Source organism: Haemaphysalis longicornis, unplaced genomic scaffold (genome assembly GCF_048455015.1).
Source record: "Haemaphysalis longicornis isolate Haplotype H1 unplaced genomic scaffold, Haemaphysalis longicornis Haplotype H1 scaffold_17, whole genome shotgun sequence".
Classification (NCBI taxonomy): Eukaryota; Metazoa; Arthropoda; class Arachnida; order Ixodida; family Ixodidae; genus Haemaphysalis; species Haemaphysalis longicornis.
The window spans coordinates 7,378,814-7,445,038 of record NW_027526276.1 but is presented as its reverse complement, the minus strand read 5'-3'; the positions used below and the strand labels follow the sequence as shown (position 1 = coordinate 7,445,038).

Here is a 66,225-nt window from a genome sequence, read left to right as displayed (position 1 = left end):
CTGCCATTCGGTGTCACCTCAGCGCCTGCAATATTACAACGAGAAATGGAAAGCCTTCTGAGTGGACTTGATCATGTCGCAGTATACTTCGGTGACATCTTAGTAACTGGTGACAGTGACAACAAACATTGGGAAAATGTCTGCAAGGTACTCCAACGATTGCAAGAAGTGGGCCTGAAGCTGAAACTCTCGAAATGGAAATTTTTGTTACCCGAGGTCGAGTACTTGGGTCACATAATACGTGCTGCCGGGCTACGTCCAAATCCCGCGAAGACTGAAGCGGTTGAGAAAGCTCCCAAACCACAGGCAGTAAAAGAGCTTCAAAGCTGTTTGGGTTCGGTGATAACTCCCGAATCTTTCAGATGTGCTACAGCCATTGAACCGCTTGCTAACTGCTGGGACTAAGTGGCGCTGGACTGCAGTCGAACAGGGAGCCTTCGGTAGTAGCAAAGAAATGCTCGCATGCGCTCGTGTCTTGGCCCACTACGACCCCTCCAGACCAAGTGTATTGGTCACCGATGCTTCCCCGCATGGCCTGGGGGTGGTTCTGGCACGACAGGCTTCGGGAGAAGAGCGGCCGATAGCCTTCGCGTCACGAAGCCTTACCGCCGCAGAAAAGAACTACAGTCAGCTGGATAAAGAGGCACTTGGACTCGTCTTTGGGGTCACAAAGTTTAGACAGTATCTGTGGGGACGACAATTCGAAGCGGTTACTGACCACAAACAAACCTTCGCTGGGTCTGTTAGGCGCTGGTAAACGAATTCCTGAAACTTGCTCGCCGAGGGTTCTTCGCTGGGCGTTGCTGCTGACAGGGTACAACTACAGCCTGAGCTATCGACCCGGAGGCCTGATAGCCCTTGAGGATGGGTTGAGTCGGTTGCCTTTGCCAACAATAGGATGTTCTGCAGGGGCCCCGGCAGAAGTGTTCATGCTGGAAGGTGTATATCCCCGTGTGCTGTCACCCAGAATGGTTGCTGAAGCCACTGCAAGAGACCCGGTGCTGTCAAGGGTATTACAGGGTTTGTGGACTGGTCAAGTTCTACACGCGAGACCAGAGGGGGGCCCTACGAGTCCCGGTTCAATGAGATGAATGTGCATCAGAACTGTGTGTTGTGGGGCAAGCATGTTTTGGTACCCGCCTGCCTCCAAGGGGAAGTGTTTAAATTACTGCACGAGAGTTACCCTGGGGTCTCAAAAATGAAGGCTGTCGCACGAAGCCATGTGCGGTGGCCATCGTTGGACAGCGACATCGTGGCCACAGTACAAGAGTGCTGTGCGCGCCAACAGCAACAGCGACCATCTAGACCGGTGCCCCTGATGCCATGGCCGTTCCCAGACAGGGCACGGTCAAGAATTCACGTGGACTATGCAGGACCGTACAGGAACTCTTAATTTTTTATTGCAATAGATGGTTTCTGCAAATGGATTGAGGTGTTCCCAGTTTCATCGCCATCAGCGGGAAGCACAATTTCGTGCATGCGAGTCATGTTTGCGAATCACGGCCTGCCAGACATGGTGGTATCGGAAAATGGCCCCGCGTTCGTGAGTGAAGCATACGAGATATTCCTGAAGAAGAACGGCGTGAAGAGGACACTGGTACCTCCCTATCATCCTGCCTCTAACGGTGCTGCAGAGAGAGCTGTTCAGACAATGAAAGTAACGCTACAGAAAGTTGGCACAAAGGACCTACACGCACAAATTGCCCGAATACTGTTAACCTATCGGTCTACTCCCCACGAAGTCACTGGGTGTTGCCCGTCCGAACTCCTAATGGGACGGAAGCTCAGGACTGCGTTGGATCTGCTGCGGCCGGATCTACGAACAACAGTTCTCCAGAAACAACTCGCTCAGAAGAGCGATTATGATCAACGAGCCAAGCCGAGGGCGCAAGCACAACCAGGAGACAGGGTTTTCGCCAGGAATTTTCGTCCAGGTCCGAGCCTGCCACAGTCACCAGGCAACACAATTCCTAGACGGAGCTGCAGTTGGATGACGGGCGACAATGGACCCGCCACCTGGATTACGTTAGGAAACCCCAGCCGATACCAGGACGGCACAGCCTTTGTGGCTCTGGCAACTCCACTGAAGACACCGAGCTACAAGTATCGCCGTCGTCAACGCCAGGGAACACCGAAGACAGTGTCTATCCCAACGCGGTGCCAAGTTTGGCTGAACAAGTGCGTCCCTCCGGTGGGTCTTTCCCAATGGAGGCCAGGGACATAGGTGCACCCCGCACAGAGTGCGCCTCGTCTCCTCCCACACCAAGGCTTCGTCGGAGCACCAGAGAACGCCGTCCTGTGCTTCGGTATTCTCCGCGACTTTAACTCTTCCTGTGCGTGGGGGTTCTCCTTGAACTTAAACTTCGGTTAAACTGTTGTGTTAAGGGGGAAAGTGTGGTAACTGGCCCCACCTGGGGGCACTACACGGAGGAACTTACATGTACATCTACGAGATGCCGCGACGACAGCGCCAATAAGAAGTAGAGCGCATGACCCGTGAGTCAGGGACGGTGCCTACGCCCCCGACAGTGGCTGCTGTGTCCTCACTGCCGCGCGCTATGTTCGCGGGACCGGTCACCGCATACTGTTTCCACTTTATGGCAAAATGCACAGAGTGGCGAAGGGGCCCGGCCAGAACTGTGTAAGTAATAATTTAAATTAGGGTACGACAGCGAAAACTGGTGAGAGTGACCTCGCACCTGCCTGGTGCGGCTCTTCCATGACTACCGGAAGGGCTCGAACTTCGGATTGACTTGAGTAGAGACAGCCGGGCATTGGAGGGGCCAAAACCCAATTTATGAGGCGAGAAGCTCCACACCCTGGGCCATCAAAGGCGGTACCCCCCAGAGCTGCCGCCGATACCCGAATGTCCCGGAACTCATACCAACTGAAGGTAATGAGATATAAGGGTTTCAGTTAAGGCCGATGTGGTTCGAGACGACCGTACCGCAAGCAAAGATAATAAAGGAGTAATATTGCAATTGGTTGCAATCTATCTCACGAAGGGCCAGGAAACAGTTCTGAATGAAATAAGTTTCGGAAGCAAAAAACCCAATTTCAACGAGAGGAAAATTCCCACACCGGCTTTCTCAGTACTGCCGGAGGCCTGGCTGCGAAAATTGCATGGGAAGAACCATGTAAGCTCATCCTGCAAAATTCCTTAAAGTGCTTGCGCCAAGAGTAACCGGGAATCGCAATAAAATAGAAGCCCAAGGGGGAGCTTAATGATTATTTCTGATATATGCAGACAAAAAAATCTCGTGGATCGACCAATTTATATGGTGGCGGAGACCCAGCGAAGCTGTTTCAGTTTCACTAGACTACACACACACACGAAAAAAAAAACACGTCTGACCGGGGCGCCGTCGAAGTGCACGAAACTGATGCGTGTTGCCGGTAAGTACGGCTGTGTCGCGTCCGACGCCCCACACCCTCCCGCTCCCCGCGTTCCCAGTGCTGCTGCGCCACGTCCTCACACCCTTTCGGCGCATCTAATCAACCTCACCGACAAAAACCTTTTTTAGGGGACGTCATTATAATGCTAACGTTTTTGGTTTTTCGTTCCTTTTAATTGTCCAGGGCCGACCCGTTGCAAAGGTCATGACCAATAAATCATCGTCACCATCATGAGCCTAGAGCCCAGAGTTACTCAATATTGAGTAACTCTGCCATGGAGGAAAGAAAAGGCTGAGGCCATAGATTTTCTCACTAGAATATATGGGTAAACTCTATGGCCGACGCCACACTATCTCTAACCTGTTCCTTGCTACGCCCTCTCTCCCTGCCTGTTTTTTTGTAAAAGGACCCGTTATGTCGACCTGTTCGCGGTCATTTCCCGTCTCGAGTACAGTTCTAGCAAACTCATGTGTAAGAATGCATAGAGCATAGAGGGGCTAGAGGTGAACAGATCCACTGTAAAATTTCTGAAAAAGAGCCTACACTTGTACTTCTTCACGTGCTCATCTTTTGAAGGCGAAATGAACAATTTATGCTTAAACCCCAGCAGCTATTTTCAAGGTTTTTGAAGGCTATTTCAACTATTTTCAAGGCTCTTTCTTCAACTTCAAGGCTCTTACTTACTTCAAGGCTCTTATTTCAACTATTTTCAGCAGCTATTTTCAAGGCCCTTACTAGAAATCACCTCAGTGACTACCGTGTTCTTTGACTACCGTGACTAGTGACTCAGTGACTACCGTGTAAGGCGTTTAAAAAAGTGTTCCACGAACTTAATTGTTAAACGATCAGGAACCAGAAATTCTGCACAGCTCTCTTACATGAGCGAACAAGCTTCACACGACCATACATGCTATTTCCGGATATCTTTTTCTTGCGTTGTAGGGTTAATTCGGCTAATTCCTGACTAGTTTCTGTTTTCTCGGCAGTCTTTTTTTTCTACCTGGCAACCCTGTGCCAATTCCCGTTCATTTCTCGCGCATGCGCACATGCCTCGCAGTCTCGTGCAGTGAAATCTGTGATGAAATGGCGCGTCCGCACGACGAAAGAAGTGTACCCCCGCCAGGACCGCACTACCCCGAGTACAGAGGCGCCGAAAGTGCAGGTTGCAGCCGGAACCAAGCCCTTGCAACACATACGAACACTACCGACGCAGTGGCGACCAGAGGAGCAGCTGCGCAGCCGGCGCCCTCGGCAATATTTTTCAGACCCGTTCCCCCTGGCCTGAGCAAGCGTCAGCGGCGGGACTTCCACAAAGCGCAGCTAGAGGAGTTCAAGGCGGCGTGCGCGTTGCGAGCCTCTCACGACCAGCAAAGCACCCAGCGGGAACCCACTGCGCTCGAAAGTGCGACTCCAGCAGTAAGCCTGCCTGTGTCCTGTTCCGCTGGTGAATACCGTGGAGACCGGCGGACGCTATCAACGCCTGGAGCTGCCGCTGTGAAGGCAAACGCAAGATCGTGTGACCCCACACCCCTTGACGTGGTCGATTTCAATGAAAGATTGAACGTGTTCCATCGAAAGGAGGAGTTTGGAACTCTGTACTATTTTGGCGGCCTGGGCCGCGGTAGGTTGCGTGTTTCCGACGATACGGCTCCTTAGTGCGGTAATCATTGCTCTGTGACGCTGTACTGAAACTGTGGCCGTTGTCTAGCTTTCAAATTCACGTGACTGTATTGCAGTGTTTTTTTTTTCAATTCCTTGCCGTGCCCACCGCGTGCCCTCGGAACGGTTTCCTCCGTTTCCTTTTTTTTTCCAAGAAGAAATTAAACCAGTAGTACTCGCCCGAGTTCACCGCGCACTCAAGTTCACGTGTGCATTCCACGTAGAGATGGGCAGCTTTCTTTACACATAGCTTGCAGCCGCGTTGGTGTGCGCTTGCGCGATGCAAAGCTGTGAGCTTATCTGCCGGTATTATCGCAAACAGCGCCGAAAAAATCCAAGAGCAGTGCATCGGACATGGCGGTGGTGACGTCCTGTGCAAGCCATGTCTTCGAAATCGGCGCGAGTAATTAAAGCTGAACCTACATAGCTGGCAGAGTTCATACAGTGCACGGATATGCCAACAAGACATTCGTGTAAGCAAGCTTCTCTCATATCAATGTCATAAAAGTGGCTTGCATTATAAATCATCATAAACCAATGTCTTATGAAAGAGATTTTAAGCAAGCTGTACAAAGCTGATAGAGAAACGAACGCCAGCAACATGTTAAGGTATAGCTAAAGAAGCCTGTATTAGTGCTCCAGAGCTAACTATACTGCAGAGCTAACTATACCTCCAGAGGTCTTATGGTAGAGACAGATGCTTCAGAAGGAGCATAGGTCTTGTCTCCTTCAGCTTCATGGCAGATCCATTGCAAGGATGCATGGAGCCTTAATGCTGATAGCCTCAATATAAGATTGGGACTGTTGACTGTCATCAAAATGGTGGCCCTCCAGCTTTTTAACCTTGTTGAATTGATTCTCTTCATCAAAGGTGTCATGGCCATAAGGTTCAGGACACTCTGGTGGCCATTTTCCCCAACACTTGTGAGGGCACATTTCATCTTATAACTAAAACTGCTTGTGCACTGAGGCGTCACAGTTATGAGTTGCTTACTGAAATTGCTGAAAACTCATTGTTAGTACACTTATTTGAGGAAAACGGCTTTGTTTGAGCTTTTTTTTCTTTTTGTTTTTTTGTGGTGAACATTTGTACCCGTTCCTGCTATGTCTCGGGAACTCGGAAAAGTTCAGCGGTCTCTTGATAATCCAGATTCGCTTAGTTGTAATTTTCGTTTATAAGTGGTGTGCACGCCCCGGCAAATATAGATGGAAGAATCCAATGGAAGAAATTGCTCGATAATTTAAGTCTAGAACTCATTGCATCTGTTAATTGGAAGTTGATTTGAATAAGTAGCCATGAACGTGACTGTCACTTCTAGCAAAAATTCAAAATTTTTAAGCTCGAAAACAGGTGCCATGTTATGCAGTGATCTCAGCAGCATCGCAACTTAAGATCGCGCAGTTGATAAAGAGGGCGACCAGTTGAGACTTGCCCCAGTGTGTGCATCTCTTTTTTTGAGGTCCCCAACTTCCTTTGATACGCACGACGCTGTCTGAGCAGCTTGTGGGGCGGATGCTTCAGGCTTTGATTTTACCAATAAGTGTCAACTGTTGTGGTAAGCCGTGTCGTACGCTCGACTTGGCGATGAAAGTTGAGATTCCGAAACAGGCAAGAAGGGGAGAGGTGTTGCGGAATACAGTTAAACCTCGATATAACGAAGTTGACGAAAATTCGCAATTTTTCGTTGCATGCAGCTTTCGAATAAGACTCGCGCGAATGAAGCAGAAATGTAACCAAATGCTAGACATCAGTGAAGGCGTACTAAATTCACTGAAGTAGTGCATTTCCCAGCCGATTTTTCAGAAAAAGCGCTGAAAATAGTGGCTCATCAGCGTAGTGAAATCGTTATGGCAAGGTTAAGTTCAACGCCTTCATTGCGTAAAAGTCGCCAACACATGGGCTTTAATGTGGGTGGCAGTGGTTAATTAGAAAACTTCGTTAATTAAATCCAGGAATTTGTTACATCCATATTTAGCTGCAATAACAATGCCATTATTGTGTCGGCGTAATAGTAAATTTGGTCAATTCGAACCGTTTTGCAGTGCTCATAGACTTTGTATTAACGGGAGTTGACGTTATTTTTAAATTAAAAAGCGCATTTGAATCCCACTAAGCTGAAGCCAGACGAACTAAAAAAGGTCTGAAGCCAGACGAACTAAAAAAGGTCTTTATTTAGAAAGCCGAGCTGTTATAATTGCTCCCTGATGATGGCCTTCTCTTCTCTGTCCAGGAAGCCAAGCTGTTCTTATTGACAAAGTTACTAGGTTCACGAGAGATTTTCCCTGAGCCCTACCCGTTCGCATCAAACATGCTTATTAAGCATCCATGAAGCTGTGTCACCAGCGACCAGAAACTACAACGCAGAAATCGGCGAATGCTCGCTGGAATTGAGTGCAGGTATTTCGAGGTGTGCAAAAGAGGATGTATCAGTAAATACTCGAACAAAAATGCTTGTGAGGCAACTAGGTATGTATGGCTGCAACAGCACTACTTGCCGAACCTTTTTTGAAGCCACAACACGGTAATTAAGAATGCGGTTTGTGCTCATAATGATGATGGTTGGATTTTTATGGCGCAAAGCCGACTGAGGGCAAAGAACGCCAAAACACTTGCTTATATGAGAGATGAAGAGGTATAAACACCAAAATCGGTTAGAAGAACGAAAGTAAAATCAGTGACGAACAATGAGGATGGTTGGTGTGGAATAAAGAAACTTTACACAAGTAGAGTTCCACTTCAGTTAACACGCACCAGAATTAGAGCACACTCGATTTCGGCAAGGCTTACACGTGTTAGGCTGTTTTCCACGGTTTCAGCATCGGGCTAAAAATTTGGAGTTTCCATGTCATGTGGCAGAACCAGCTTTTAATGCTTGATTGCTTGCAAATTTGGAATATTCTACGGCTTCAAACCCTTTCAATGGTGACACTGTTCTGAGAATCGAATATAATAGTTGACACTAATCGCGAAGCAAACCAAGTTTTGAATATTTGCACACCTCTACATATCAATCAGGCTTTCTTACACAGCTCTACCGTCGTGTGAAAATGTGAAAATTCCTCCCCCCCCTGGAAAAAGCGCATCCCGTGTGGTTCTACTATAATACTTAATTTTCAAATATAAAAGAACGAGAAAACTTTCAATAATAAAAGTGTGCTAAGCATCAAATAAAATAGTGAATGCTACTTAATGATTTAATCAGCACACCTGCAGTATTCCTGCACCTGTAGCATTCACCTGGTATTTAGATTACATCTTGGGTTTTTATTTTGTCTGCAATGCATTTTTAATTGGCATACTTTGCTGGTTTCGAAAAGATGATTATGTTGAGATGCCATCACAGCACACTATCTAGCAATACCAATTTTTCTTGCGTAGATATCCAGACGAGAAATTCTAGGGCAGCCTCAATTCCACAATCACTCACACATCAAACTTACAACTGCTTACAAAGCTTGGAACTTCTAATATTTAAAATGACGACACCCGTTCCCAAAGCTCACTCTGCCCATCCATTTGGTGTCATGTTTACCTTCAATGCGCTCAAAAACAGGTTTTGGAGATGGTGGGGTTAAAATAATTTTTAGTTCAGAATAATGTTCTCAAACTCAAACTAATTGGTTTTTCAGCTTTTGTTGAAAGAGAAATGGCTGTTAGCAAGTTTGGGAGTAAATAATTAGCCCTGGCTGTTGTCTCATTAATGTTTTTCTCTGTTTTCCTTTTGCAACGCGAGAGGATATCGCAAGTCACGATTCAAATAGAAAAAAAAACAAGAAAAACAGGAACTGCGATTGAGCAAAATGCGTAGAAGGCATAATTTAATTTCCTACCATTGTGCGTACGAAAGTCGCGGAATGGTTTGGTCATGTCAACAGCACGAACAGTTCCTGTATTTACTGCCCCTGCAGTCAGCCTAATTTAATCTCCTGACCTGTACTTGTACCCCAGAGCGAACGCATAATCCACTCTGAAGTCAAAAGAATAGCGCATCCTTGTAGCACATGAGGCATCCTATTCAGTTTCGCTGATAACCTGAAGTTTGTCTCTTTTTTTTCGGAAAATGTGCTGAGCAAAAGTCGAGAGAGATGATTTCTTATCTCACTGTTTTGTTTTTACGCCACATCAACAAGCTCCACTAATTGCCCTTTAACGCCACACATAGTTTGAGACATCATATAATTGAAGCACGAAAAACTGACATGGATTTAAGGTTTCCTCCCTTACTGAACAACTACTGGTCCCCCGAGTGGCATTTTTCTATTCTCAGCTCTTCAGTTTACCAATGTAGGCCTGCTTGCTTTTAAGCTGTAGTGTCTATTAGTTTATGCGGTCAACGAGCTAATCAGGATTAACTTTGCACGAGTTTACTTTCAGGTTAGCTTATCATTATTTCCCAGAATTCTGAATATCTTTCCGTATCGCTGCCCAACCTTTATTGTAGTTGTAGGCAGGCCTACCACTAGTCAAAAATTGTGGTTTTTCTGTCGGATTTTCTGAAAATTTTACTCACTATTTCTTTTACTGTAGACACCATGCGTTATCATGGAGGTCATAAACGCAAACCCAATGGTTGGCTATTCCAGTACAACTAACAGCTAATGGTATTGTGTCTACTAGTGTTGAATGCAGTCAACTTTGTACAGATTTAAGTGACCCCTGACACAAATTTTGAGCAGCACAAGAACAGATAAAAACGTGCCAAAATATTAACAAATTTTGCTCGATAAGTGCAACACCTTGATTCATAAAATAAGGTTCAACAGTGTACATAATATGTGAAGTGTAAAAGATAACGCATATTCCCAACTCTGAGTAAATTTTAATGTGTCTCCCCTAACAAAAAACAAATTTGAGTGCAAAAATTCCTCAAAGTCATGGATGGTTACAGAACTGTTTGAAAGAACTGCACAAAAAAAATGATTTTTTCCCCAGCTGTTCGATGTTAAAGAGTTCAAGTAAATGCAAGAATAAGCTAAACAATAGCTTGAATTAATTGCCACATTGAGTTAGTTTTCAAATATGAAATGCAATCAGAATAATCTGGGAAAAAATCAGCAAAATAATGTGTACGAGAGATTCCCGCGATTCAACTGAAGGTGGTGCACTTGCTGTTTCTCAGCTAAGCATTTTATGCAGGATGTGTGGTGCCACTTTCAGACATGAACCCTTGCAACTTAAACTGACCCCTTAATGTTTTCTTGTAACATTTCCCCTCAGAAAGTTGCCTCCTGAAAAGTCGCAAAAAATAGTGTCTCAAGGATTACCAGAATGTGCCACATCTCTTACACCGCTCGAAATTAAGTTGATGATGATGATTATGTTTAAATGTTAATGGCAGTAAATAAAGTTATATTGCAATTTACTAAAGCTAACAGAATGCTTTGGAAACAACAAAATGAGCCCAAGCTTGTTAAACATAAACTTTATTATTTTTTAGGCCAATTAATGTCGCTATTTCACAAGGTGTCAATGTAGTGTTACAAAAACAAACTTAAAACATTACATTGACAGCTTGCTAAATAGTGACATTAATTGGTAAAAAAAATAAAGTTCATTTTTAACAAGTTTAGGCTCATTTTGTTGTTTCCTAAGCATGTTTTAGGCCAATGAATTAATGTCACTATTTGGCAAGCTGTCAATGTAACGCCACAAAAACAAACTTAAAACAGGTTACGCAAGCAGGATTCGCCTGTGCGCACAGTTTGCCACAATCGAAACAACAATCACATCGCCAGTATTGAGAAGGGAGCCGGGAATTGGAAGTTCCCTCCTTTAGTTTCAAGTTCCTCACTGACAGCAGCATGGTTTTTTTTATTGAGCTAGCAGAGTACAACAACACGTTAAGTGCTGAACTATTTGAATAAAATAAAGCTGCCCATTTTCTTTGTGGTCCCTTAGCTCATTACGAGCGAGCGAGAAAGTATTCCAGTAAAAATTGGCAAACACTTACCGATCGCAGAAGGAACTTTCAACAAGCAACGGAAAGTAGGATCGTGCTCTAACTGAAACATATATGGTTGTAATTGTTGTATTCTAGTAGCTTGACAACAAGAGAGAGAGTAGTTTTAAATACCTCCACGACGGCCTCATAACTGACATTCCACGTGTTGCATTAACCGGTCAGCAACAAACAGCATTGAAAATGGTATGTCACACTGCATACAAATTGTCGAAAAAACCCTAAATGTTAGCGACTGCATAACAAACAGCAAGAAGAAGAGCAGTTCAAGAATGGCTACTCAGTGAAATGTCGCAGGTTTCGACAGTTACAAGCCAGATGCTGTCAGCATTCCAGCCCTAAACAAACGAAACGTTGGGGCAGAGATCACAATTACAATTAAGAACGCTGACTGAATGGCATTGGAATGAGAATAGAGCACTTCCGAACATGCAAAATAAAAAAATGCACATGTGAACAATGTTCAGAATGACTAGGAATCATGCCACATTGGAGGGAAAAATAAATGGCATGTGAAATGACGTCAACAAACCTCAAGCATAGATGTATTACTACTAACAGCAGTTTCTTTTTTATGTACTACTAACAGATAACACAGAGCTGCTGGAGAAACATTCCGTAAGCTACTATTGATGTCGCTAATTGCTAATTAGACTTACATAACATGTAAAGCATGTCAGCAAAAAAAAAACAGACCATGGCGTGATGACAGCCTCGCAAACAACCAAGACAGAAACATGCAAGAACTGGGAACGACTTTCCACACAGCAACCCTCACTGATATGAACGACACAAAGGCACCTTTGTGCAGCAACATCTAAGTAGCCCCACTTATACGCGTGTATTCGTATCACAAGGAGACGTTAACAGCCAACATTTCTTCCCGCAATCACAGAAACATCACCGGGTAAAGTTCAAAAACGGTCAGCAGAATTGTCTGGATGCTGCCAAAAAATAATGTCACTGGAATGCTCACTCGATGAGTGAACAGTATAATCTGTGTAAGTCTGGGAATCAGAATGGCCCCTGAACAGCCACAATTGAGACTAGGCAACAACACGCGATCAACATAGTTAGCACAGTTCCACCGGAACAGCGTCCAGATTTCCCCAGGTCTCAAAATCTGGGGAGATGTCAAGACCGCAACATTTCTTTCCCACAAACCACCAACAAAGGTCGTCTGGACACTCCCAAAAATAATGCCACCAAAGCGCTCAGTCAAAGTCTAACCAATTATGGTCTGGAGTGTGAGAATAATCCCTAGCGTGGGATGGACAGCCACAGTTCATACTAGGCAACAACACGCAATCAACACAGTTAACACCGTTCCACCGGAAGCTAGAACACAGCTGCGTTTCGCACACCACTTAGATTTCCCCCGATTTCGAAAATCTGGGGAAATCTGGGGAAATGTCAAGAGCACGACGACACTCGTTTCACAAAAACCACCCAGAAAGGAGGCCATCTAGACGCCACCAAAAAATAATGTCACCAGAACGCTCACTCAACGCGAGTGCAATCTAACCCATCGCGGTTTGGGCGTGATCGGAATCTCACGCCTCTGCTGCGATTAGGTAACAACGCACACTCAACATCATTAGTACAGTTCCTCTGGAAGCTAGAAACAACCACGTTCCACACGACACCCATATTTCCTCAGGTCATGAAATCTGAAGAAAAGGTAACGAGCACGGCACTTCTTCTGCAGGAACCACCAACAAACGTCACCAAATCTGTCTGGGGAAACGTTCAGCGCGCAAAACTTCTTCAAAAACCACTGATTGAGGTCTAAGGCTTGCCATCTTCTGTCCGAGTCAAGAAAGAAGACACCGGCGAGACCGCGAAGAAGGAACGTCTGGTGTGCTCCAAACAGTGTCGAGAGGGACAAGATGTAGCGATCGCCGAATAAGATGCGTCCACATCTCGTCACCAGAAGAGAGGAGGCTGAGGACGCGGCCTCCGTCAGCTGGCGTGCAGCGAGGAGCTCAGGGTCTTGAGGCTGACGATGCGGCGCCTCGGGTAGAAGCGCATCGAGTCGGGCAGCCGTCGCTGGCAGCGCAGAAGCACCATCACCAACGCCCCCATGGACAGCACGAATGCGCACAGGAGCAGAGGGGGGCCATTGCTCTGTGGGGAAATGAGAAAAAAACATTCGCACGTTCATCATCATCATCATCACCAGCCTATCTACGCTAAGGTGGCTAGAATGGGCCCATTCTAGGTGGCCCATTCTAGCCACCTTATCTACGCCCACTGCAGGGCAAAGGCCTCTCCCATGAATCTCCAATTACCCTGGTCCTGTGCTAACTGCGACCAATTTATCCCCGCAAACTTCTTGATCTCATCTGCCCATCTAACTTTCTGCCGCCTCCTCCCACGCTTGCCTTCTCTAGGGATCCACTCTGTTATCCTTGATGACCAACGGTTATCTTGCCTTCGCATTCCATGCCCTGCCCATGCCCAGCACGCTCACAACATTGCTAAGCCTGCAGGCCTGAAACTGCATATACCGTATTTACTCGATTCTAAGCACCCCCTTTTTTCCAAGATTGCGATGCCCAAAGTTGGGGGGGAGGGGGCTTAGATTCGAACAACCTCAAATGACTTCCCACCCCTCCCCGCATACACACACACTTTTCACGGGGCAGTAGCAAGATGAGACGGGCGCAAGGAATAATGTTTTTATACAGCAAACATTTATAAAAGTAAGCAGAAGCAGTGAACTCGCCATTGACATCTGATACTCAGTCACTCTCAATACCACTTGAGTGTGTAGCACCGCTTGAGCCACTGCTCTCAGTATCCCACAGTGTGTTGTCTTTCGTTCCACCAAACGTTTCTTTTTAAACGACTCAAGTGCAGTGAAAGGCTCAAAACAGATCGGGAAAGTGCGGTTGGCAGCCTGGGCCGTATTACCTCTATAGCCTGGGCAAGGCGTGCTTGGATTCACAGCAAACCTTTTTTTCCAAGTTTTTTTTTTTTTTTTACATAGTATAAGGGGGGGGGGGTGCACAGAATCGCAAAAATATAGTACCTATTAGGCTCGGTGTAAAAAAAGATCCTTGGGACACTTAACTCTGCTTACGTGTTTGAAGGAAGGCAAAAGCCTGGTGGTACTTAACAACTTCGCTGCAATGCTGCATTTGCGTCATTTTGTTCACTTTTGTTTCTTTATCTTCTGGCACAAATTACTTCATCCACCTTATTACGTTCTGCTGCACCGTAAACGCGTCTCTCTCTTTGGTTTCGTGTCTTTCTCTTACAGCAGGAATTACGGTAGCAAGCATACTGGCACACGCCGCAGCTTTCCTAGATCCAAGGTTCTGTGCAGCTGGTGTTCACATGTTGCATTCACGTGCTTTCACACTTAGGTGTCATGTGGCACACACTATTCTACAACTTTTACATTTCCAATTCATTGTTTTGTGAATTATGTGAAGTGGGCACCTCTCAAAGCTCCCAATTCCTGCCCAATCCCCACAAATGCCTACATGCCGTGAAGAAAGGAACAATAATGACAACTTTTCTAGTGCACTCGCAACATGCTGGGATAGCCCAGCTGGCGGAGCACTGAGCTGTTATTGTGTAGACCCTAGTTCAAATCCCATTGGGTCACACCTGTTTTTTATTCATTTACTCTACACTGTAACAGCCATTTCATCCCTTTGCGACACGCATTAGGATGTAGCCGTCAGAAAAATTTGTAACTGCCTGTGTGTGTTTTTGATAACCAAAATTTCACTTAAAAACCATAAACAACTCGATCTCGTAAGTAGTTAATCAATTAGGTCGCGTCCTAATCATAAACACGCCATTGTAGACGTGACCACTGTTTCCTAACCATTGCTACAATAGAAAACCTATTCACACTATTGTGATCTGTAGCCCTTATATATTAACCGTGACAGCTTCAGCTTTGCATTAATAAACGTTTTAACTAGACAGAAAAGGTAACACCAAGAACGCCTATTTGACGCGCCGTAGAACACCAAGCGTTCATCTTGCTCTCTCGTTTTGGTAAAGCATTGGTGGTTGGTAAAGGCGTGGCATTCACGATATAGCAGCACCACTCCATAAAGCGGGAAATGCAAATGCTGGCTGAGCTGTTTAACCCACTTAAGGGGGGACACTGGTCTTGAGGACATTTTTGTTATTTTTTAACCTATGTGCTATAGATTTACACACTGAGTGTACTTCAACATCCTGAGCACAAATATGCAGCCAGTTTTCATCTATCGGGTGTAAGTTTAGAGTTGTGCAACATGTTATGTCACTCCGTTTCGGGCAATTTTTTCATTATGTACCTATGAAATACTCAAATAGCTTTTATCCCTTTGTGCTCTGGAAGGACCAGGGAGTGCAACTATACCACTGCAGTAACTTTTAGCATGGTTTCTGCAAACGCTGTAAAATTCGTAAATGTCAGGTCATCAATTTACAACATTTTTGTAAAGCTAACTGCATAAAATCTTGTGCCAGCAAAAAGAAATTTTGTACTTTTGCGGTTTTATTGCACTGTTCAGTTCATAAGCTTTCGAATGCAGCAAAAATGATGCAAATCGAACTAGTACATCCCAAGATATTGTACCCAACAGCTGACCATGGGGTAAAAAAAATTGGTTCTGAGAAAACAGGGCGCAAAGTTTGCAAACAAAGGCAAAAATGGTCATTTAGGCGACTTCAAAGGGCGATAGCTTTGTGAACACTTATGATACAGCTATGATATTTTGCAGGTACATTCTTTGGGACCTGTAGACTGCAAATAAAATTAATACAGCTGAACCTCCTTATAAGAGACACTGATGTAAGAGACAAATGGGTATAAGAGACACTATTCACCCACATGGTTGGCTGCCCTATCTTTCCCATTAAATCGACCTCTTTTATAACAGACATCGGATATAGAAGATTGGTTAAAAGGGACAAGTCATCCTTGAACTTTAATCAATAATCTCGCTTGTAATAGACATTTTAACTTCAGACGCAGTGCCACCAGTCACTAATTGCAGCTGCTGCCATCCTGGAAGCACAGGTGGACGACAGATGCCTGCAGTCGCTATTTATTATAACTTCAGCAAACACACAGTGGTTCAGTCAGCTATGAAATGACGATGAGAAGCCCTGCCAAAGGAAATGCAACTTACTGAAGTGGTTGAAGCTTACTGTCATCCATTGGATGGAGCACGATCGCACATGCGGGTTCTCTTACTGGCATAGCTCCCAATCAAAAAGCATCGCAGATGTTGAGTCCTGCAAGCATAATGAATAGCCTGAGCACACAGCGGAAGAAGCTGTGCGCTCCGCCTATTCATCAGGCTTGTGAACTCAACATGTACGATTCATCTTCCACAAACGAGGAATGAAAAAAAAGCTTGCAGAATCGGTTGTAAAATATCCAGTGTAAATGCAGTCATGAAGCAAACAAAGATTCAGAACTGTTTCATAAATTCTGAGGGCCAAACATAAATTAGAATTAATATTTTGAAACATGCTGTAGCATTCTTTTGAGCTTGTTTTAGTCATAGGGTGCCCACATTGAACTAGGGTCTGATTAGTAAGTGAAAACATGGTACCCTGCTTATAAGAGACATCTCGTATAAGAGACAGAAACTGCTCCCCGGTACGTGTCTCTTATAAAGGGGTTCAACTGTACAGAAAATTGATTTTTTGGCAAATTTTCGGTCCTCAAGACCAGTGTCCCTCCTGACGACGATTGTAACTCACAAAAATGCTCTTAACAGGCGCGTGTACACTTGTACACGCCGTGTCGCAAACGGGTTACTAACCGGACAACTACGACAACGAAAATAAAAACAGTGGTTATTCGTCGAACGGGGCACTTAAAGCTTTCATGTCTGGCAAGAGAACTTTTGGACTTCTAATGGACTCCTGATGAGAGTGTTTAGACCCCCCCCCACACTTTTTTTTTGCAAGGCGTGATTTGCCTTGCAAGGAAGACGTGTGCAGCAGGAGCAGAAACTTTCTGACCAGTGTGCATTGAGATCCTAAGATGCAGCAGTACACCCAATAGTGCCATGAGTTACGGCTCCTTTTTCTTAATACAGTAAAACCTCGTTACCTGAGACCCTGTCACGAGAGACACTTAAGAGACATTTGAATGAAAAGAGTTTGGTTGGTTTCCCTATGTTCACCTTGATAGCAACTTCGCATACCAGAAACCTTGGTTACAAGAGACATGTTTCCCGGGTCCCTTGGGCGTCTCGTGTAACGAGGTTTTACTGTATTTACGTAGCATATAATTGACGTACATACACGCACCCACAGCCAACTGAGGCAAGGTATGGGTGAACAGTATTTTTCGCATTCCACCCGCATTCTAGTTGTACCGTCAAAACATGCAGGTTGTCCGTATGACACCCTCTTGGAGCTGTCATAGCCTGTGGTGTTTTTGTGTCACTAAAACCCACATATGTGCTGCTGAGCATTTGTCGTTTCTCACCTTGTTGTCTGAAAGAGAGACTAGTTAGAGCATTCGACGCTATATTATTTGTGGCTTTGCTGTGCAGTTGAGTTCATGCCATCTATGTTACTATTCATGGCAGCATACCTATAATTGGCATCAGAAGAGAAACCAGCATGTGCCATTCACAACTGCCACGAAGTGAGGCTCACAGTCAAGCTCACAGTCACAGTCACAGTCAAGCTCACAAGCTCACAGTCTGTTTTCACACCACCTCAGCCTTCAATTGATTTTCATCCATTTCGGGCAAAATACTACTGACATTGTGTTCCCTCACATGCAGGCTTTAGGGGCTAAACATTCTAGCCATCCATGGAATTTAGCCCGCGAACTTCCCAGTGTGTCGCCATCCTTAACCAAGGCCACCAAGTTGGTGCAGAAGATGATGCGAGGACAACGACACTCCCTAAGATACAATTTTCTCATAAAAGAAAATGTGGGCAACTTGCTCAAACAAGCCCAGAACATCAACTACAGATTGTGGAGAAAAACGTCGCAAGGTACAATCAGAGTCCTTCAATGCCTTTCTGGTCATGAAACTTCGCCGTCACGCTAAGGGAGAGCTTCGTACGCTGCCCAGGGATGCCGCGCCGCGGTGCTGGTGTTGATCGGAGGGCAGCCGGGGGCGTGGTCAGAGCGCGTTCGACAGGGAACGGACCACGGAGTAAGATAAAACAGACGCTCGCTGCCTTATCAGCAGTGCGCTCTCGCTTTACGTGTTGCGGGCCGCTCAAATCGACTTATCATTTCGTGAGTGTCGAAAAAATTTGGTGCGAACGGGCATGCTGCTACTGCGTTCCTGCCTGCCGGCCTGGCTACAGAGCAGCGGCGGCCGCCCGATGCCCTCCGATCTGCAGTGGCGCCCCTCGCGGTAGCCTTTGTCCCCGTACAAAACTTGGCCGGGAGTTTCATGACCGGAGAAGCATTGAAAGACTCTGGTACAATTAAGCAAATGTTTACAGCTGTTTTCAATGTTCGTGTAACGTTGCCCACTAATTTCCTGGTGATTTTTTTCCCCCAGGACCTGCACTAGGAAAAAAACATTTTTTACCTCTCCGTTTTTGTCCCCAACAACCCTCCTTGTAATAAGTCCTTTGCTAACTGGTTGCGAGATCTATATCTGCACGTCATTCTGGATGCCTATGCCAAAAAAAAAATTCAACAAACTTTTTTTACCCATACAAAAATGCCTTATGGGTGTCTATAGAAAAATGTATGGTGAGCTATGGCCGCCTATGGGTCCCTATGGTCCTCCATAAAAATGCATAAATTAGGCTATAGCCAGCTATTGAAGTTTTTATGCATCCTGCACTAAAGAATGTAAACCATACAATTCTCTTTAGACTACTATGGAACATCCTAGTGTGTTTAGTCTATAGAGTTACAGCTATTCAGGCTACTGTAGCCAGCTAAAGTAAAATCTATGGCTTTAGTTCTATAGGCCAGCCGCAACAAAGCTCTTTTGGCTGGCTATAGACCATTGTTTAGCTTTAAGTCTACAGACTTGAAACCATTTAGCTGTCTTTTACCAGCTATTGAAAAGAGTTCGTGGTAAAGCTAAAGAGAGAAAGTCATAAAAGCTCATTTGGCTGGCTATAGGCCGTTTTTTAGCTCTAACTCTACAGACTCAAAACCATTGAGCTGTCTTTTGCCAGCTATTGGAAAGAATTCGTCCTAAAGCTAAAGAGAGAAAGCCATAAAAGCTCATTTGGCTGGATATAGGCCCTTGTCTAGCTCTAAGTATACATAATTGGAACCATTCAGCTGTCTTCTGCCAGCTATTAGAGAGAATCTGCCCTAAAGCTAAAGAGAGGCACCCATAAAAGTTTCTGCGGCTGGCTACAGCGCAATATATAACTGTAAACCTTTAGACGTGTGACAATTAAGCAACATTTAGCCGGAATTAAGAAAGCGTTTGGCCCAGAATTTAGAGGCTTGCATCCATAAAAGCTTCCTTGGCTAACTACATAGTGACATAAGCCTCTAAGTCTCCAGCCGCTAATAAAAAGTGTTAGCCTATAAAGGTATAATTCGAGCACACCATTAAATTCTATTCCGCTGGTTTCAATATGACTTATGACGCGTAATTTATACACTCATGATTTACCTAGCTACATCTACAACACAGACTAAATAACGATGATGAGGTTCATCGGCCAGTTATATAAAAATTTTTGTTCAATAACGTTAGGTACCTAATATACCAACAATACGGGAAAAGTACAATTAAAGGCAGCTACAGACAGATTAACGCTCAAATTCAGGTTGCAACTTTGGATACTGTGCGTCGGCAAAGCTTGCCAATGAATGTCGACCGAAAGAGGTATAAGTTCGGAGAATTCTTCCTCTGCGGCCCTTCGCTGCCGCGGTCAAGTGAAAAAGCGGGCTTCTCTGAAAACGGCCTTCTCAGCGTCGAAGCAAATTGGAAAGAACTTTCGCGGCCCCCGTTCTTGCGGGCGCAGTCAGAAATATGGTGGCATCTGCGAACAACCGCATTCCTTCTCCCGCGGAGCTCACTTTGAAATTAGTCATTGAGAAAGGGGAAGAGCAACCCAAGCTGGACCGAAGGAGGCAGGGAAAGGAAGTTCTGGGAAGCGTTGAAAAGGTAGAGGGGACCACGACCGGCCGGGGAGGTGCGGCGTGAGTGCCGCGCGCGTCGACGCTGTAGCCAGGTCGTGCGAAGGGAAGTTTTCGTGGAAAAAAGGGTCAGGCGTTCCGTGCTGTGTTAGTATTCGTGCGCGCAGCAATAATAGTGGCAGAAAATTTTCCCTGAGTACTGATAACAGATATAGTTTTTTCGGATGAAGAAAACAAAACGTTAAGCGATGTTGTATTTGCCAAATAAAATCACTACCAGAAAACAAGTTAGAAAAAGGTCGAAAGATGGGCACGTACCTCCGCACTATTTGCTAGCGCGATGGACCTGCTTATACGAGGATGTACTCAGTCAGCCACATCTCGTCTCCTTGCTCATGTGCGCGGGCATGGCACGTGTTGCCTAATGTTGGAAATTTGCGACTCGACTGCAATGTGTTCGTGTTGATGGTGTGACGCCAAGCAAATGTGCCGCTTTTCGCTGTCGGAAATTTCAGTGTTTACAGTGACAGTGTTACGATTAATTCAACATCAACTCGAAGTCATGCGAAAATGGATACCTGCGATACCGCGACAGGAATTTCATCGTACGCAAAACACCAGGGTGAGTGATCTTACGAACTGAAGAGGCTGTATTGTGCGAGAAACGCAGGACTTTTTTTGGTGTTCAAGAATACGTTTCCAAGCTACCCTGCACCACATGGGCATTGCAATGTACACAGAAGTGAAGATTTCGCCGTGGTGGTGAGACAAATATAATTATTTTTCCGCGAACTGAGAAAACGTACAAGGAACTAATTGAACGAACTTGGAAAACGTTTTTTATTATTGCATTATGTGCGACCGTCTTCATTGTTTAATTAGGAGTGCATTTCCATTTTAGCCACCATACTTGCAACTTTGTGCATTGAGTACTGAGTTAAATGAACGACTTCTGAGTGTTCTATTTTCTGTGGACTACCCAGAACCTGTAGGTATATGTGTCTCGGTGGGCGTTCGTGGAAAATGTGCCGCGTAGTGTGGCTGTCGAGCGAATGACGTAAGTGTGAGCCAAAGTGTTGGAATGCGTGTGCTGTGTGTTTCGATCGGCGTATGTGAACAACAGTTTACTGGCGGCGAAGTAGCGTAGATAGTAGCCCTTTATGTAATGAATGGGATGAATAAACCCCTTGGTTTTGCTCTTCTTATTTGCCTTTGTTTAAGCCTTTTGTGAGTGAAAACTGGCGACGTGTTTGCAGTCGCAACCTTGCACTCCCCCTATATCGCTGAAGTGTTCATGGAGCATATATTACAGAATGCAGATAGCCACACAACCTAAGCCTAAGTGCCACAGGAGAAGTTCTAGAGATTCGCAAGGCTATATTCCGGCATGGCAGCGTGTTAATAATTTCCCAGAGGCTGCTGCTGTCGCTGTGTTTCAAGTAGTGGCGATTCTCTTCTGGCTGCAACCCATGCAAAAATATCGTATTGTCGGCTATTGAAAATCCTTCTTATGGTTGTCTTTAGCTATTTGGCCCAATTATCTTTAGACATTTCTATCTTTAGCCATTTCAATGTATATTCCTATGGGTGTCTTTAGCTTTTTCTATAGCCATAGCGATATCAAAAGAAGACCTAAAGAAAGCCATAGAACCGGCTATAGAAGAAGCTAAAGACACCCATAGGAATGTGGATACGAATATTTAAAGACAACCACAGAACCGGCTATAGAAGAACCTAAAGACACCCATAGGAATGTTGATACGAATATCTAAAGACAACCACAGAACCGGCTATAGAAGAACCTAAAGACACCCATAGGAATGGCGATACGAATCGCTAAAGACAACCACAGAACTGGCCATAGAAGAAGCTAAAGACACCCATAGGAATGGCGATACGATTCGCTAAAGACACCCATAGAAACGTCTAAAGAATATTGGGCCAAATAGCTAAAGCCGACCATAAAAAGGATTTTCTATAGCCGACCATACAATATTTTTGTATGGGTATCTTGTGTGTCAATCTGCAAATTTGTTCATCAAGCTCACAGCTTTTGTCCAGATTTTTCGATCTCACTTTTTCTGTTTCTTTAGGTTCACAAAACCAAGTGTCCCGGCCGCAACTAAAACACATCTTCTTCTATGTTTGGGTTTCCAACTCCCTCACGAGAGACATGTGGGCAACTTGCTCAAACAAGCCCAGAACATCAACTACAGATTGTGGAGGAAAACGTCGCAAGGTACAATCAGAGTCCTTCAATGCCTTTCTGGTCATGAAACTTCGCCGTCACGCTAAGGGAGAGCTTCGTACGCTGCCCAGGGATGCCGCGCCGCGGTGCTGGTGTTGATCGGAGGGCAGCCGGGGGCGTGGTCAGAGCGCGTTCGGCAGGGAACGGACCACGGAGTAAGATAAAACAGACGCTCGCTGCCTTATCAGCAGTGCGCTCTCAGCAGTGATTTTTTTCTTCCAGGACCTGCACTAGGAAAAAAACATTTTTTTACCTCTCCGTTTTTGTCCCCAACCACCCTCCTTGTAATAAGTCCTTTGCTAACTGGTTGCGAGATCTATATCTGCACGTCATTCTGGATGCCTATGCCAAAAAAAAAACATTCAACAAACTTTTTTTATCTTGTATGTCAATCTGCAAATTTGTTCATCAAGCTCACAGCTTTTGTCCAGATTTTTCGATCTCACTTTTTCTGTTTCTTTAGGTTCACAAAACCAAGTGTCCCGGCCGCAACTAAAACACATCTTCTTCTATGTTTGGGTTTCCAACTCCCTCACAAGAGACACTTAAAGAGACATTACGCGTCCTTTTCTCGATTTAAAAGATGCTAGCACTGAGCACCAACACTGCTACCCTAATCTTAGCCTTCTGAGTTTAGCAGCAAAATCAGCGCGAGAAAACGACAAAGTACAACTCCTGAGGTAAAAAAATTGAGCTAGGTTTCCGTCGTTACCATTTATTACCATGTTAGATAGATGTGGCTTGCATGATCAGCGATCCCCCTTCCCTTCCCCCAATCTACGTCAACACTTGGCAGCAGTTACCTAAACCCATTAAACGAACCACTTCACGCGCTGTATTCCTTGTGAAGGAAAGCTTCCGTGCTGAAAAACAAAATTTCCAAGAATGTTCTTTTTTTTTCTTTTTTAAACTGGTTGGCATCATTTTTCAGATTACAGATAGGGTTCCATGCACCGAAGCTATACCTGTGCTATGAGGTGCACCATAGTGGAGGGCCTTGGGCAAACTTTGACCACCTGGGGATGCAATAATGTGCACTAAAATCTTAAGGGGGCACATGGGTCTTAGACAAAAAAACTTTATTTTTACAGTTATGATGATGAAAGTTGGAACACGTGTAGTTTTTCATTCTGATTGTTGACATTAAATTTGGTTTTGTTCAAAACGATTACGTTAAAGTTTGTGCGGACTTTTATATCTGCTTTTTTTGACAGCCTTTGTAAAGGAACCCACTGGAGGGATGCAGCTAAACAAGGTACCAGTGAACTGTGCACAAGACAAGGGGTGCAAAAAGACCAACACCTTCATTCTATCTGGTCTGGAGCAGATGTTACACTCATTTGAAGTTTTGGCTTGGAAGGTGGGACCACACTTCAAACGAGTGTAACTTCTACTCCAGACCAGATAGCATGAAGATATTGGTCTTTTTGCACCCCTTGTCTTGTGCACAGTTCACTGGTACCTTGTTTAGCTGCATCCCTCCAGTGGGTTCCTTTAGAAAGGCTGTCAAAAAAAGCAGATATAAAAATCCGCACAAATTTTAACGTAATCGTTTTGCACAAAAACAAATTTAATGTCCACAATACACATGTCCCCCAATTTTCATCATCATAACTGTAAAAATAAAGTTTTTTGTCAAAGACCCGCGTGCTCCCTTAAAACACGACTGTTTTCACTTTTCACCTCCATCAGAAAAAAAAAGCCACCACGGCTGGTATCAAACGCGCGTCCTCGGAGCTCAGCAGCACACCACTTCAGCCACTGAACCGCGGTGGGCTGGCGCCTGCTTTCTTTTCCTTCCAACAGCGCACGCGACAGGCCACTGACCTTGATGGTGAAGGCCGAGCGAGCCCGCTCCTCCTTCCACCTGATCAGATGCAGGAACAGCGCCTGGTACAGGGGGTGCAACTCGTCCAAGGTTTTCTGGAAAGGAGCAGAAGACGACAAGCACCGAGTGAGTCCTCATTTCGCCGAGCGCTGTTCTTTTAATTGCGGAGTACCTTGGGACCGCACAATGTCTGCTTGCGTCCATGCACATAGCATTTACAATCGCAAAAAATTACACCATCTTCCCACGTGGGAACCCTGAGGCGATGCAAAGCCGTGGAGTAGTAGCGTGTTAATTGGTTGTTAGAGTAAAGACACGTGTAGTAGCGTATTAAATGTCTTCTTTATTTGTCGAGTAGTGGGGAAAGTTTTGCGGCTTCTCGTTCTCTAAGCGAGGAATCCATTGTTCGACGCTGGCGTTTCGAAGCGTTGTCACGTTGCCGAATGCCATCTGCACTCTAAACTTTTTTTCCACCCATATACTCCCTAGAGGTTCTTTTTCGCCTGTCCTCTAGTGATCCTCCTTGTAGGAGTTTTTTTACTACATGGAACAGGGAGGTTTTGTTTGCCTCCTCAAAACAGGGTGTTTTTAGGTGATAGAAAGGAGGTAGTTAGGGAGTGTTTACAAATGTTAGGGAGAATTTAAGGAGATCAAAATGGAGTATTCTTTACTTCCTCAAGGCGTTTTTAAGTGATGTTTATGGACTTTCTAGGCGGTTGAATAGGAGCTTATTATGGCTCCCTTGGGAAGTACTTATGTTATTTTAGGGGCGTTTTGAGGAGGTTCAAGGGAAGCATTTACTTCTTTTGCATGGAGTTTTACGTTTTGTAGGCCTCGCGAGGGGAGTTTTTAGGATGTTCAAGGGAAGCATATATTTCTTTTGAATGGAGTTTTGCAAAGCTGGGGCGGTTTTGTAGGCCTTCCGAAAGGAGTTTTTTCAAGGCCACAAGGGAGAGTTTCTAGTTCCCTGCGGGAGTACTGATTTCACACGGTTTTGCTCGGTTTCAGGTTTATTTCAAACGACCTTTCGCATACAAGTTTACATGGTACATGGTGTACACAAGGAGGCTCCGAAATAAAAACTTAGGGCGACCTCCTATAAGAAAGCAAAAATGGTAAATTGCTAAAAACACGCCAGTTAGGAATGGAAGACAGCAATAGAATGCTAGTTGAACAAACCGTAGAATTAATATTACTACAAGAACTGGAAATACGCGAAAAACAAAGATAGGCGCAAACACAACCACATGGTAAGTGAAATCATTATATAATAATAGCGGATCAAGAACGCGTCAGTACTTATCAGAACTTATCAGAACGCATCAGCACTCAGTACACAAAGTGAAAAAAAATGGTTGCAGTGGTTTACAACAACAAAAAAATTTCAGTTGGTGGTGAAATGAGCGATCTGTGTGCTAGTTGAACAAACTGTAGAAACAATATTACTACAAGAACTGGAAATACGCGAAAAACATATAGGCACAAACACAACGGCATGGTAAGTGACATCATTATATAATACTAGAGGATTGAGAACGCGTGAGTACTTATCAGTACGCATCAGTACTCAGTACACAAAGTGAAAAAAATGATTGCAGTGGTTTACAACAACAAAAGTTTTTTTCAATTGGTGGTGAAATGTGCGAGAGCTGTGTAACGATTTGATATTGAAAGGTAACGAGCATTTTGTAGATGGTAAAAGCACAAGAGATCAATGATGTAGGAGACAGACAGCAATGAGATGGCTATGGATAAATGAGTAATATAAAGAACGAGAAATATGCTGCGGAAAATACCAGTGCGTTTTGATAAAGACACAAATGCGCCAAGAAAAGTGACCCAGTCCGAGGGGTTAATTGCAAGGATATAGAACAGAATGGGTGGTATCACGACAGCTTCTTCAGAGTGAGAAGAAAAAGCCATGTAATTCGTGTTTTTTCCGATAATTTTGAGTTGATTCATTTGGCACCAGTTGCCAACATTATTTAGATAATTGTTTCAAGTTATATTAGTTGGTTAATATTATTGCTTCACTAAAAGATAGCTGTATTATCAGCATACAGAAGGGCCCATCAAATATCCCCTGTTCAGTAAAAAAAAAAGAAAACGTCAGAAACCTAATACGAAATTCTTTAAACTACTATCCAATGATTACAGGATTGAAAACAAATAAAATATTGGTGAGGGAAATTGATGCGATAAAAGTTAATTAGTTCTAAATCCTTCACACGTGGTTTGGTGCTGGCAAGGTCCAAAAAGGCATGTTCCACAAACGTTAGAGCTCTGTGTGCCTTCTTGGGATATTGAATGTTGAAAACCCAGAACGATGCAAACAGACTACACAGTCCTCCCAGTAAAGATGATGTAGTCAAGACACTCTGGCCATCGATGCGGAGGCTAATTTCCCCTTTCGCGGAATGCAGGCAGGGAGTCAAAGGAACATCTACCTGAAAAAGCAAAAAAGAAAAAAAATGCCCCACATGTAAAATTCAAAACAGACACTATGGTTAAACGAACTTAATAATTCGGCACAGTAATAAAATAGTTATGCCAGGTTCCCTGCGAATTTCAGTACTTAAATTAGGAATGCAAAGGCTTCATAAAACCACGTGCCAGTACATTAACCATCGTGGCTTTTGCAGCAATAAAAAAGATATTACTTCCGCACAATATACTCGAGCACAACTTTAAATGACAGTGAAGTTAATATGCAAGTCTCTCTAGGTTGATAGATTAGCTCACGGGGAACACTATTATACCCCTCTTACACCTGGCATTTTTTTAAAAATAAGGTTGAAACTAGCAAAAACACGTTTTCACCGGAAGGGCTTAAGTGGCCTGACGCGCACAACTTCTTTCTTGGCTGCCGCTGGATGGTGCTACTCGTCCATACTTGGGGTGGCAGTACCGCTTTCCAAGGGAGCATGCGAGCTACGCATGAGAAAATCGTTCGACGCCAAAACTTGCGAGGCTTCAAAAGGCCAATGTTCTTCTTCAGTGGAGCGTAAATACTGATCACAGGTCCAATGGAGAAACATTTTGCTTAGTGGTCTCGAACGGCAAATGACAGGGGAGTTTGGGGAAGCATGAGCGATTTGACCGGAACTGACCAAACTGCTTGGTACGTGGTAATGTTGTATTCAGTTGCTTGTATACTGCTATTAATCACCGCTGCTTCACTTGCTTCCGGTTTATCCTGATGCAAACAGCGACTGCAGTAGTGTTTGCGTCACGCTTGATGAGCAGTCGAACAGCGATTTCTCAGCACTTAAGGCATCTTGGCACTAAATCAATGCTGAAATGGCTATGCGGAGGTCCGACTTCCGTTTGAAATCAACTTGCTGGTTGTCTTCAATGACCCTTTAACAATAAGTTACCCTTATGCCTCATGACTGCAACCGATTGTTCCTCCGTGTGGTGCAAAGTGTGTTAGTGTGTAACGTGAAACGAACCGTTTCTGTGATTTGTAGGACTGTTTCTGCTATTAATTACTGCAGTGACAACAAGCTATGAAAGAAAATCCCGCCATCTCCACGAAGTGAATGATGATGAGAGGGGCGAATCTAAAATGCTTATCAGCAGACAATGTGACGCATTAAGTGCAAGCTGCTTTCATAGTGTGTGCATTGACATTAGGATATGGACCCCTGGCAGAATGATGCGCTGCGCGAGATTTTGCCGTACCTAAAAGGACAGGCAACTCATTTTTACGGAGTATAGGATCTGTAAAAGGGTTGCGAGTTGGGCGAGTTGGTAATTATGCATTGCGAAAAATAAACTGCGCGCAAATTAACGAGGACAAGAACACATGAAGACGGCACAAGCGCACACTCGCAACTAGTTTATTATTGCACAATTCAAAGCTTTATATGCCCAAGCGCCCAATTGCCGCGCCCCCAATGCGTCACAGTTCTCGGCGCACTCAGCCGAAAATACTAAAAAACCGTAACAACAAAACCACAAAACGAACTTTGAGGCGCACGAAAGGCGAAAAATCAGCAAAGATAACCGCATCATACATGGATTAAGACCCCCCTCCCACCCCCAACACGTATTCCCAGAAGCACCGAAATAGCGCTCAATGTGCGTCTAAATATGCGACTTCTCGATTAAGCAGGGCGATAGAGGGATGACTGACACATTCGGAACCAGCTTTTCTGATGTGGCTGGCTTCTACAATTTCTCGCGTTTGCTGGTTCTTATGTCGCAAAAGGATGGCTGTGCGCTCAAACACAGGGACACAATCAGGTCTGCATGCGCGGCAATGAGAAGATAAGTGGCTCAGGTCACGTTGAAAAATGATAAAAAAAAATATACGGTACTTTTAGACGTCGTACGCTCGAGTCTGTGACAACGTACCCGTGTGCGGCTCTGTCCTGAAGTTCGGAGAAATGCAGGCGGGTTGTGTTATATTTCTCGTCTTGCATTACGCTTTCTTTTATATATTAGCGCCCTCTTCCCCGACCTCTCTACCTTCCTTACCGCTTCCGTCTGACTGCGCTGATTTTCGCCAGCACGAAGTAACCGTCACGTTGCTTTGAAACGACGACGCGCGCGACAAACGATTTTACCTCGAATGCCCTGTTACAAACCAGCCTACAAAAGAATGCGAACGCGCATACCCCAAAACCCACAAACAAGTAAAATAATACGAGTGTGCGCTTTTTTCTTTGCCCGTGCGCGTACGAGCGGTGAGCGGCACGGGTACCCGGGTACTTCGCTGTTAACCCTATCCAAACGTTTGACAAACGCATCGACTGATGAAACACCACTTACCAGCGAGCTGTCCACACCTGTCGCCGTATCCAAATGCTGTTTGCGGCCGTTCCTCGTGTGACAGGGGCACATGAAAATCTTTCCACCAAATGGCACTACTAGTCCTTCACAAATAAGAAAAAACGACGGCCCAAGGCGAGGCTTGAAGCTCCGGCCGCGCCGAGTCACCGGCCGCGCTGCGTTGATGGCACAGAGGTTGTATACATCCGGGCAGCCAGTCGTGCCGCCAGGGCAAGTTGAGTCGCTGCAGTCGGGTGCGTTGGCGCGCTGGCACGGGAATTTAAATCGTCTATGTATGCGCAAGCAAGCGAAGCAGATGAACGTTGCAATTGTTTGCAACGGCGAGAACTGCCTCTTCGTTAGCAGCAGAGTTTGACACCACCTATCGCCAAAATAAACAGATTGAGACAACACGGCCGCGCTCTCTGCCTGTGATCGCGCTGGTTGAAGCATCTATACGGGTATACGTACGGTATTGGTTTTGTAGCTGCGTGCAACCGTTGCGTCCTGCTTACTCGTTCTAATTAGCATTAGGCCACGGTTGAAGTGCTGGTGCACGGAGACAACAGAAGACTAACATGGCGACCGCCCGCTTGAGATGATTACCTCAGATAGGGCGTTTATTGTGGACGTGGTAGTATACAAGGAACCGAACGCCATCTCACAAATGGTGTTAAGTCGTTCTAAATCCTCCCTTTTGCTACCCGGATGGGCAACGGTACTACCGTGGAGGTTCGTCCACTTCTTTAGATCATGCCTAGGGAGTACATTTTTTGCTATAGGTACTTTTCAGGGCACATTACTTGATTAAAACTCCATTTCCGGCTAGTTTGCGTTTACAGTGTGGATCAGCTACTCGCCGCTGGCGTTTCAAAGCGGCTTCTCGTTCTCGAAGAGAGGAATCCGCTGCTCGACGCTGCCGTTTACGTTCGGCGTCGCGAGCTGTCCTCTGTGCAGCTTTGTCTTCGAAGGCACGAGACGAGCTGAGCGACAAGGAGGAGCGGCGAGGAGGAGAGTGGCGTTATCACAGCTGGTTAGGATTCCTGGAGTGACAGTGTTGCTGGTGTCTTCCTGAGCCGGCACAAGACGAGCCGAGCGGTGAGGAGGAGAGCGGCGTTATCACAGCTGGCGTGGAGAGGGGGACGAGCAAGAGAGGTGCGGACGTCGGACAACAGAGGGTCGACTAAGAGATGCTTTGCCTATAAAAATCGCACAGGAACCCGCAGGATTCGAGAGCCGGTGTCTGGTAGACGAGGCAGAGTTAGTGTCAGTCGTTTCACCCTTGGGCCTACAAGCCCTTTTTTTCTCTTTATTGCCAATCTTGAAGAGCAACACCAGGTACCAGGTACAATGACAAAGAAAAAAATCACAGTAATGCCACCATGCGCCCAGGGCCGGTGTTGTCATTTAAAATTCCCTCAGCGTAGTTGGGGGTTCAATTTTAGACAACCACTCTGGTAGAGAGTTCTTCGCTCTCTGAACTTCAACAAACTGTGACAGACTTTCCCTAAAATACTGTCTCGTTGGTCATGCATCTACATCACAATGCAGCCAAGCCATGCGCGAATGCAAAATGCTGTGCAGAGCCAACAGTATGACACTGTCAAATGGCATACTGTCCTCTCTATCAATGCACAAAAAATGTATGCCGTATGGGCTGAGTGGAAAATGTTTCCGAAGTGTCCATTGGAGGACATCCCAAAGGAACACTGCGACCGTGGGTTACTACCCGAGAGTCGAACGGCTTAATCCCTTGCCTGTAATGGTGCAGAGTACCTGAGGACCTCCCAATGTCCGTCCACGTCCATCCGTGCGCACACCACCATCAATCGAAAATCAAGCGAAATTCGATTTGAGCCGCGAGTTGCAGTTTCACTCAGGGAATAATCAAGCTGCAACTCACAGCTCAAATCGAGTGACGGTCGGGGCACAAATCGGATGTCACTCGGGGCACAACTTGGGTGTCATTTCGAGTCCCCATGCTCCGCGCCCTTGCCATCATCCACGGAGTGGAGATGCTGCCATTTTCCCTTCTTTTTCTCAACTGCGCAGTGAAAGCAGTTAAGGCAGTTTCTTTCCAATCCACTGCTGGGAACGGAGTAACAACAAAGCAGGAGGGAAAATTCTCTTCCTAGGGTGGCCAGGCAGCGTCACAGGCTGAGGTTAAGGGGAGACGAGGGTCTTGAAATAAACTTGCTTATTATTTGAGCTAGGGCCATCAAAATCACTGTGCATGTGTGTCTTGTATTCCTGATTTCATATGTGCCATTAGTTTTAAGATACCATCGTTGCGTTAACGTTGAACTGGTTTTTACAATGGCAAACGAAAACGAAAACAACACATTAAAACTGGTGGCAAAAAGACATGCGATAAGCGCAAACCCTAAACAAGGTGCTGTCTCGAGCTGTTGTGAGCACAATAGAAACAAAGTGTTCCAAAAGGTGTCGTGTGAACCATGCGAATGCAGACAATCATATTGAATTCGGTGAACCTCCATTGCATCCGTCCTGGGGGGAATACTGTATTTGCTCAATTCTAACGCACACCCAATCACAACATGCAGGGAAGTTTATGTAGAAAAATTTGAAAAAAAAAGACTTTACGTTGATTTTGCGGTGCAGCTTTAAAACTGGATTTTGGGAAAAGTTCGTGCAAATGGCAGTGCTGCTGGCCCCTTCAAAGCCGATTTGGGTTTCGAGCCTGATTTTAACGCACACGCACATCTGAAGGCTGATTTTAGCAAAAAAGGGCGCGCGTTGGAATCATTCAAGTAGGGTAAGAGTGGAGCGAATGGGAGTGGCAAGGGTGGCACAAGACTATCATTTTTCTATGACATACCCCACCTCAAAGTCATACCCCACCTTGTACTATTTAAAACTCAGTATATATATATATATATATATACATAAAAATATATATATATATATATATATATATATATATATATATATATATATATATATATATATATATATATATATATATATATATATATATATATATATACTGGTGGTGCTATGATAATTGGAACACTTAAAAAAAATTCCTGAGCGAACCGCCAGAAAATGTGAAAGCGGGTTTTGTGATCGTCTGCTAGCTCATTTGACTCCTTCCTAGGTGCATTTTCTGATCGTCTGCGGCACCATTTGGCCCCTTCCTACCATGAATCCCAAACGTGCGTTTCGCTCTGCATACCCAAGGTGGCGCCGTCGTTCCAAGATCAACACTTGCGCTGGCTCGCACGTCCAAATCAGCCATAGGCAAAAATCGTTTTTAGTTATTTTCAGAATAAACATGTAAGTACCGTCATTGTTCCCGGTGTCAAACAAAATAGACCACAAAATGCGACCTTCGTGTGAGGTTTGAGTGTGAACAGAGCGGCGGTTCGCTCAGGAATTTTTTAAAGATGATAGACTTTCTTGGGCTAGAAATTTTGCCGTGCAGCTTTAAAACTGGATTTTAGGAAAAATTTTGGTCTGTCTGTATGTCTGCCTGTCTGCAACTCGATTCAGCCACCTGGCCAAAGTAAAATGCTTACTGCGCAATAGTCATATACTCGCAGCCAAATGTAAACGTCTAAGCCCAGTTTATATGTTCATACTTGTCAACTTTGTTGAACAAGAACAAGACATTACGCAAATATAAGACAGGAAATTAGTACACAAGGGATATTTACAGTGTTCCTTGCAGTGTTCCTTGCAAGCAGCCTATCTTGCACTACACTGATCTTTAAATGTTCTTGGTTCTTTTTTTGTTTGTAATTTAGACCGGACATATGCTTGCGGCGGTCTCTTATTTCCGAAGGGCCATGGCCCGTGAGGTTTGAAAGGATAGTGCAATAGCGTGTTGTGGGATTATAGCCCTAAAAAAATTATGTGATTGGTAGCAAAGATTTTTATTGCGATTTGTTTTACCCTGCTTGTATTGGTTGAATTCATAACTGTTTCATAATATCTTGCGTCTGCAAGACGTGGGCAGCACTCTTAATGAACTTGGGCATTTGTAATATGGTAATTGTTTTATGTTAATGAATGGCCAGCGTAACACTGAACTGTACAGTTTTAAAATGATCCCGTTCTAAAGTGCGCAATATGGTGCTTTTCTGAGAATTACAGTTTTGAATGTTCATCGTTTTCGCTGCCTTGAGTGAAGTTATTAAAAGCATATCGTGTGTATTGTGTGGATTAGTGCACTGAAATGGCCGGGGCAAGGTGGGACGCATTTTCTCGGGACCGAGCGGGGCTTTGCCTTCAACAATGTTTTTTCGTACCGTGCTGGCCCGGGCGCATGCATGCAGTGTCTGAAGCCCAGCAATCAAGCGCCGCGAATTCTTTGTTGTTGATACCAAAAAGTTAGCTCATTGATTTAGGTTAAATAAAAAAAAAATCGAAGCGCGAAGGTACTGGAGCTCTGTTAAAAAGATATTTCGTCAATATTCTCCAAAATTGATTTTTTTGTGTCCGTATATATATTTACAAAGCTCTGTCCAAGTTTATAAAAAGGGTAAGTCTCGTGCCCCGCGCGGGGTACGAGATCTAGCCCCCTCGCGGTGGCTCCTGCCCCACAGAAGTGACGTCAAACTAAACTAGTCACGTGACTTCCTGTGGCGTCACTTTTTTTTTTTTTTGCACATTTGAAGGCATTTGTTAACGGCGTGTGTGTGCGCCATGCGGGATTCCGGCCTTGGCTCCAACCGCAAGCCTGCGCAACGTTACATCCTTATCGCCTAGCACAGCGGCTGCCTCGCGGCGCTTTTTTCTTGTTGGGAGGATTGTTTGCAGTTATTTATTGAGTATTTCTCGTGAACTTGCTGCTGCTAGTCTTGGTAAGCCTAACGCATCCTATTTTGGCAAGCTGCTTCGCCCCGCTTTTTTCCGTGCTCCTTTTGTTGCTGTTAAATATGTTGCTAGCTTCATATTGTCTTGCAGTTCGCGTGCCATCGGCTTTATGCTCCTGCATTCGTTGTCTACTTGTTCCGATCGCTACTTGCATTCCGAGCCTTGTATTTTGATTCTGGCGTGAAACGTGTTACGTGCGGATCAGTTTTCCAGCGCTTTGCGCCGTGGCTAACGAGGTAGCTGACTGATGACGTGATAACGCGAGCGACGCAGTGTCAGCGGCGTCAGTGTGCACGAATCAAGTATCGTCAGGTAGCGCAGGGCATCGTCGAACGCAATCCGTCCTCGCATGTAGCCTGTTCTGCAATTTTTCTCGCGGGGCACTGCAAGAAACGTTACTACCCCGCGAAACGATCCGTGCACGCTGCATGCAGGGAGCGCAGCTACACTTTAGTGGGTGGCCTGGTGAATGGGAGAGCCCAGCAGCCGCCCGTCCATGGGCAACATAGGTACTTAGCTATCGCTGAAACCAGCCGCTCACTGGCTGGCTTCCTGTGCAAGGAGGCTCAAGCTCCAAATGTGCAAGTTCGGGAGAAGTCAAGCCGATAAGATCGCCGTTTGTGCCAAGCTTGACACTTGTGTTAAATAGTGCTTTCAAGTTTGGTGTGCTCAAGGTAAACAAGTGGCTCTTGTTGTTCATCTATGTTTTTCGAATTTGTTGCTTCGAATAATACTATTGTGCTTTCATGATATGCAAGACTTCAAATGAGCTGCGAATTCTAAGCAATCTGTAGGCAGCCATTATTGAATGCACAGGAAACAACGTTTTGTCTACCTTAAAATTTTCTACATAGGGTACGTGGAACTGCCAGCTAGCAAGTTTAATGAAAGGTTGCTATCTGCTCAATTATAGTAAAGAGGTAGCAAGGGATAGATAGGATAGCCCTCCCTCCTCACCAGCTGATCGTTTAGCAGCGTCTCATAACTTCGTTCACAATTACCGCATGGATTTTATTTCCCTAACCTTTGCCCCACTGCCTTCTGCCTTCTTCAACCCGGTTAGTCAACAAACTTCATCCTGCATCTGTTCTGATTATGTATTTTGGTACGCTAGTTTTTTGTTTACTCGTGTTTGGCTTGGAAGTCAACATAACCAACAACAATACTTTCATGCCCACTCAGTTGGATGGCCAGTTATGGTGAGAGCTTCTCTCGAAGGCTTACAGTGGATTCACGAATTCTGATTGACTGTGACATCAATGTACCCATCCGGAGCCCCCTGTGGAATTCAACTTGACGTTAATACTTGTGTTCACAGCTGGTAATTGTCTGCTCTGTGTTTGGGGGAGGGGGCTGAACAGTAAAAGTTTGTAATTGCAAGGAGATATTTCATGTTCTTTTGCTTTTTAACTCTGTGCTGTGTAAAAAACTGTTTCGGCTAATTGCTTAAGTGACTATACTTAGTCGTAAGGGCCATAATGCAGTGTCCCATATTTTGTTTGCAACGATGCATACCCAGGAGAGACCAACTGCTAGAAAGCACATTCTCTTGTGGTGGTAATTAGCTTGAAGAAAAACAGGGCACTGAAACTATTTTTTAAGCTAACAAGCCTAAAAAACAGGTTATGGAGCACATCTACGAGGGAATGGTTCTTGTACAGCTTGACATTATCCTCTCCCGAGAGTACTTAATACCTTGTGCAGGAACTGGAGCCGAGGACACCTGTGTGGACGTGAATGTCTTTATTGGTGTTTGTGAATATTGCAGTACAGCTGAAAGCTGTATGTATCCTGGAAGGCTTCAACAATAAAATGACTCCAGAGAACGTACTTCTGCTTTGGTGTCAATGGGCAGCATGTGAGCATTGATAAGTGCTTCGCTGTTGACATTTTTGTTAGACAAAAACAGGCTTGTTCAGGCACTGTAGCAAGTCTTCATGAAAAAACACAGGAAAGGAACTGGACAAAAAAGCTGCGAACACATGGACACTGTTCATCACAGCACCTTTCCTTGTACTTCAGTACTGTTATTGTCGCTGTATTTTTCCCCAAAATATAAACCAACTCGCCCAGATTCACACCTTCAGACAGAAAGCAAACATGGTGTTTGTCAATGACAAGTGATTCTATCAAAATTCCGTGGCTGTGAAAAAAGTCAGTGAGTAGCTCTACTTTCTCTGCACAGTCTGAAGTTCCTTTTCCAAACAAAACGCAAGGGTTTCTTGGCACAATACACAGAAAAAATGCCAAATAAGCAAGTGATGCCTTCTAGCACTACACTACAGTCCTGCAGGAATGCCAAACAACCAAGTGATCTTTTTGCTTGAGTGCAAAGCTCTGCAGAGAAGCCAAGAAAGATTCCTTTTTTGTTGATACCGAAGCTCTGCTGGAAAGCCAAAACGTGTGGCTTCTGTCACTGCTGATTTGCTGTAAGACGGGCATGTGAATGTATTGCAGTAAGGCATTTGTTGTGTACATGTCCTTCACACCTAGATAAATATGAACCAGGCTGGCTGTGTAACAAAAACGTCAAGTGAAGTAACAACCAAATGTTTTATGTAAAATGTTAGAATACTGTTTGTTATAAATAGCAATTAATGTTTTAATATGGTTTTGACAGCAGTTTAGTGACCTGCTGGAAATCATAGGCTAAAACTAAACAGAAGCAATGTTTCATACAGCTGCAATCGTGTGAAATAGCAAAAGAATGGTTTGGGCCCTAAATTCAGCAGGCATGTTCCAGGTGGGAATGTGTTTGTAGAGCACAACAATAATAAAGACATGGGAAAAAAGGGTGAGCTGAGTTGAGTTACCCCCAAAGTATTGGTAGACAGTTAGAATGCTTACAAAAATTTATAAATAGTTTGGATACCCTGAAACAATAGGGGAAACTTCACTTGCCCTGGTTTTAAGTTTATTAGTATTGAGCTTAATGTACCCCACACAACACCATTAAAGAACGTTACGCCTGCATGGACACAGCAGCGTTTAAGGTATAACGCAGTTTTATTTGAGCAGAGGTAAATAAGAGAATATTCCATAATCAATCCATTTATACGTAAATTAGAAAAAGTATGGTTTTTGAAGTGAAGCTCGGAAGCATGCTAAATGAAAGGGACGAATGGCGAGTTGATGTTACTAATCACAAATTTCAACTCAACCACCTTGCCGGAAACAAACCCCTTCCATGGAGGGAGTGTGTAATCGCAAGATTTTTAAAGAAAAGTTTGTCAATGCACTGTACACGTAGGCCAGAAGGTATTTCGACACCCCAGCCGAGGACTCGGAGTCATCAGCGGTCTTTTCTGCTGTTTTGATGATCAAGGGCTGTTAGTTCAGGAACCACCACCTTTTCTCCCTTTGGCCACCATCTTTTTCAGTCACTGCATTCATTTGCTTGCTGTGGGAGCTAGCAAACATGATGATCACCTATAGGCAGGATTACCTCAGGCTCGCACAATTGCTGGAGAGGCTAAACAATGTTTTCAAGATCCCCAACTGTGAGCTCGCACTTTTTTTTTCGACAAAAACAAAGACATCTAGATAGGCCTTTGAGAGCTGTCTGAAATCACAAAAGTGAGTATTTTGCGCCCAAACTGGCCAGCTAACCTCACTAGTCAACCCACTCGTTGAATGCCTCGCATAAAAATCAAGAGACTCACTGCATGGGTTTATTGCATGGCATTGTGTGGGTGGGCTTCTGGTTTCCACCTATGAAGCCTGTTGGTTGTGTTAGTGTCCAGTCCTGCTGTCAAACTTCTTTTGAGACTTGCACTGCCCTGGAGTGTACCACCGTGAATTCCTTGGAATTTATGTTGGCCATGAAAAATCCTAGTAAATCGTTACAAGCCCCTGAAGCTGGCTGGCAAGTGGGCATTTGTTTAGCGACAACTGTTTAGGGGCACAGTAGGCAGGCTGTTACAGAGGCTACGAAGAAAAAATACAAGGTTCGTTCATTAAAAAGACTTCTTTGCCCAAAAAACAAATGACATCAATTTTATTGTAAACTTCAAACAAATAAGATAGTACAGAAAATGTGTAGAGCAGTGGAAGTTCCATACACACTTTCCAGCTATTTCTCTATGACATCACAGAATCTTGTTTGTGCAATTTACAGCCACCAACCTAACCCACCGCAAAAAAAGCATAACTGGGCAATTTCAGTGGGGCCTCCATTCCGTTTGATTGTATCACTTGAGTGCTAACGTACAGTTAACACACAGATAACTGCATTTACAGTGCACGTCCATATGACGTCACTCGTGCCCATATTACATCAATGCAGTTTGAAATTGGGATGTTTTTCACCATTTCTTTTGGTTAAACTCGCACCATTACGGCCTTGACCTTTGCCTATCAATTACATTTGCAGTGTGCTCGCTGCTCATACCCATGGACACAAACCATCCGCTGAGGCTTTCACGTCCCAGGCACATCTTCAGATTCTCTTTGACGTTGACTATTGTGCCTGCGTAGAACCCATGGGTTTTCATATGCTGGAGACATGATGGTCGGCCAAGTGTTATACTCTTCCTGTTACCGTCTGTACAGCTTCTTCTCTGACCCTATCGGCTGGGTGTCCTGAATTAAGTCCCTTTGCATAAGGGAAATGAGTAAAATCTGGCCAACATAGCCACATATACAGAGACGTGAAGGTTATGCCAATGCAGCAGCTATGGCATGAAGCGCCTAGCTAGTGTACCTTTTGGAGGACCCAGTTCCTAATTTGTCATAGCATCATGTGTGTGCCAATGTGAGGAGCTGGATGCATGATGGAAACTACCCAGCCACAATCTGGGCCACGGGATACGAGACTGCCAATGTTCTCACTCTTTCACATCCTTTGTATCGCAGTTGTATTTCTGCCACATTTTACTGTAGTGAAATGGCTCACCACTACAGCTACAATAATTTCTTCTGAAAAATATTTTCAAGCGCTGAATACCATGCATTTATGATGCAAGAAGCTCATGATCACCAGACTTTTCCGCGCACAAAACGTATTTCGGGTAAACAATTTTAAGCCACAATTCGATCCACTCGAAAATATATACAAAAAACGCGACAAACTGCCGATTTTCGGGTCTTTTTTGCTAATCTCCTTAAAGGGGAAACTACTGTGCTGGGTTGTACGCGGTACATGTATGGGAACACCAATGATTACCTTTTCTAGCTATCCGTGGTTTGCACTTGTAATGCTCACATGCGACCAGTAAAATATCAGTGGCCGCATCTAGCCTACGTCCTGAGCACTGTTCCGCGCTGCTGTCATTTTGAAAACACATCGCGATTTCAGGCCACCCATTTAAGCATTCTGAACTTGCCGTGGTGCAAACTGTTGATAGCAGATGCCGCCGCGCAGACATGCCGCAGCAGGCTCACATAATCACGCTCGGACGGTGTCTTCTTATGTGGGTTGTTCAAACGGGGCCACTCGGCTGCGCGATGTCGTAGATCTAACGCAGGTACCATCGGCATAGAGCAGGCGGTCACAGGTCAGCATTACTCGAGAGCGGATTTCGCTACCGTGTGGAAAGGCTGGCTTGGTCCCCGCATACGGCAACGTTCTCGCACATTCTGACAGTGCTTCTAACTCTATCAACTCTGCTTCATCTACGTTGTCGACCCAAGAAATTCAGGCATTCAGGGCTTTCGGCACTTTCGGATACGCCATACCGCCAGCAGCGGCAGCATCGGCGGCTATATGACGTCACTATGACGTATTTATGACGTCACGCGGGGCAGGAGCCGTTGCGAGGGGGCTAAATCTCGTGCCCCGCGCGGGGTTCCAGACGCTGCCTTATAAAAATTGTAAGTCCAACATACTCACTCTATGGTTACGTTTTCAGGTTGAAAAGGCCAAATTTTTTCGAACTCATGTTTATAGTCTTTCGAACGCGGGCTGATATATAAAAACAGTCCAATGGGCTCAGGTTTAATATATTAAATTTTGCCGGGTACGGACGGGGCTCGGGCTAATATTTAAAAACGAACAAATAGTACATGCGCACGGCATAGCTGTACTTTACCCATAAGAACCTTGCTACCATACTAATAGCATTCGCAAAGCTAGTGCAACACGCATTCGCCGCACCAGGGATGAATTTACACCGCAATAAAACTGATGCCCCTCGAATACAGTCGAAAATGAACGCTGCGGGTTGCGTTATTTATTTGCTTCCGTTCTCCGTTGTTTTGTGTGTTTTCTCACACGCGCTGCGTTGGCGCGCATTACCGGGACTCGTTTGCCGTCTCTCGCGCGCTCCGGCGAGTTGACGCTTTCGTGTGGTACTGATTCGTATTTGTTCTTGCTTCAAGCGCACCGAGCTTCTATTTCGCACTTGCATTTCGACTCACATGTGGTTTCGGTTTTGATTTTCCCTTCGTGTTCGTATAGTCTGCTATAGTTAAGCACTCCACACGTTCGTTGGACATGGGTACGTGGGTGAGCGCACACATGTGGTAATTATTTAGTGTGGAAAGCGAACAATAATTTGATGACACAACGACATTATCTCCCTACTTTTGAGTCGGTGCCTTATAGGAAAACAACACCAGCTAGCCGTTGCACATGGTCTTGGTTTGCGAAATTGTAAAAGGAGCCTAGCTGGAACCACACTTGTTTAAATGTTCTTGGTTCTTTGTTTTAATTTTTTGTAACGTGCACGTAAACAATTAAATGTAAATAAGGTGTAATTATTTTATGTTTATCAGTGTACAGTGTGCGAAACAGTATGCAGTTTTAAAATGATCGCGCAGTAAAATGATGCTGTGTGGCTTGGTGCTTTTCTGAGAATTGCGGTCGCGAATCCTGTATTTACACGCTTTCCGCTGACTTGACTGAAGTTTTAAGACATCTGTCATGTGTGCTTCGTGGGTACAATTTAAAAAAAAAACGTAAACATTTGCGCTCGCACGACGCTGTTTGCTCGGTATGCAGAACGTGATAGAAAAATCAGAAAAAAAATGCAGAAAAAAAGCAGAAACATTGATCTTAAGCAGACAGCCTTAAGCACCCCGCTCATTCCTCAGTTGACACAACACGATAGAAAAACCATCAAACAACGAAAAAAAAATATCCGCACGCTAGCCTAGATTGAACACGGCGTGCGCGGTCTGCTCGGTTCGCCAAATGTGATGAAAAAAGGAGCAAACAGCAAATACACAGCGTAGGTATCTTTCCCACAAAAACATTGGTACATTAATAGCATTCTCTACTATTTTGCCACGAAAAAAGATCTGTAACTCCTCGGAGACTGCCCGACGCACGCCTGCCCGCCGCTACCCGAGGCGAAAGAGCGCTCGGGCGGGGCACGCGAGCGCCACCTCGTGGGGTGGACACTAAGTGCCTCACTCGGAGGCGGCCGCTTTTTCCACTACCCAAGTATTCTAGTTCACTATAGCCGCCGTAAGGCGCCGCCGACCGAAGCGCCCCCACCGCGCGTCGGCCACCGTCGGAAGCGTGGCGGCGAGGCTCCTTCACTGGCGACGGGTGGCTTTCCCGCAGCAATCCGGATAACAAAGATGGCGGTCGGTCGCTCAACTCCTAGCTCCCTGCGGGAGCTATATAGAGGAACTCTATGCGCACGTAAGCCCCTTCCGCACGGACATTGCGAGGTCCTGAAGGGCTTCGCCGTTAAAATATTAAGGTATATAAATACAAGCATCCTTAAACGGCAAACACTCATTAGGCTGTTAATATTTAAAGGTAAATTGCTCTGTTTAATGAACGTTTGCCTCTAATGGTTGTAAAGCCAGAGGCAAACAAAAATTCGATCTTCCTCGCCGCTGCGGTTGCGGTGTTTAGTTGGAAGTCGAACGGGGACCGGCTCGCCTACTGTCCCAATTGTCGGAGGGGTATATGCTTAAAAAATCGACATGAACCCAGCTCCCAAGTTTCGGGCGAATTGTGGCACATTGTATGTCGAAATGAACTAGCGAAAGTCCGAGAATGGTGAGCCGGTGACTATATGCAGACACGGGTGATTACTGCTAAGTCTGCGCTTCAACTAGGGCTAGTTGAAGCAAGTGTATGTGCGTTGCATTTGTTAAGCAGAGTACACATGTCACTTGACCTACATCTGAGGAAATTAAAACAAAAGTCATTGGCTGTCCTTTTTCATCAGAAGCCTTTCAGGAGTTTGATTTCGTTTTTTTTTTTGTCTTATGCGCTGGAACACAACAGGCTTTGGCTTTAAATAATTTGTTTCCTCCTTATCGGGACCTTGGCAGACTGTCTTCAGCAACAACTTGGGCGAGTCTTGTTTATTTGGGCAAAAGCAAAAAGTAGGAATTCAACTAAAATCTTTTGCTGCCCTCAGTGTCAGAAGTGTGGTGCTCTGGAAGGGTTCTATAGCACGAAGACTTTCATCCAAAATAGCGGAAACACTTTGTCACGACTTTTCGGAGGATGATGCAGGTAGGTGGAGAACACTAGTGAGCCCCTCGACAGGCTTCTAAATATACGCTTGAAGCCAATTCCTCTCACAACACTCAGTATGGAAAAACCGTGGCCAAAAGATATACGCGCAAGATCTTTGTTTCTTAAAAGCGTAATGCATGAGCAGGCAGCAAAAAAAAAACGCCTCTGAAGAGTCCACACCTCATGGAGAGCAGGACTATAAATCTCGTTTCCATCAATTGGACAATCATATTTTAGCTTTCGCAAACCATAATTTGGGTCTTTTTGTCCTCAGCAATTTGACTCGTAATAAATAATTAGAATTTTATTCAAAATAAATTTTGACGATTATTGTCGATAGTAAGCATACCCGTTGAACCCCTGCAGAACTTCAAGTTTCGTACGGTTTCTCTCAAACCAAGAAACGTTTTGGTGTCATTATAGTGGCCAACGACAAGTACGATCGCCACCAAGCATAACTTTGGGGCTGTTTTTGGTGGCCTTTGGTTGCTTTCTACATGCCAGAGTAATTTCGAGGCAATAGAATATTAATAAACGTTTTGTAAAAGTTTTCCCTCTCACTGAAAATCGGTCTGTGTATTCAATCATTAAAGTTATTGGCCGAAGCTGCGCGAAGCCACATCTGCGTGCCACGAAGAAGCAGGGTCAGGTTTAGGGCCCGTTGTTGCTATTACGGAGTCGACTCATAGCCGCCCCCGAGAACGCACCTTATTCCGGTGAAATTGCTCCGATTAAGTACAGTGAAGCGTCAGTGCGCTACAGTGGCGATAAGGTAATGAGGTAATGCTTCATCTCTGCAGGGCCCCTTTAGCAGCAGAGATATCGAGGATAATACTAGTTCCACTTTCCAGCGTTGACAGGAAACAAAATACAACGCTCACGTGGGTCTGCCAGGAATGTCGGCAGTAAACAAAAATTCTACGGGAAATTTGTGGACTTTTGGGAGGGAGCTAGAACCGTCCTTCATGCTTATTATTCGGTTTCATAAAATTTAAGTCAGTGGTCAATATTAATTCTCTAGATCGCATATCTGTGAGGCACAGAAGAATTTTCAGGCTGTACTCCTGGCTCGGATGGTTATCTAAGGGTTTGTAGTGGCAAGGGGGTTGAGCTGCCTATAAGCTTCATCTTTGTATTTTCCCATAGGGAAGGCAACTACGCTACCACCTTTGTTGGCTGGCTTGATGACCACGTCGGTTCTGGCTGATAGGCTATTCAGGGTAAATTCTTCCGATGGAGTTAGGCTCTTCCGCTTGTCTGATCGCTTAGTTGTTGTCAATATTTCACCTTGATACTGATTATAAGTGCAGATCAAATTCTGGAGATTGATCTATATCTATAGTCAAAGTGCTAGGAGGGTGGAGGGTGGGTTCGTTAATGTCAGGTTGGTCCTGTTTTAGATGCAAAGCATCTTTTGCTCGGGGCTATGTCCATTGTCCGTTGGCGTCCGCACCTCTCCTCCTCATCCCCCTCTCTACGCCAGCTGTGCTGATGATGATGATTGCTATTGGTTTCCCCTTTGAAGCGGGGTGATGACATGTCATCTTACCAAAAAGGACTAATATCACCATGTTTTACACTCTTGGTTTAATACTAGCGCTGCTTAGGGCAGGCACTAAAGCTTATTAGGCCCGAAATACTTTCTTTTCCCTGTTACAGGTGGTAACTGTCCTAGGCAATATTCCCCTCTCTGCTTTTCGTCCACCAGCATTCTAATCTTCTTTTCGTCCCCTCGACAGCCTTAAAGTTACCTTCCTCTCTGATACCCTTAAATCCTAGGGCTTCTGGAAGCCCAATATTCCCTTCATGTAGATTTGGATGGATACCCTCACATTCTAACACTATGTGCCGTATAGTTTCTGTTTCTTTTCCGCAGACCACACATACCCCACCATTTTGTGAATACTTCCCCACAAAACTCTTAGTTCGCAGGCAACCTACTCTAGCCTCAAAAAGGAAAGCACTGCCCTGGGAATTATCGTAGAAATTTTCCTTTCTGATGTTCACTTTCTCAGCCCTCTACATCTCTAACGACGTTTTAGCTTCCATTTTTCCCTCCATTTATTCGTTTCAATCTGCCTTGCCTCTTTTTTGGTTACCTTGGCTGTTTTGGATTCTCCACTGTTCTTTCCGTATTTCATCGTTAGCCTTCTAGTCTTCCTTAGCCACTGCGTGTCCACGCTTTTCAAGTATAGGTACCTAAAAACCTTAGCTGCCCACCTTCGTTGATCCATTGCCCTCAACCTCATCTCAAAGCATATTTTACTCTGAGCTTCTCTAACTTCAAACGACGCCCAGCCCATATCTCCCTAAACTGCTTCGTTGGTTGTTTTTCCATGCGCGCCTAATCCGTTCTCTGGTTTACTTCAAGGCCAGACAGAAGGTCTGATTTTAAGCAGAGTACAGCATTCGCAAACGTGAGACCCGGAACTATTACTCTGTGACAAGTGTGTGGCGCCCCCCATCCCTGATATTCGTTGGCCGCTAAGTTCAGTGGCCCCACCAGGCTCGCTGGGCAACCTTGTGTGTGGCCGGGCAATAAACACCGCCGAGCACGGCTGCTCGGGGGTCAGTCACCGTCACCACCAGCAGGCTGCATGTCGTCTCTCGGCTGGAGGGTACCCCTACCCTCACAGGTTCACGAACGCGGGTCTAAATCGTGACACTGGCGACGAGGATGGCGACGAGTGCAGCCGCCGGTGCCACCATACTGGCTGACCGTCGAAGTCTGCGGGCGCCCCATCTCCATGGAGCTGGACACAGGGGCCAGTGTGTCGGTCATGGCCGGGAAAGCCTTCAAGCGCACCTTCCCTGGCGTGGCCGTCGAGGCGTCGCGCGTCATGCTGCGCAGCTACTCCGGACAGCTCGCCCAAGTCGAGGGTCAAGCCCAGGTCAGCGTCCGCCTTGGCGACAGGGAGGCCACCCTTCCCCTGTACCTGACCAAGGGGCCGTCACCGACGCTGCTGGGCCGGAACTGGATCCAGGCGTTGGGCGTGAGGCTGCCGGAGTACCAGGAAGCAGTGCATGCAGTGGCAGACGGTCCGAGCTTCCTGGCCACGTTCGAGGCCCTGTTCCAGCCCTAGGTGGGGACATTCACCGGCACGGCGGCAAGCATTGAGGTGCCAGAGGGAGCACTGCCCCGTCCAGCCCGACTGCATGGACGGCGTCATTGAGCAGCTGCTGCACCGGCGAGAGGCCGGCACCAACGGCGGCGGGGTGCTGGGCGCCAACGACCGCCTGCTGCACCTGGTGGTGCTGGGTGCCGGGGGCAGCGCCCAGCAGGTGGCGCAGGCTATGCGGCAGGTGCTCCCGCAGGGTTTCCGGCTCGATAACAAGGCCCAGTACGCGCTGGACTTCAGGATCATCGACGGCGACGTGGGCCTGCCGCAAAACTCGTTCCGCACGGAGCCCCTGCCCCACGGCTGCCTGTGCGTGTACGCCAGCCAGCCGGGGCTGGAGTACATCCGCGGGAGCCTCTAGAAGACCCTGCTGGCCAACCTGGAGCAGGAGGACCGGCTGCCCTTCCACGGCCTGCCCCTGGTCATGGTGTTTGCGGGCCAGGGGGACTTCCTGCGCGAGGAGGTTGTCAACCGGGCCAAGAGCCTGCAGTGCCCCTTCATGGACGACGGCGGCGGCCTGGACCCCGTGCGGCTGGAGCAGGCGCTGTGCGCGCTGGTGGAGAGCATCGAGCGGCTGCACATCTACCAGGCGCTGTCCGCGGTCGCGGGGCCCCGGCTGGACATGCGGCTGATGCTGTGCATGCTGTGTGGGGACCCGTACGCGCCCGAGTAGGTGCTGGCGCCCCTGCTGGCGCAGCCGGGCTGCCTGGCCACGGGCCCGCTGCACTGCCTCAGCCTGGACTCCTTCAAGGGGAGCCAGCTTCACCGACCGCTGCCAGCAGAGCACCAGGGGCTGGTGCTACTCGCGCCACTGCGGCGCCACGCGCAAGTCCTTCGACACCGGGAAGGCTGACAACTGGTGCGAGTGTGACACAGGTGGCACCCAATGCTGCCACACCTGCATCGACACCTGTGCCCAGGCGGAGTGCGAGACTGCGGAGACCTCCGGACCGGTACTCGCCAGGGGGACAGGTGTTGTTTTGTGTTTGTGTAGGACAAACAAACTTGGGGGTGAGGGGTGTGACAAGTGTGTGGCGCCCCCCATCCCTGATATTCGTTGGCCGCTAAGTTCAGTGGCCCCACCAGGCTCGGTGGGCAACCTTGTGTGTGGCCGGGAAATAAACACCGCCGAGCACGGCTGCTCGGGGGTCAGTCACCATCCCCACCAGCACGCTGCATGTCGTCTCTCGGCTGGAGGGTACCCCTACCCTCACATGTTCACGAACGCGGGTCTAAATCGTGACAACTCCTTTCCACATTTCTCTAACTACTTCATAGTTGTTATACGCCCACAGAGCTCTATCATTATAGCTGCGTTTCGCTTTCCCTTAACCTTAAGTTGCTCTTCGTGAGTACTTAAGTAGTTATCCTCTTCGTTTATCCACACTCCCAAATATTTATATTCCTTCACTCTAGGTAAATTGCCTTGCTGAATAGACACTACGTCGGTGGCAGCGTCATTGAAAACCATTATTCCTGATTTTTCTGCACTGAAATTTAACCCGAGGTCAGTGGCTTCCTGGCCGCTAATATTCATTAGCCGCTGCATATCGCTTTGGTTATCAGCTAAAAGAACAATGTCGTCTGCGTATAACATTCCCGGAATATGCTGTTGTACCACTTCGCCTTGCAGCATATGGGTTGGGCTAAACCCTACTTGACTTCCTTCCAGTTTCTTTTCTAACCCTGCCATGTAAAGCATGAACAGTATTGGGCTCAAAGGGCATCCCTGTTTCAGTCCCCGATGGATGTTGACCTGCTGGGCGCACTTCTGTCCTTCCCAAGTAAGGTGCACTCTATTGTCATTATAGATTGCTATAAGGAACTGTACTAACTCGTCATCTAATCCCTGGAGTTTCAGCATTCTCCACAGCCGTTCTCTGTTTACGTTGTCATATGCCCCTTTAATGTCCAAGAACGTAATCCATAGTGGTCTATTCTGTGCTTTCGCAATTTCAATGCATTGCGTTATCCCGAACAGATTGTCATCCAGTCGCCTGTCTTGTCTAAATCCATTCTGCAGTTCCCCAAGTATTTCATTTTCTTCTATCCATGCTTGAATTTCTGATTTTATCGCCTGCATTACGAATCTATACACCACTGACGTTACTGTGAGTGGTCTGTATGAATGAATACTGGCTTTGTCTCCTCTGCCTTTATATATTATATTCATCCTACTTTCTAACCAGTCCTCTGGTATTTGTTTGGTTTCTATGACCTTATCTATTGCCCTCATAAACGATTCCTTACTTTTTGGTCCAAGTAGGTTTATCAGTTGCATTTGTATTCCGTCCGGGCCCACTGCTGTCTGGGGGAAACCTTTTTATCTGCTTTTTTTCCAATCAAGGTTGCTCAAACTTATTTCCCTTTCCGCAGTCTTTTGTGGCGCTGATGTTATCGGTGCCGGTTTCCCTACCACTATTGTCCTAAACTTCTCTCTAATCACTCGATGAATATGCGCCAACGCGTGCTCTCCTTCTAAATGTTCCCCCTCCTCGTTAATCAAGAATTTTTGATGGTTATCGTTTTTTGAGCTTAGTGATTTTACATGGTTCCAAAACTTCTTGGATGCGCTTTTGTCCTTCTTTCGTATTTCTGCCATCCATTGTTCGCTTTTCTGCTTGATCTTTGCTTGCACCATTTTCTGCACTTCTAGGTTTTTCCCACGGTAGATATCCCACTTCTCCTTCACTACTTCCGGTTCCACACCAGTTCTTAATTTGCTTCTCTATGTTCTCTCGACGCCTTCCTTCGCTGGTCAATAGCCTCTTTTATTTCCTTATTCCACCAGCCTCCACCAGAAGTGCGATAATGCGCTTCTCCCTCCATCCTCCTCGCCACGCCAGCTGCGCGATAGCGCGATACTCCCTCCGTCCTCCTCTCCACGCCAGCGCTATATGTAACCGCGTGCACGCGCCGCTGCCTCAGTTGCTTCGTCGGATGAGGGAGAGAGAGAGATAAAAACTTTTATTGACGCCACTGGCCTAAGGGGCCGCCATGGCTGCCCGAAGGGCCGCCACCACGGCTTGTGTTCGGGTGACCAGTGGGCGCTGGGAGTCTTCGTCCGAGCGGCCCAGGGCCTCTGTCCAGTGGTCAGGGGAAGTTATGGTGGGGTGAGGGTCAGAGGGGCAGGCCCACATGTGGTGTTGCACTGTGGATTTAGCGCCACAATGCGGGAAGAGCGGAGACGGGTAGGCGGATGGGTAAATGTGATGAAGGAGGGCTCGGTTGGGGAGTGATTCCGTTTGGAGGAGGCGCCAAAGCCGTTCCTCCGAGGGGTTAGGGATGGGTGAGCCGGGGGCAGGTCTCGCTCCGGCGTCTGATGAGAACCGACAGTCCTGCTAGCGGATTGGCTGACACAAGTTCAGCCAGCATTAGCCAACCATTTAACAGAGCCGTTTGTCAGAGGGGAACCCTAAGGTGATGCGAAGCATCGTGGAGTTTCCAACAACGTTCGCGCGATGTGGGTAACCAATGCAAGTAAAAATAAAGGGAACTCCGCGATGCTTTGCTTTGTAGGTCCTCAGGGTTCCCCTCGGGAAGATGACGTAATTTTTTACCGAAAAAAAAAACTCACTTAGTATCATTCACCGAGGAAATTCAGTGGTATCTTTATGTATCTCGCCTTCATTCACACGGGTATTTGTGGGGCAGAAAGTTAGACGTCGTTCTAGGATAACTTTTTCGTGGACCGTTAGTGTTTTGGAAATGTCAATAACGTTGCTGGGGCAGGTACAGAGGGAGCTCGTTTCTTCTATGGGATTATTGGCTGGGGAAAGAGGTTCTACTAAAGGAATCTCTGTATCGAGGGGGAACGTTACATGGCCTAATACTCCGTAGTCAGGGTTATTGAGAGGCAGATGTTCTACAGTGCAAGCTATATTTCGCGAGGGAAGCTTGTCACGTTGAAACGTAAGCGCTTTATTATTGCTAAGATCATTTTCATTGCGTTTCATAAAAATATTGAGATCTAGTTTCTCCTGCTCAGTCAGTGGAAGAGCTTCAACCTAAGCGTTGAAGAGGCTGAGTTGGCTAGTACAGTGCTCTCTAAAAGTTTCTAGGAGGGAAAGCAAAGCAATATTCAAAATACCTTGAAACCTGGCAACTAGTTCAGGAGGGAGCACACCAAGGTAACAACTAGCTTTTAGGCGGAGGCTTTTTTTTTTTGCTTTGGAGATTCCGGGTGTACCTTTTTTTCTGAACTCTGTAGTTGGTTTGTTTGCCGGCTAGTTTTTGAGCTCTAAAGAAAGAGCGGAATTGAGGGGTTCGAGCATCCGGTCTACACTGTGGTAGCCATTTGTGTTTGTTTCGAGCAGACCTCCGGAGTGACACTTTTTTGCTTGGAGTCAGTTGTTTGGGGGGGGGGGGGGGGGGCTGGTAGGGTGAGTTTCCCATCGATGCCTGTTTGGGTGCTTGCTTGCGTTATACTGCGTGTTGGGGTCTGCGTGATTCATGAGCGTGATGTCTTTGGTGGGTCGCGTTGTTGTTCGCTTGCGTGCGGTACAGCTGGTGTTGCGGCCACGTCTACGGTTCGTGTGTGCTCGCGTCGAAGGTGCTGCTCTTAGGTGGACATGACATCTCGCTACTGTTGGGGGTGTTGGGTTGGTTCTATTGTTCTGTGCTGGACGAAGGTGGGAGGCTGATGCGTGAAGTTGGGAGCGTCACCTTAAATGAGTTTCTAGCCTGTACTTGATGTTTTCGGAAATCAGTGAGACGCCTCGAAATTTAGGGTGTAGTCCGTCCTTGGCCAGGTATCCTAGGGGGTCGGGGTGAATTTTTGGTGGTGGATGACGTCAACGTTTTTTTTTGTTGTGTCCAAGGTACACGAGGAAATCGTTTAGCTTACCTGACCATTGTGAGTGAGCTTGAAGTATGTGTGTCCTGGATAGGTCGGGCTTGCGTTTGTTTTCGATCCTGGGAAGTACTTTTGTGAGGGTTATGTTTGCGTTGGGCCTGCTGGTCTGAACGTGGCGAAAAAGAATTTTCATTGCCGCGATGGTGCGTTTAGTGGTGTTGTTCTTTAAATCGTTAGTGCCAAAGTGAAGAATGAAGTGAGTGATGTTGCGTGGGGCGGCTTCATTGAGTTTATTGATGTCATGGGTTCTGGCGCCACTTTGAAAGTTGGTGTATGGTGAATGTGTTCCGGAAGGGAAGTCACCGTGAATGTACTTAAATTGGGTATGACCGATCAGCGCTACGTGTGCCAGGGAGAGGAGAGGGGGCTCACCTTGTTCCCTTATCACCGTACACGAAATCCAGGTAGAAGTAAAACTTTGAAGATGGTACAGAACACAAGAAAAGAAAACTTCAAACAAGGTAGAAACCACGATTGTTGCAGCGTTTCATTAAAGAGACTTGCCTTCACAAGGGCAACCTCTCGGCTGGCTGGCACGCTTTATATAGGGGTAGGTCCCCAGGTGAGAGGAGATAAGAAAACAAGTAAGTGGAATTGAGAAAGCGCTTTGTTTTGGGAGTATGTCGGAGGAGATATTGAGAGGGAAAGGAGGTTGTATAGTTTGAGCCACGAAGTATGTCAGAGGGAAGTCAGCCAGGGGGTTGATATTAGGCGAAATGTTTGGAGAGAAAGGATGAGGGGGTTTTTCTTGCACCGCCGCGCGGCATACCGAAAGGTTCTCAGAAACGCCGGAAGCAGAACAGGCGTTGAGAGAAGTCCTTATCAGAAACTATCTGCAAGCCTCACGTCAAAAGAAAAGGTAGAGAAGGGGGAGTAACTAGGTCCAGGAAAGAAGAAAAAAAAAAGAGGGAGGAAATCACACAAAAAAAGCAATAACCCCACAACTGAAATGGCGCGTGTCGCCGACCGCAACATTCCTGGAACAGGCCTGTCCTGAAACTCAGAAACGAAAAGATAATGTTAGAGTAACGTATGGGGCACGAGGCAAAGCGGAGCAAAAAAAAATCGAAATAAAATGGAATTCCACGGAAAAGGTTGGAGGGATGCGGGCGCGTAGTAATCTGGAAGCTAAGGAATGAAAACAAAAGAAATTAGGTTACCAAGTAAGGAGCATATGGAGGGGTCATAGTCCTTGTATAAAGTATATGCAAGCTCTTTTCCGCTTAAACCTGAGGTTTTCCTCCGCAACATAGATGACATGTTCATGATTTGGGAACACGGTCTCGCGATTCTAGAAACATTTGTATCTCATCTCAATTCTTCGCATCGGACTATTAAATTCTCCAGTTCAGTATTTTAAAAATAGGTGAACTTTCTGGATACTGCCGTCATTCTAGACAACAGTAACCCTAAAACCACGCTTTTTAGAAAACCAACAGATGGGCAGCCGTACCTAGACTATAAAAGCCATCACCCGAGACACTGCAAGCAAGGAATCTTTGTAGGACAAGCCACCAGGGTTAGAACAGTCTGTAGTGATGACAGGCACTACCTAAAGCATCTATACGTACTCAGCTAGGTCCACCCTCATAAACAGGAACAGTTCACAAATTAATTACAAGGTGAGAATATCAAAGCTAACAATGGTACTGCAGCCTTCTACCCAGAACACAATGTCCAGACTTGTTCGTCAAATTTGGTTCAGTGAAGCCATTGTGCTAAAAAACGTCGTGCTAGCCCGAAACTATACCCAACTACGGGAGCTCGCCAACTCATGGGAGAATATTATTGAGGTAAAGAAATGAACAGGCATAACACTAGCCTGAGAAATGCAGCCGAAATTTTAATCGGAGGAAAGACACGTTAATTTCCCATAACTTTCATTTATGCCAAATGACGCTGGTTTAAACCTATAGATAAGGTAGGACTCACGAACCTCGCGATCATGATGCGTTTTAAAACTACATTCAAGAATTGTGTCCTTCAGTTGTTCAAAAGAATGACCAGGAGTGTTAACATGCTTTGATAGAGGCAAAGAAGGGCAGGTTTTGCATGAGAGCGGTGATTGTTAAACCTCAAACGAAAGGGTGTTTCAGTCTGGCCGATGTATTGTTTGCCGCAGAGGGTGCATTCCAGCAGGTATACGACGTTGGCGGAATCGCAGTTAAAGTTCCCTTTTACATTAACATAGTAGTTTGAAGCTGTGCTGGCGGCGCGCTATGTGGTGGTCATTTGTGGGCATACCTTGCACTGTGGTTTGTTACAGGGCATGCAACCAGTAGTCTGTGGTCGGCTGATGGTGGATTTAGTGAGAACGTCGCCCAAATTTTTGCTGCGTCTATAAACAACACGTGGCGGATCGGGGAATATTCTCTTTAGGCGTTCACTTTGAGCAAAGATATTGTGATGTTTCCTTAGTATGGATGCAACTTTCGGAGAAGAGGCCGAATGGGTCAAAACGAGGTTTGTTTGTTGATTGGGTTTTGGAGTTTTTTTTTCGGAGAATGTCGGTGATGTTCAACTGGTTAGCTCGTGTAATCGCGTCATCGATCACCTGCTCTGGGTATTTTTTATTCAAGAGCGCGGTTTTAAGTTATCTGCAGTTAGAATCGAAATCCGCCTGGCTTGTGCAGATTTGCCTAAAACGGTGAGATTGGCTATAGGGTATTGCAGTCTTGCAGTGCCTAACATGGCTGAAGTCTGCCCTGAGAAACTGTGGCAGTAACATCCAGGAAATTTATGCTGTGCGTAGAGCAGGAATGAGAGAGGGAGATGGTAGGATGCGCAAGGTTAAAAGCCTCAATAAACGCAAGAAGTACCATTTCACCGTGCTGCCAAATCATGAATATATCATCTATATACCTTTTGTAGTACAATGGCTTCAAATTTTGGGTTGCGAGGAAGTTTGACTCTAGACATCCCATAAAGATGTTCGCGTAGTTGGGCCCGATTTTGGTTCCCATTGACGTTCCGCTGACTTGCACGTAATTGACATCATCAAACTCAAAATTGTTAAGTTCAAGGATAAGTTGAAGGAAAGTTTCAAGGGGAGCACGAGGTCGCGGGTTCGATTCCCGGCCGCGGCGGCCGCTTTTCTGATGGAGGCGAAAAGCAAAAACGCCCGTGTGTACGAGATTTCGGCGCACATTAAAGATCCCCAGGTGGTCAAAATTAATCCGGAGCCCTCCACTACGGCGCGCCTCATCGCCTGCGTTGGGTTGGCGCGTTAAACCCTACAGTCACACACAAAGTTTCAAGGGTGAGAGAATCGATAGGTTTGTCACCCGCCGACCCCTTATACGCACATGATACAGCGGTGATCCCATCGGCATGCGGAATGTTAGTGTATAGCGACACGACATCTAGGGTAACAAGTAAACAGTTGTTATAAATTTCCATCTTTATGATATCCGCGAGAAAATCATTTGTATCCTTAATGAAGGATGGAAAGCTGGGGGGAATGTCGCGAATGAGAGAGTCGACATTTCGCGAGAGGTTCTCGGTGACAGTACCAATGCCAGAGACAATGGGGCGACCTGGGTTGTTATTTTTATGAATCTTAGGAAGAAGGTAGAATCTACCGGCTACTGGGCTTAAAGGGATAAGAGAACGAGCAGTTGTTTCAGTTATTTCCTGATTTTGAACAAGCTCAGTGAGTTTTTCTTTGACTATTAGCTTATAATCATTAGTGGGATCGCTAGGAAGTACTTTGTAGAACGCAGATTCTGATAGTTGTCTATGAGCCTCGTTGACATAGTCAGCTTTGTCGAGGATCACGATGGCGCCTCCTTTATCGGCCGGTTTGATTACTATTTCGGTGCAACCTGCGAGTTCCTCCAGGGCTTTCTTTTCCTTGTTTGTGATGTTACAGCGGAAGGGGATTTGCTTTTGGTATGCTGCTCATACATCGCGATGAACGGCTTTAATGCACATGTCGAGGCATGTATCGCGCTGCGTGGGAGGGGTCCAGTGCTTATGGCTAGGCATGCGGTTCGGGCTTCGTCGGTTGGAGGACGGTCATGGAAGTACTCTCGCAGTCTCATATTTCTGGCGAAGTTGTCTAAGTCCTTAAAAAGTTGAAATTCGTTGAAACCGCCGGTTGCCGGGAAAAAATTCACACCTTTTGACAAGGCGCTCATCTGATCTGGTGACAGGATAATACTAGAGAGGTTCATCACATTTCCTGTGAGATTTTTGTAAGTTTTAGTAGCCTGGGGAGAGGTTACAGAAGGGGAATAAAAATTTGGGTTTGCGTTGGCAGACTCACTAGTACTGGCACTAATGAGAGCTTGTGAATGGTTAGTATTTGGCGCGTTTAAGGGGCGATTTTCATGTGCATTCCCAGATAATGGACGCCATTAGTAATGGGGCTAACTATATTCTTGCGGATGTAGTCATTGCTAGGGATATTATCTCGGGAAAATTTACGGACTTTTGTTTCGGATATAGCGGATGCCTTTTTGGATTCGTAGCTGCGTAGAAGGCCTGATTCTCTTTCGCTTAGCTCCTTACTAAGAATTTCCTCTTCCTGGCGGAGGGAATGGAACATAGGAAAAGGGCTAGGGTCGGATTCAGATCCACGCTCCCGCCTTTTAGCCATGAAATCTCTTCTGAGAAGGGACACACGTGCCCTAATTCCCTCGTGTGTCTGCTCCCTGCCCCCTAATCTTTACCGGGTGGAGGAAGTTTCTCTGAGGAGGCTTCGGGGTGGGGTGGCTCTCACACCTTCAGTCACTTGGACTTGGAGACACGCACTAGAAGACCCAGGAACATGTCCCAAGTGTCCGGCTTCGGCGGCTGAAGCTGATGTCAATCATCTCTTGTGGACGTGCGCAGGAACCAGAACAGCTCGGGACAGTGCGCTAAGAGTGGTTAGTCTTCGGTGGGATAAACCGGGGGACTTCAACCGGTGGGTGCACGAAGACCGCTACTGCAGGTCGCTGCTGAACTTTTTACACGAGACCGGACTCCATGCCTACCTTTATACTTGTACAGGGTCATCAATTTCCTGACTACCTGTGCTTTTGTACCCGGTATTTTTATTCTACCTAATGTCTCATCTTTTGTTTATATGCCGCATGGCAAAAATGCGAAAAAAAAAGAATGGAACATAGTTTCGTAGTGATTTAGAATTATCTGCGTTAATTGCAAGGATGCGTTGTCTAGTACCTGTTGCCACTTCCTCATGTTAGATGGGGAGAGTTGGGCAGTTGCCGGTCTCAGCCTAACCCTCAAACCCATGGTAGCTACCTCGGCAGACAAATACTGTGAAAGTGCGAAAACGTGCATTTGGGAACGTATGTGTTTTTTAGTAACCTTTCTTAATTTTAAGAACTGTTTTTACACTGGGTAGGAGGCTGCATTACCGGGTTTTCTGAGTTCTAATCAGTTGGTCGGCGCAGACGACACTTTCTTTCGGAGGTTGTACGGGGAATGGGCTGGCTTCGGGGCGGCCGACGGAAGTGCGGATTCGCTGCTGGTGGTTTCCCGTGGCTCGGTTGTGGTTGGGGCTCCGGTGGCTTCTGTCGATCTCGAGGGCGGGCGCGGCAGGCTCTGGGCGCGGCGAACTCTCGGGGTTGGGCTGCAGGCGATGCGTCGGTGCTCCGTGGCCGTGGCCTTAGGAGCACGTACGGGTGGCAGGCTGCGGCGTGCGTCCGGGGACTCCGGGGGCAGGTCCCTGGTGCTCAGCGCAAGGTCCGTGGCCACGGTGGTTGGTTAGAGAGTATATCGGGGGAGATGTTGAGGGGGAAAGAAGGTTGTATAGTTTGAGCCTGGTGGCTTGTCCTGGTGGACAAGCCTGGTGGACAAGCCACCAGGCTTAGAAGAGTATGCAGTGATGACAGTGACTACGTAAAGCACCAAGACGAACTCAAGGCCACCCTTATGAACAGGAACCACCCCAAAAGCTCGCTCGATCAGGCGTACCAACGTGTGTCTAATCTCAAAAGGGATGACGTTCTCAACAAACAGCGGCAAAACGAAAGCGCCAGGCCACCTGCCCTAATAACTAAATTTTCAAACGCCCTCCCAAACGTAAACAATATACTGCGGAAGTACTACCCCATTTTAGCCAGTAACGACCGACTTAAAAAGACTTTCCCGGAAGCACCAAGGGTTACCTACCGGAGAAACAGGAATCTAAAAGATATTTTAGTGCATGCTAAAACAGGGCCTTCAAAGCAACCAGTCATAGCCAGCTGCTCCCGCCCCAGATGCAAGACTTGTAAGCACCTGCAAACAGACTGCGTTGTAAAAAGCACAGCCAGTAATTATGCCCACAAGATTAATTCAAGTTTTACGCGCACTTCATCCAACATTGTGTATATGTTGGAATGCTCAATGTGCCACAAACAGTATATAGGCGAAACGAGTCAACCTATGAGCCTACGGCTTCATGGTCACCGGGCAGATACTCTTAGCAAATCCTCCATAGCTGTAGCGCAGCATTTCAACCAACCAGGCCACAATTTTGATGACCTTAAGTTATATATACTTCAGTCAAATTTTAAGTCTCCTAGGGACAGGAAATACCGAGAATCCTACTTAATTCACAAATTCAACTCCATGGAACCTGCTGGAATTAATGCGTCTAAGGGCAACTTGGAATCCTTGCGATATTCACCGGTAATACAGCATTAGGCATTTTCGTGCATATACCTCATCCAAAGACTGACCGTTCACTCTGCTCTGTACCTGGTCACCTGATTCCTTTTGTTTTGATTCTTTCGCTTCCAGGTAATACGCGCCCGCATCCCCAACCTTTGCTTTTGGAATTTCATTTTATTTCTCTAATTTTTTTTCTTCGCTTTGTCTTTTGGCCCTGACGTCAGTCTAACTTTATCTTTTCGTTTTTGAGTTTCAGGACAAGCCTCTTCCAGTAAAGTCGCCCTAGGCGACACGTGCCTTTTCAATAGTCGGGTTATCGCTGTTTCTTTTGGGTGTGGGTTTGTGTACTTTGCCTCCCTGTTTTTCTCTTTCTTTTCCTTTTTTTCTCTGTGTGCGGCAGGGATCGAGCCACCATGGTGCACGTGTTATGGGAGTGCCAAGAGACAGACCCACTCATGGACACGCTGCCACCACGCCTTGCCAGTGCGGTGGCGAGCACAGACTGCAACCTACAGCGGGAGGCCGTTCAGCTTGCGCTGGCGGCCCTTGAACGCCAGCGGCCGAACACGCTGCCTCCCCCCCAGGAGGCCGGCGACAGTAGGTAACCTCTCGCAGGCAATAAGGATGTTGTTTCTCTCTCTCTCTTTCTTTTTCTTTTTTCCCATACCTGGTCATTCCCCCCCCCCCCTTCTCTACTTTCTCTTTTGTCCTGAGGCTTGCAGATAGTTTCTCATAAGGACCCAACTCTCACCCCCTGGCCTGTTTCCAGCGGTTCTGGGAACCTTTCCGCATGCACCTGCAGCGCGTCAACAAACACCCTCTCATCTGTTCTCTCCAAAAAATCCCGGAATTAAAGGGACACTGAAGTGAATTTGTCAAGCTCCCGTTTTTGCTTGCACTGCGTAGACTGGCTCAAATTAGCACACTTTTCATTGTTTATCCGGTTGACAGATCGGTAATTATTTTACAAAGCGCGAAAGAAGAAAAACTACCATGCGCGGTTTGCGGCGGCCGCACCAACTAAAGCTGTGACGTTGGGAGGAGCGGGAACCGTGATTGGACGATGCCCAAGGTGAGCAACCAAACAAGTTTCGCTTTCGGTTCTGTAAAACACAACCGGTGGCGTTGTTGGATGGGCATTCTCAATAACTCAGTAATCATGTTGTCAGCTGTAAAAATGCATAAAGATAAGCCTCCCAGGACGGCTTGGAATCGTAGCATTCACTAGCCGAGGCCTACGCAGTGCATGGACGCCCTCCGCGTACCCGCAGACGCCCAAATGTCATGCGCTTTTCCCCCATATTTGGAGCTTGCCTCACTCATGCCTGTACCGTAAAAAGCGTGTTCGCACCAGGCCAAGGGTCTGTTCATTCTGGCCTGTGCCCACTGCCCGCAAGCAGTCGGTGCTTATGGCAACAGCACGCCAACGAGAACTCGCTAGCGCGCCAGTGCCGGCCTGCGCGCGTTCTGTGAACCAGTGGCAACAGCACGCCAACGAGAACTCGCCAGCGCGCCAGTGCCAGCCTGCGCGCGTTCTGTGAACTAGTTCGTGGAGCCATGAACGTTGCGGCCCAAAAAAAGGTGAGCTCAATGTAGAAAACATCGGACAGAAAACGAACAAAAAAAAGCACGTACCCGTGGGGACTCGAACTCGTGACTTGCAAAACACTTGCGACGACATACCCAGCGCCCTAGACAACTCGGCCACGGGACTTTTTTCTTTTTTTTTCTTTATTGCCTTCTTTGACAGGAAGACAAAACAAAGACACACGTAACTGATAATCTGTACACTCAATACTCAATACAAACACTAGAACTGCAGCCCTTCTTGGGCCAGCGGGGTGATTTCAATACTCTTTCATTACCAACAATGCTTCAATTGTGGGTAGCCACTCTGGTTTAGAGGGCTGAAGTTTTTGTATCTGTACAAAAGAACCTATTGACTCTTTGAAGTAGTGTCGGATGTGCCAGGCATCTGGGTCGGAGTAGCGTACCGCCATCCTGTTTCTCCAGATGCTATGTAGTCCATACAGCATAATTGTGTCAAGCGGCACACCGTCCTCATTCTCAACATTCAAAAACCTAATACCGTAAGCATCGACAGGCAAATCTTTTTTGAGTGTTCGCTGTAGGATGTCCCAAAAGAACACCGCTCCCCAACAGTCCAAGAACACGTGCTCAATTGTTTCTGGCTTTCGACACAGAAAACAGTGCACACCCCATGGCACAAACCATCCCTTTTCTTCCATCCAGGTCTTAACTTCCAGTGTTCCAGTATGGAGTTTAAAAAAGAAAGATTTCACTCCACCTGGGACCGTCATTCTTTTCACTCGCTTAAGTACATCTCTCTCAGGCCTTAGATTACACTTGCTGCGGTATATTGGCACTGGCAATACACTCTCGACGATATCTTTGTACAGTTTCTTCCGACTCACCCCGCTTAGGTACTCTAAAAAAAACGCACAGAAAGAAAACGGTATGACCACACCACCTCCTCAAAAAATCCACGTACAGTTCCCCTCATGTACTCAGAGCTTACAACAAATTCAAGCAAAAGTCTTCCAAGTCGCCGCTGACAAACCGTCCTAAGAAACGCGTCTTCAACATCACGAAGAAACAGAAATCTATTGACCACTTGCCTTAAAAATAAGTGCGATAAACCAAGTCCGCCTTCACGCACTTTCAAAAAGAGGTTCGTTCTGTTCGTTCTTTCCCATGATGAACTCCAGATAAACACGGCGAACACACGATGAAGTTTCTGAATATTAGCCCTTGAACAATGCAAAACTTGCATTACATACCACAGCTTGCTTATAAAAAACAAATTGCAAACTGTGGCTCTCGCAAACATTCATAAACCCCACATTTTCCACTTGTCTGTCTTTTCTCGAAGTTCCTTGAGTTGCTTGGTCCAGTAAGGGTCACTGTCTTGATAACTGTCTAGTGGCACCCCCAGGTGCTTAACAGGACCCGTGACCCACTGGATGTTGGCGAAAACGCTTGGCGTGGACTGCCATTCGCCATGCCAAAAGCCTAAGCATTTAGACCAGTTTACTGCACTACCGCTAGCTAAGCGAAAGTGTTTCACGGTTTTTACTGCCTCGAGAATGCTTTCTTTAGTAGTGCAGAATACTGCAATGTCATCTGCGTACGCTAGTAGTCGAACTTCCGTCATTTGCAACCGAAAACCTTGAATGTTACTGCTTTTGATGACAGTTAAGCAAAACGTCTCAATATATATGCAGAAAAGGAGTGGGGATATCGGGCATCCTTGCCTCACCGATCGCTGCACCTGAACTCTTTTTCCAACTGCCTTATTAACTATAAGACGGGTTGTGCATTTACTGTACGCCATACGCACTCCATTTCGAATAACTTTGCCGTCATTAATGTACTCTAAAATTTGAAATAAGATATCGTGCGGCACACGATCGAAAGCCTTCTCCAAGTCAATCTGGAGCATTGCGACTCCAGATTGTGTGGCATCACAACACTCCAGAATACAACGCGCCTTATGTACATGCGTGAATATACGCCTCGAGCGCGGCCTGTAGGGGCGCCACTGAAATCCCCCTAGCGGCCCGTTTTGAAAACAGCCGTGGGAGTCCGCGCCCCGCTCCCCAGTGCCGCCGCTGCTTTAGCGGCACCTTCCCGACTGAGATTTACCGTTTGCAGGCGTTTGAAATCCTTGTTTATGTGGAGCAGTCACTCTGTTCGCAAATGGGGTATGTTTACGACAGTGTAAATGTTTCTGGCGCGATCTAAGTGTGGTATATTCGGTCTGTATAAGCGCCAGGTGTGTGTCACAGGCCAGTGTCGCGGAACCGGCTTATGATGGGGCCGATTGTTGTTACACTGACCTGAATTTACTACCCGTGTCTCCGTAACCACCGCTTACTCAGGTGTTCATGCTACGGCTATACACTACGATTTAAATCGGTTTTGTGCGCTTACATAATCAGCGGAGCACTCATACCTGACAGCACGCCACTTACGTTACGTTTGCCAATATTATGCCTGTGATATTGATCACCACCATTTACAAGCCAGTCTGTGTTAATTTCGGGAATATTCAACAAAAGTACGATGGACAATGCATAATAATACTCGGGGATCAGCACACGATAGAGTCGTCTTGTCGTGAAGTGAGCGCCCGCAAACATTCATCTGCTACATATATCCTCTGCTAGCAGCGCGGAGACTGGCTTAGAATATAATCCGTGTCCGCGACTAAATGCTTCTTCAAAATATCATCATATGGCACAGGAAGCCTACAGAATGAAGCAGAAACTGAAATCAGAGGGCCTTATCACATGCCACACTCTTCCAACGACACATTTCATCGCTTTTTGAACAGCCTACCCTGTACACTTCCAAAAATGCGTGCGCCGTACGATCAGCTCTTCGTTGAAGTAGAAAAACGAAAGGTAAGTGAACGCGAGATTTGTGTGTGGGATTACTAAAACGTTCATTGCTGAATTCCGCTCCGCATTTGTACACAACGTCCCCCTCCCCTCCGCCGCCCCCCCCCCCCCCCCCCTGATGTCTCGCAAAATAGCAGTGCATTTCGCGTATAGTTGGTCTAGTGAACCCTACCTGGCTTAAGTTTCGACGAACGTATTTATCATGTCAGAAGCTGCACTGTTTCTTTTTTTTCATTTCCGTTAGAGCTATTATGTTTCTTAATTCCGCACTTGTGGGGGCAGATATTTAACTACGCACAGGCTTGGAATATACTTAACATTTTCCCATGGTTTATATTCTTATAAAAGGCATAAGTTATTGTCCAACAATGGGTAATCACATCCCCGAAGCACATTTTTCTGCGACGTATATATTTTAAACGAAGCCGCATTCGTTGTCTACGCTGCAAAATGAAGCCAACCTCTCATTATGCCAGCATCAAATCTAAATGAGGCGACAGTAGAATTCACTTGTGCCTGATGTTCTGGAGGAGACATGGGTGATATGTTGCTGCCGCCGCCGACGCACGGAAGAGCGGCGACGAAGCGCGCAGAACCGCGTCCCCGGGTAGCTCTTGGAGGCGATCGCGTACTCTACGAAGACGCAGCTGCTTTTTAAGTGACCTAACGTACTCTTTGCCTATAGACGTCACCATAACAAGTTTGTTTTAGGGCGCGGAAAGGCGAAAAGAAGCGAAACAGAGCCCAAACACTGCACGAGCCCCTATGAGCCACGCAGCGCAAATCCCGTCAACGCCGCGGAGAAGCGGCGGCAGGCGGCGCAGCGATCGCGAAGCTCGAGGCGTATAGTCCGCCCTCTGATACCACAAGTCTGGTGTGAACCTACAATATCTTGCATTACTGTTTGGAGCCTACTAGCTAATACTTTCATTAAAATTTTATAGTCTACATTTGTTAAGCATATAGGCCGATAAGATTTCACATCTCTGAGTTTGACGGCATCATCCGTTTTGGGGAGCAGTACAGTGTATGACGTAGAGAAGGATGGGGGTAGTACGTCGATATCGTATGCCTCATTAAAAATCATTTGCAACACCGGCGCAATTTCATTCTTAAATTTCTTATAAAAAGCAGCCGTTAAGCCATCCGGTCCAGGAGATTTTCCGGGATTTAGATTCTCTATAGCTTTCACGACTTCATGAAGAGAAATGGGGATTTCCAAGTATTCTTTTGTTTCTTCATCTAATCTGGGCATTAACGTCAGAAAATCTCGCTTAAATATTTCATAATTAACTTCATGTTTTGCGAAGAGCTCACTATAGTACTGAAAAAAGACAGTTTCTATAATGTTTGTATCACGAGTAATTGTTCCATTATTTTCTATTTCCACGATTTCATTGCGCCGCGCATGCCATTTTTCAAGGCCTAAAGCTCGTTTGGACGGCATCTCGCCCGCAGTTATCTTTTCAGCCCTTGCCCTTACAAGCGCGCCACGGTAACGCTCTGTGTCTATCGCTTCAAGTTTTTGCTTTACTGTTCGTATGTCATTTTTGTACTCGCCAGGTTTCATGCATTCTTCGGCTAACAAGGCTTCTAAGTTTGCCCGCAATAAGGCTTCTTGCTTTGTCGCCTCATGTTTTAGTAGGCTCGATCTTTCAATTGCTTTGATTTTTACACTCTGTTTGAAGAGTTCCCATCCTTCGCAATGGCAGCTGCCCTCATTTTTCAAACTTTCTAGCAACGTAAGCGTATTAGCTACGAACACGTCATCTTTTAAAAGCTTCCCATTTAGTTTCCACCCTTCCCAACTAAAGGCATTCTTATTTTTTGTTTTCCTGCCAATGCAAAACAAAACCAAGCAGTGATCACTGAAAGTCACCGGACAAACTTCGTATTCTCGACAATCTGGAATCCATTCTAAGGATAGATACGCTCTGTCCAGTCTAGCGTGGCTAGTACCTTGGAATTCTGTAAAGAACACGGGGCCATTGTTAAAAGTCGCTCCAACATCTTCTAGACCACTTTCATTAATTACATCACTCAAAATAACTGTACTTGCATCCCGAAACGGCGTTGCACTCGTTTTATCGCGCGAAGAACAAACACAGTTGAAGTCTCCCAATAACACTAGGAAACGATCCGATTTGCAATAGTTTCCCACCGATTGGAAATCCTCCTTTCGCGCTTGAACTTTAGTTGACGCATATAAACATATAACTCTCCATTCCTGATTTGACAGTGTAAAGTCACACACAATAAATCTTCCATTGACACATGCAGTAACACTTTCTATCACAGCGCCAATACTCTTTCGAATAAAAAGAAGACACCCTGCCGAATTTCCAACAGCGTGGCTGACACAAACGTTATACTGATTTTCGAACCGTCGCGCCATGCTCTCTGTCTGGTTTTCGCGGTCAATTTTAGTCTCTTGAACAGCAAAGACATCGATGTCCTTGTCCGTGGCTAATCGATATATCTGGTTTTGCCTCTTTTTCGTCGCCAGTCCTCTCACATTAAGCGTAGCAAATCGCAACGGTTTAGCTGCTTCTACTGGCATAATTGATTAGCGAAACCAGGCAAAGAGCACTGCGCTTACCTTTCTAATTACTGCATGTGAGTCAATGACACTGAACCAGATCACTTTCCGTCGCGTGAAAGCGAGGACGACCGTTGTTTGTTCACATTTCTCTTCTTCCCGACGACGACTTTCCACTTCTACTCTAGGTGTCGCAGCCGTTGCTCATCTGTCATATCCGTAGTTTGCTCCCTTCGTCGCTTTGACGAGCCTTCTTGGTGTTCCATATTTTCCGCGTTGCTGTCTTGGGTTGCGTTTGCCGTTGGTTCTTGCTGCGTCTCGCTGGACGCGTTATCACCTGTGGATGTGGCGTCCGCTCGTCGCTTTGACGAGCCTTCTTGGTGTTCCATATTTTCCGCGTTGCTGTCTTGGGTTGCGTTTGCCGTTGGTTCTTGCTGCGTCTCGCTGGACGCGTTATCACCTGTGGATGTGGCGTCCGCTCGTCGCTTTGACGAGCCTTCTTGGTGTTCCATATTTTCCGCGTTGCGGTCTTGGGTTGCGTTTGCCGTTGGTTCTTGCTGCGTCTCGCTGGACGCGTTATCACCTGTGGATGTGGCGTCCGCCGGTAGCTCCTTTGCGTCTGTTTCTGCCACTTCGCTTACGACAGACTGCGTTGTAGCTTTCACGTCGGCGTCCTCCTTGACCTCGTTCGAAAAAGCTGAGGCAGCGTTCTCTGCTTCTTCTTCGTCCATCACCAAGTCGGTGTGTTCGTCGTCGGTGTCGCGTCTTGCTGCGCCCGCGTACGAACGCGTACATTCAGCTTGCTCATGTCCGAAACCGTGACACTCGCCGCATTTCGGGACCCGGCATTCCCTGCGAATGTGTCCCGCGGTGTTACAGCGTAGGCACATGGGCGCTCTTCCAGGCACGACCACAAGAGCCGTACCTTTGCCCAGCCGTAGCTGGTGTGGGAGGCAGTCCAAGGTCACGCCCTCTCGAAGAACCAAACATACGAACCGAGTCGTCGAGTCGGCGTTTTCAAAGTCCTCTACTCTCCAGCGTTCACTGGTCACGTCCTTCACTTCGCCGTACGCGCCGAATATACGTCGGATAGTGTCATTCGTCACATCAAATGACACCCAATGGAGTTTCACGCGAATTTCCTGTCTGTTGGGGTCAACCACCAGACACACCCGCTTTTAGGTGCGAATGCACTTTATAAGCGACCCCAAACCATCCACCGCCGGCGGCGGCGGCGTCCGCAGTGCTCCTCTATATTTAAAAAAGAAACAGCATCCGGCGCCAGGTTTCGATCCGAGGACTTTGCGGCCGCAGCGCGACGCTCTACCGACCAAGCCACGGACGCGACGCTGATATCAGTGTTAGTGACGCGCCTTATATCTTTAACGCATTCAAACTACGTCGTCAGCTGCGTGCGTTGGCGACTCAGCGGCGTTATAGCGGCTTGATAACTGCGTGGTGTACACGTGATACTACAAACCCGATGGAAGAGATGGAAGAGAAGGCGGCGAGGCGGTGGGCTGCGGGGGCCGAGCGCAAGCGCCGCAAGCGGGCCGACAACCGTGCATTCGCACTTTCACATTCTCCCCCTCGGGGAAATGCGGGGGAATTTTTTCACGTCTAGGTGCCCTGCGTCCACAATCTTCTTCGCGTCGTCCGTGCGAAACTTTACAAGCCACACGTGTGACATTTGGAACGCGCCAATGCCACTCGCCTCCTGAACGACTCCTAAGTCCTTGAGCGGCTGCCGAAAATCTTCAATTCTGTACGGTCGTCCCTTGGTGTCACAATGCAGCACAACTGTGCGGTTCATTTCTTCTCCTGAAGGTATTTGCGGCAGAATAATCCTGTAGTCCTTGGGAACGGCATAAAACGAGTTACCACGGCCTGCGTTGGCCGCTGACGCAGCTCGCTCGGAGCCCACCATTCTGCGTCCGCTCCTATCGGCAACTACGCCGACTTTGGTAAAATATGGTATATATTGTACAACAAGTTTACACTTTTATTTAGTTTTGGCATTTCAAGCAGCTTAGGTGACTATTTGTTGTATTGCGCTCGTGTAGTAAGCGTCCCCCGAGTTTCCACAATAGCTCACGTCTAGCAATTGCATTTCGTAGTCGGAAAAGCGTTCGCAGATGCGTAGTCGTGCTGCTGACCGCTGTGCTTGTTCGCCCAGCGCAAGAAAGTGCTTCCCGCACCCTATTTTTACGCTGAAAAATATCAGTTGATTTTATTTCCTTAGTACCTATAGTATTGACTTCGCTGACTCTTCTCCCGCCTTCAAGAGGCCTTATATTTTCCTACTGGCGTACCAGTCAGCGAAGCGTCGCATGTGCGCTTGTGCAGCGCTTGTGTGAAGCGACCTTGACTTGGAGCTAGATACAGTGTACAAACTAACCAAGTAAAGAAAGGCCCATTCTTCCATTCACAAACGTGTCCTGGGTTCGTTTCAACTGAGCGAACGAATTGCGACGACCCGTCGGCGGCCGGCGGACG

General features: G+C 46.4%; 1 protein-coding gene across 1 annotated transcript; it reads right to left on the bottom strand.

The window, feature by feature from the left end:
* Positions 1-11,059: 11,059 nt before the first annotated feature.
* LOC144166436 (uncharacterized) lies at positions 11,060-65,665 on the bottom strand. Its single transcript, XM_077695958.1, has 4 exons — positions 65,348-65,665; positions 64,371-64,904; positions 24,149-24,244; positions 11,060-13,142 (listed from the first exon to the last, which is right to left on the bottom strand). The coding sequence occupies exons 1-4, from the start codon at positions 65,654-65,656 to the stop codon at positions 12,978-12,980; spliced, it is 1,104 nt and encodes a 367-aa protein (XP_077552084.1). The 5' UTR covers positions 65,657-65,665; the 3' UTR covers positions 11,060-12,977.
* Between the last annotated feature and the right edge of the window lie 560 nt (positions 65,666-66,225).

Coding starts and splice junctions, on each gene's coding strand:
- LOC144166436 (XM_077695958.1), bottom strand. CDS start 65,656: ATGGTGGGCTCCGAGCGAGCTGCGTCAGCGGCCAACGCAGGCCGTGGT. Junction 24,245..64,370: donor AAGCTACAACGCAGTCTGTC/GTAAGCGAAGTG, acceptor GCTCCTTTCCAG/AAAACCTTGGACGAGTTGCA. Junction 13,143..24,148: donor GCTCGGCCTTCACCATCAAG/GTCAGTGGCCTG, acceptor ATTTCCCCACAG/AGCAATGGCCCCCCTCTGCT.